Consider the following 72089-nt stretch of genomic DNA (forward strand, 5'->3'; position numbering starts at 1 on the left):
CGCAACACAACCCTTGAACACGACCTTTTGACACCAAAGTTTTTCCTACGAATTCTAATGCAACCAAGTGCCTATCGACACGAAAAAAAGCACCAAAAATCGAACCCACATTTTGCTTAATATAACTATACGCAGCAGCGGTCATCCAATGGCCCCAACGAAGCCTGCAACAATAAACTTCACGAACACTTCAAAAACGTATTTTTCATAAAATCACAGTTTGAGTAGTCCCACAAAAACGATCATAACCCACTAGTTTCTTATCCAAAAATTACGAATTTACTGTAAAATCGAAGGTATAAAAAATTACTATGTTTTATATTTTGAAAACTTTTCCAGAAAATCAATCATTTTTTCACAAAAATCGAACTGACAACAGACACGTTTTCAGATCTAAAAATTTTGATCCAAAAATCATTTCAATGTGTTTGCTCAAACTTTTCACAATCTACATGGTTTTTTACGCATAATAAACATCACAACACATAATATAACGAGATCGATGCAGAAACAATATATTATACATGCCTTGATCTTTAAAAATGCTTGAAACGACGGTACCGAAGCGGAACGAGTGCTAAGGTTGATCCGAGACGAAAGTGGCACGATTTCTGCTGATAAAATCGAAGAGTTCTAGCCGAAATTTTTGAAGGGAGGGGGCGGCTGCTGAAGGTTCTTAGAACCCTAAGTTTTCCTCTAAAAAATCTGAAATTGTGATGGAATGAAATGTGTTAGATTAAATTTAGGAAAAAATATGCTTAATTAAACAATTAACATATTAATTTAAAATTGTTAACCCACTTTAACTTTACTAACAATCCCATATTAAAATTTTAAAATACACAACTGATAAACTTTTAAAGTTTTATAATCTTAAAATTACCTAATAATTAAATTAGACTTTTTTAAATGCTAAAAACTAAATAAATCATTTAAAGACCCCAATCCTAACTTAAATAAAATACCACATTTTAAAATCGCCAAAATCGTCGCCCGTCTCTTTTCCTCGATCCCGCATCGAATAATCGCCTGAAACATGAAATTCAAGAAAATATTTTAACGTGCATCACATAAACATAATTAATTTAAAATAATGTCATTTCATAAATCATGCATCACTAAAAACGTTTTAAAATTAATTAAATAGTTTAGTAAATTATATAAATGCATGGGTTTTACGGGTACTGATTTTGGACTATAAAATTTCTCCCCCACTTAAATAAATTTTGTCCTCGAAATTAAGTCTTACCAAACAATTCTGGGTAGCGATTTCTCATGTCTGCCTTGGCCTCCCAAGTGGCTTCCTCCACTAATTCATTCAGCCAATGGAATTTGACCAACTTGGTTACTTTGTTCCGAAGCCTCCGTTCATGCCTGTCCAGGATTTGGACATTTCTTTCCTCGTACGACAGATCTGGAGCTAATTGCAATGGCTCGAAGCTCAAGACATGCTAAGGGTTTGCTAGATACTTCCTCAGCATCGAGACGTGGAACATGTTGTGTACCCCGGCCAGATTCGACGGTAGGGCTACACGATAAGCTAGAGTCTCAACTCTTTCAAGTATCTTGAACGGTCCAATAAATCTTGGACTGAGCTTGCCTCTCTTCCCAAACCTCAAAACACTCTTCATAGGTGCTATCTTTACAAAAAAATGATCACCTACAGCAAACTCAAGATCCCTTCTCCTCTTATCAGCATAACTTTTTTGGCGACTCTGTGCGGTCTTCATTCGATATCGAATTTTGACCACCACATTTGCAGTTTGCTGAACAATCTATGGGCCAAGTTCTGATCTCTCACCGACTTCATCCCAATGAATCGACGTTCTGCACTTCCTCCCATACAATGCCTCGTAGGGAGCCATATCTATAGATGATTGGAAACTGTTGTTGTAGGTAAACTACACTACAGGTAACTTAGATTCCCAATTTCCATGGAAATCGATCACACAAGCTCGCAACAAATCCTCCAAAATCTGAATCACTCGCTCAGACTGGCCATCTGTCTGAGGGTGCAATACAGTACTGAATAGCAACTTCTTCCCCATGGCTGCATATAAACTCTTCCAAATGGACGATGTAAACCTCGGGTCCCTATCGGACACAATAGAAACTGAGATCCTGTGCAATCGAACTATCTCCCTGATATAGAGCTCTGCATACTAAGTCATGGAGAAAATCGTATTCACCGGTAAGAAATGCGCTGACTTAGTAAGTCGGTCCTCTATAACCCAAATGGCATTGGATCCTCTGACTGACCTCGGCAAACCAACAACAAAGTCCATGGTGATATTCTCCCATTTCCACTCCGGGATAGGGAGCAGCTTAAGCATTCCTGCTGGCCTCTTATACTCTGCTTTCACTTGCTGACAAGTGAGGCATTCAGACACAAATCGACGGATGTCTCGCTTCATACCTGGCCACCAATACAAAATCTGCAAATCCTTGTACATCTTGGTATCTCCTGGATGGATGGAATACATAGATGTATGTAACTCTGTCAAAATATCTTCTCTGATCGAATCAACACTAGGCACCCACATTCTTCCTATGTATCTCACAATACCATCATACACTCTGTAGGGGACACTGCCCTAGGCTTCATCTTTCAGTTTCCATTTCTGTAACTGCTCATCCGAAAGCTGACCTCTACGGAATCTGTCTAACAACGAAGACTTGAATGTCAGATTAGATATCATAAGAGCTCTGCCCTTAGGATAAACCTATAAACCAAAACTCTGAATCTCTGACTGGAGAGATCTCTTCACTGACAGCTGTGCTACGACTGCAACTTTTCTGCTCAAGGCATCTACCACAACATTTGCTTTCCTCGGATGGTAGCTAATCTCGCAATCGTAGTCTTTCACTAACTCCAACAACCGTCTTTGTCTCATATTCTGCTGTTTCTGCGTGAAGAAATACTTGAGACTCTTGTGATCAGTAAATATCTAGCATTTCTCTCCGTACAAATAATTTCTCCATATCTTCAACCCAAATACAACGACAGCTAGCTCAAGATCATGAGTCGGATAATTCTTCTCGTACACTTTCAACTTTCTGGAGGCATATGCTATAACCCGACCATGCTGCATCAATACTGCGCCTAACCCGAGCTTATAAGCATCGGTGTATAGTACAAAATTGCCTTGCCCTGCTGGCATGGCTAACACTGGTGCTGGAATAAGAGCTTTCTTCAAAGTATCGAAGCTCTTCTGACATTCTCCACTCCATAAGAATTTAGTATTCTTCTTAGTCAGTGAAATGAGTGGCACTGATATCGAAGAAAATCTCTGAATGAATTTCCGGTAGTAGCCTGGTAAGCCTAGGAAACTGCGGATTTCTGAAGCATTCTTCGGCTCAACCCATTCCTTAATTGCTGTTGATTTAGCTGGATCCACCTTAATGCCACTGTTAGAAATTATATGACCCAAAAACAGTACTTTCTTCAACCAGAAATCACACTTACTAAATTTTGCAAACAACTTGCGACTCTGCAAGACTTGCAAAACCGTACCCAAATACTGACTGTACTCTTCATGACTTTTCGAGTAGATAAGAATGTCGTTAATGAACACTATGACGAACTGATCTAGGTAGGGTGAAATAATCGATTCACGAGGTCCATAAAAATCGATGGAGCATTCGTCAGTCCAAACAGCATCACCAAGAACTCGTAATGCCTATATCTGGTTCTGAAGGCTGTCTTACGAACATCTTTGTCTTTTACCTTCAGCTGATGATACCCTAATCTAAGATCTATTTTGAGAACACTGTAGCTCCCTGCAACTGATCGAACAAGTCCTCAATCATTGGTAGTGGGTATTTATTCTTGATCGTTACCTTGTTCAGCTCTCGGTTATCGATACACAGCCTCATGCTCCCATCTTTCTTCTTTACAAAGAGCACTGGTGCGCCCCATGGCGAGAAACTAGGGCGAATAAATTCCTTGTCAAGAAGCTCTTGAATCTTCTGTTTGAGTTCTAACATATCAGACCTTAGAGATTGGCACAGTGCCTGGCAAAAGGTCGATGGCGAACTCCACCTCTCTCTCTGGTGGAAGGCCTGTGACGTCGACTGGGAAGACGTCAGGAAAATCTCTGACAATCGGTACATCAAATATCGACGGAGTGGGTGTGTCAGGCGCTGAAACAATGCTGGCCAAGAAAGCCTGACACCCTATATGAATAAGTTTTCGTGCCTGCATGCAAGAGATCATGCGAGGGAAACTCCTCCATTTATCCGGTTCAAAGAAAAACTGCTCCATGCCCAACGGTCTTACCAACACTGACCTTTTCTGAAAGTCAATAAGAACTATGTTGTTTATCAGCCAATCCATACCCAAGATGATATCAAATTCTGCCATCGGCAACACAATCAGATCGGCATACACTAGGAGTCCCTGCAATTCCAGATCAATGTTTCTGACAACGCTAGTAGCTGATAACTCTTCCCCTGATGGGACTGTCACTGAATAGCTCACGTCGGGTCTAATAGACCTGACGTCCAGATGATTAGCGAACGTCTTCGAAATAAAAGAGTGAGTGGCCCAGAATCTATCAAGGCCTATGTGGCTACCCTCTTTATGAAATTTTTTCCTGAGAGACGTTAGCGCAACACACGAAACTCATATCCCCAAAATTCTAATCTTAACCTCATGCATAGTAGAAGATCTCTACACAAAATCACCAAAAATACTATCTAGCACACTAATAATCCCAAATAAAATTCAAAACATGCATAGCAAAGATAATACGGTGCTGAATTAAATAAGTTATCAGACAAAAGGTTCATGTCTGGGTTCGCCTCCTCTGCCTGCATGGCAAACACTCTCCCCTGAGTTGGCTGCCTCCATTGTGGACAGTCCTTCATCACATGATCGCTGGCTCCGCATTTGAAACATTTGCCCGATCCCCATAAACATTGTCCCGGATGTTGGTTGTTGCACTTCGGGCACACCGGGGGCTCTCTAGGCCTCTGAGGAGCCTTCTGCTGAGGGATAGGACCCTTGCCTTTTGGCGGTCCCTCAAATGGCCTCTTCCCCTACTGTCCCTGGAAAGGCCTCTTAAACTAGGGTCGCTACTGTTGCTGCTGCTGAGGTGCTTGGTAGGGTCTCTTGCCCTGTCTATCAATCTCTATGTCTCTCTGGTCCTGCTCTGCCGCCAAGGCTCTAGACACGGCAACGGCATAGGTGGTCGGACCAGCAAATCTCACATCACGGCGCAAGATCGGTTGCAAACCATCCATAAAATGCCTCAGCTTCGCCCGGACATCATTTGCAATTAGGGGCACAAAGTGACACCCCCTCTCAAACTTCCTGAAAAAATCTGCAACACTAATGTCTCCCTGTCGCAGCGTCATGAACTCCCTAGTCAGTCTGGATCGTACTTCCTCAATGAAGTACTTGGAGTAGAAGACCTCCTTAAAGCCATCCCAAGTCAGTGTTTGCAGGTTCACTGACGCATATGCGCTCTCCCACCACAATCTGGCGTCTCCTGTCAGAAGGAATGTGGCACACCTAACCTGGTCTGCATCCTGTAGCTCCATGAATGCAAAAATTATCTCGATGGACTTAATCCATCCTTCAGATATCATCGGGTCAGTAATCCCCGAGAACTCCTTCGGATCCATCCTTCTAAACCTCTCGTATACTGCCTCTGGTCTGGACCTCGCCCCTGTATCTACTGTAGTCTGGTTCCCCGCAAACTGTGCGAAGAACTGAGTCATCCCTGCAAGCATCTGAGCCTGCATATCTGGGGGTGGGCGAGGAGGAGCGGCTCTCTCCCCATCCTTAGGCTCTCTATCTTCATCCCTTGCTCCACAGGCAACCATGCGTCGAGGAGGCATACTGTTCCAAAATTTACCCAATACATAAACCCAACATGCATGAACATAATAACATCAATATCATAAGATGCACGAAATTTGAACTTAAACATGTACATGCTGGAATCATGACTTGATGCTTAATACATGAAAAAATTTAAAAGTTTAAACCTTACAGACTTGAGGTGTGACTTCGTGAGCTTCTCGCAACTGGAAGTAGGCATAACCCTTTTAAAAAAACTGGTTCTGATACCAACTGTATAAACATTTTGAAATTTGTGGGAAAATAAAAATTTTCTTAAATAAATAGTAATAATTCCAAATTGCAATAAAAATTTTCTATTCGTCTAAAATATTTGCAATAAAACAACCACAACCAAAGTTTGCAAAAGCACTTGTTTAAACATCGTAAACAATATCATGAAATCAGAGTATTTGAAACAAGCATAAAGTTCTTAAAAAAATATGGGTCCTCGGGTTTAGCCTTCTGCGCAGATCGAGCCGGCTCATTGGTCCCCACCCCTCGTCTCCTCATACTCGTCCTCACCTGCATCGATCAAGTCTAGTGAGTCTAAAGACTCAACAATTATAAATTAGAGATAACAAGTAATACGTAATAAAACCACATGCAACTTAAAAGTAGAGCGTCGTACATAAACTTGAACGTAATAACATAAACATGGACGTGCCATCATCATAAAATTTTTCATAAACATGCTTGCATCATACACACTTGAACATGCATAAACTTCGTCATTTTGTGTAGAGATATGTTTCAAAGCAAGTGACTCATACATAAATGTGCCTGATCAGACTAAACAACAGTACTGGGCTGGCTGGGAAAATCCACTACCACATACATGAGATCCCCGGTCATGCTTTACCGGGTGGATTGGTCCCTGTCATGCCTTACCGCTTTCCAATCCTGATCTAAATCTGGTCATGCTTTACAGGGATGGAGAGGTCCTCGGCCACGTTCACCGACTTCCAAACCTGTTCATAATTGGTCACAAGACATTTAGCATACCGCAAAAATAAAACATTTTCCTTTTCACGTCGAACATACTAACATAGCATTGAGGGATTCGTTGGACATCGCTTGGGGCCACTGCTTCACATACTAACGTGATTTAGTGAACTTAACTTCCATAACTTAGACGTATTAGTCATGCTCACCACCGGAAATGACAAATTACTTATGACATTCTAAATCACTTGGGACTTGACCTCGCTTATTGATCGTACTAAATCACGACATCAAACCCCAAAACAATCTCTATATGAAGTGTGAACATTTCCCAAACATTGAATATATGAACTTAAAAGTAGTGGTTTTAAGAAATTCATGGACGAGCGCCTAGGAGCTTGGTGGCACTGCGCTGCGGTGTGGCGCCAGCCAGGCCGCAGGCCTAGCTCTGCGGCGCCACAAGAGCAGCGCTGCGAAGCTAGAATTGCATAGAACGGGCGTTGCGGCGCTCCCTAGTGAGTGCTGCGGCGCTAATAATGCGCACAACCAACCGAAATAACACATTTTTTATGCAATTTTAAAAGTCACGCTCAAACGACTCGAACCGATGCAATGAGGCTCAACCTAGGACGCTATGGCAATGTTCCAAACTCACACAACGCCCCGAAACAATGACGCACCACAAACAACGCAACACAACCCGTGAACCCGACCTTTTGACACCAAAGTTTTTCTTACGACTTCTAATGCAAACAAGTGTCTATCGACACGAAACGAAGCACCAAAAATCAAACTCACATCATGCTTAATATACCTATATGCAGCAACGGTCATCCAACGGTCCCCAACGAAGACTGCAACAATAAACTTCACGAACACGTCAAAAACGCATTTTTCATTAAATCGCAGTTTGAGCAGTCCCACGAAAACAATCATAACTCACTCGTTTCATATCCAAAAATTGCAAATTTACTGTCAAATCAAAGACATTCGAAATGACCTACGTTTTATATGTTGAAACCTTTCCCAGAAAATCAATCAATTTTTCACAGAAATCGAAATGACAGCAGACACATTTTCAGATCTAAAATTTTTGATCCAAATATCATTTCAAACGTTTCACAACATACATGGATTTGTATGCATAATAAACATCACAACACATAATATAATGAGATCGATGCAGAAACAATAGAATATACATACCTTGATCTTTAAAATACTTGAAACGACGATACCGAAGCGAAACGAGTGCGAACGTTGATCCGAGACGAACATGGCACGATTTCTGCTGATAAAATCGAAGAGTTCTTGCTGAAATTTTTGAAGGGAAGGGGTAGCTGCCGAAGGTTCTTAGAACCCTAACTTTTCCTCTCAAAAATCTGAAAATGTGATGGAATGAAGTGTGTGTGTGTGTGTAACGAGAGAGTGTGTTTGTGTGTGGAGGTGTGTGCGTATGTTTAGATTAAATTTAGGGAAAACTATGCTTAATTAAACAATTAACAAACTAATTAAAAATTTCTAACCCACTTTAACTTTACTAACAATCCCATATTAAAATTTTAAATTACACAATTGATAAACTTTTAAAGTTTTAAAATCATAAAATTACCTAATAATTAAATTAGGCTTTTTAAAATGCTAAAAAATCAATAAATCATTTAAAATATCCCAGTCCTAACTTAAATAAAATACCACATTTTAAAATCGCCAAAATCGTCGTCGGTCTCTTTTCCTCGATCCCGCATCGAATAATCGCCTGAAACATGAAACTCAAGAAAACATTTTAACATGCATCACATAAACATAATTAATTTAAAATAATATCCTTTCATAAATCATGCATCGCTAAAAACATTTTAAAATTAATTAAATAGTTTAATAAAATATATAAATGCATGGGTTTTAAGGGTACTGATTTTGGGCTCTACATTTTTGTTCCTCCAGAGTACTTTGGTAGACTATAGGTCCAATCCTTTTCAGAATTTCAAAGGGAGCTATGAATCCAGGTTGTAACTTTTCATTTTTTCCTGCCCTTCTGATTAATTTCTTGGTAAATATTTTCAGCAGTACTTTGTCCCCAACTACAAATTCTAAATTGTTTCATCTTTCATATACATAGCTCTTTTGTCGACTTTGAGTTGATTGTAGCCTTTGCTTGATGAGTTATATTTTATTAATTTCTTTTTGTATAATATCTGAATTTAAAGCATGAGTTATCCTATATTTGGTGTAATGCTATTCTTCAGTTAAGATGAGAACAAAATTTTCATCCATATAAAGCTTCATAAGGAGCAATTTGAATTGTTGACTGATAGCTGTTGTTAAAAGAAAATTCTACAAGGGCAACTGTCTTCCCAATTGTCTCTTAAATCCAAACACAAGTACGGAGCATATCTTCCATAGTTTGGATAGTTCTTTCAGATTTTTCGTCTGTCTCATGATGAGAAATTATGTTGAAGTTTAATCTTGTCCCAAGACATTCATGGAGGTTCTTCCACATTCTTGATGTAAATTTTAGATCTTGGTCGGACACAATTGTTGAGGTTATCCCATGCACTCAAATGATTTCATTTTGGTATAATTCTGCCAGCTTTTCTACTCCATATTTACTACTTATCGGAATCAAATGAACCGATTTAGTTAAGCGGTCGAACACAACCTCGATACTATCAAAGCCTCATTTCGGAATAGGTAACCCTATTAAAAAATACATGGTTACTTGATCTCATTACCACTCGGGGATGGTAAGTGGTTGTGAAAGCCTGATGTGATTTGATATTCAGCTTTCACCATTTGAAGTATAAGGAATTTCTTCACGAAGTCTGCAACATCATGTTTCATGCCTTTCGACCAAAATTTTTGCTTTAAGTCTTGTTACATTTTGACTCCTCCACAATGTTTGGTGAATCTAGATCTAAGAGATTATTCCACAACTTCCTTCTTCATTGGACTGGGTATACATATCTATTTATGATATGAGTATTATACCATGAGGGTTGATGGTAAAATCAGATTATTGCCATTCTTTGGTCTCTTTGAGCTTCATCACATCGGGATCAGTGTCTTAGTTTTTATTTATCCTGGTATTGAATTATTGTTCGACTCTTAGTCCTGCTAGATGATCGTTGAATCATATCTATACTATATTTTTTTCCTTGCATTAATAATATAGATTAGTTCCCTTTCCTTCAAGGTGGGTCAGACTGGCTTTCCTACTCCAAGATTCTGCCATGACGTTAGCTTTTCTAGTGTGATATAATCTAGAGAAATCATAATCTTATAGGAATTCCATCCATTGACACTACCTCATATTTAAATCCTTTTGAGTAAATAATTATTCAAGATATTGTGTTTAGTATAAATGTCAAAGGTTTCGATGAATAAATAATGTTGCCATTTTAGTAAGGCAAATACTATTGCACTCAACTCCAAATCACGAGTCAAGTTCTCATGAATCTTTATCTTCTTTGAAGCATAAGCAACAACCTTGCCATTCTGCATAAAATGCAGCCCACTCCTTCTTCGGAAGCTTCAATGTAAATGGTAAACCCTTATGTTCCTTCTAGTAGAGTTAAAATCAGGCGCTGTGAGAATCCTTTTTAGTAACTGGAAGCTTTCTTCACACCCTTGGTTCCAATGGAATGGATTATCATTGCGAGTAAGTTTGGTTAGTTGGGTTGCAATTTTTGCAAAATCTTGGATGAATCTACTATAGTATCCTTCTAATCCAAGAAAACTTCAAAATTTTATGGTTGCTTCCACTTCATTATTGATTCTATCTTAGTAAGATCTACTTCAAGGTCATTCTTGGAAATTATGTGTCCTAAGAATGTCACTTTTTCCAACAAAAACTCGCATTTGCTGAGTTTTTATATAATTGATTTTCTTTTAGTGTTTGGATAAATGCCCTTAGATGATTGAGTGTTCTTCCTTACTTTTGAAATGAAAAAGGATGTTGTCAAAAAAATGGCTACAAACCTTCCTAAATAGGGTGGAAGACTCTATGCATCAGGCCCAACTGAAACATTTGTCAATCCGAATGACATCAGTACAAATTCTTAGTGACTTTACCTATGGTTAAAAACAGTCTTGGGCATATCCTCTTCTCGGATTTTCCGCTGGTAGTATCCTTGCCTCAGGCTCATCTTCGAATAACTTAGGATCCCTGAAGTACATCGTATAGTTCGTCAATACTATTCATCAATACACGGTGGTTGATACTTGTTCTTTATATTGACATTGTTTAGATCTCAAAAGTTGATGCATAGCCTTAAGGTGCGATCTTTCTTTTAAACGAATAACACTAGGGATCCCCATGGAGATGGACTGGGTTATATGTATTTTCATTCAATAAGTACTTGTAATTGGATTTTTAATTATTTTAATTCTGTAAGTGCCGTTTGATGCAGGGTCTTGGACTTGGGCATTGCTCTTGGTGTTAGCTCAATTGTAAATTCGATCTCTATATGTGGAGGAAATGAATTTAGTTATTCTAGAAAGACTTCAACTTGTTTTGAACATTAGAAATTTTAGATACCTTTAGTTGATTGTGTGGATTATTGATCAGGTATTCTATAAATACTTGATCTCCTTTTTTAAGTAGGGATCGATCGATTTTCAAAGATACATATAGAACTTAATCAAATATGAAACAGAGATTATCAGACAATTCAGAGCAATTCAAAAACAATTCAGAGCAAACACAACACTGTTACTCATCTCATTTCTATGGTTAAATTGTACCCAATATGTTAGTCCTCCAAGGGGTGAGGCCAAAACACAGTTTTATACACACTGATGGGGGCCAGACAGAACACAGTTTTATACCCATCGATGGGGACCAGAACATAATTTTATACCCACTGATGGGGGCCAAACGTAATTACAATTATCATTCCATTTCAAATCGATTTGTAACAGTGTATCACATAATTCAGATTTATCGAACAGAACTTATCAAAAGTTTGAAAGGAATTCAGCGGAATCAAAGGATGTCAAATTCAGAAAGAACATAACATTCATCGATCAGAATTTTAAATTACGTAAACACTAAATTTCGAAAATAAGGACGCATATACAAGCATGTCATATTATTTTTATTCAAAATTTAAAATACAAGAAAAATATGTAACAAAACCCACTTACAGTTCTCGAAGTTATGGTTCGAAATGTGTAGAACTTGGTTGAACGAAGCTTGCTAAATTTCGACCAAGTGATGATCGAAATCTTCCCACAATGTTGACGATAATTCCTAGCACGAGCTCTTCGAGACACGAATTCCTTCTTCCTTCTTGCTAGTGGCGGCCGAGAGTTGGTTTGTGGAGAGGGGGGAACCGATTTTTCTTGTAGCTTTTTGGTGTGAATTCTTCATCATATGCATGCCATATTTATAGAAAAATATTTTGCCCTTCACCTAGCCTTGGCCAACCACTTGAGCCCCAAGGAAGCATTGATTGCAGTCAAAGTTCCATCCAAGCATCAAGAGTCACCTTGGTTTCCTAAAGGGACAATTCTTGCGCAATAAATTGGTCCAAGCCTCCTAGATCTTCCCTTAGCTCCCTTTCTTGCTTAACTCAATGGTCATCTCTTGCACAATAAGTTTGTCCAAACCCTTGGCTCTTTTAGCTTCTTCCTTGGTTAACTCAATGGTCCTCTCTTGCACAATAAGTTTGTCCAAACCCTTAGCTTTTCTCCTAGCTCCATTTTTGGTTCTTTTAGGACAAAAGAAAATGAGCTTCCTTGAGCTGAAGTCTTGAGTTCATGAGTTGGGGTTTAACTCCTCGGATGATGACTCTTCCATTGTTGCGTTTTCTTGTTGTATAGATCCCCTTATTAGCTAGCCCTCGAGCTTAAGGTTATTTCCTCGAGCAGAGTTAACTGAAATTTCACGTTTGTATTTAAGTTTTATAACTAAGATTAAAGTTTTGAACTTCATTTTAAGTTTTATTACTTATATGTTTTGCTTCGAAATTCCGGATCCTCACATCCCACCCTCCTTATTATAAGTTTCGTCCTCAAAACTTGGTTAAGCTCTATCTTTTAAAGAGATGAGGATATTGGGTGCGCATCCTTTCTTCTAGTTCCCAAGTTGCTTCTCGTTCAGTATGATTTGACCAATGTACTTTGACGTATGGGATTGATGTCTCAGCACTTGTTCTTTGGTGTCTACTATTTGAATAAGGACCTCTTCATACTTCAGCTCTTCGTTCAAGTGTCCTTCGATCATCAGCGGTGCAACTTTAAGGATGTGACTTGGGTCTGAGATATATTTCCTTAGTTGTGATATATGAAAAACGTTGTGAATTCTGGACATATCTGGTGTCAAAGCCAGTCGATAAACTAGGGTTCCCAGTTTTTCCAGTATCTCGAATGGTCCTACATATCTCGGATTTAGCTTGCTGAACCAAACCACAGACAAACATTTATGAGCAGTTTCGACGGCTCAACCCGAAGGAGTTCGGGGGTACTACTAACCCTTTTGTGGCAGAGGGTTGGATTCGATCATTGGAGCTACATTTCCAGTATTTGCAGATGATGGATGGAGACCGGGTCAGGTGCGCAACTTACATGTTGAGAGATGACGCATCCCTTTGGTGGGAAGGAGCAGCGCATGAGTTTAACTTGGCTACCTTCACGTGCGATCAGTTCAAGGAGGTGTTCTATGGCAAGAATTTTTCAGCAGACGTCATGGGCTGCCTGACAAGGGAGTTTACGAGTCTCCTCCTGGGGACTCGACTGTGGCCGAATTTATCAGGAAGTTTGACAGGGGCTGTCATTTTGTGCCCCTTATTGCGAGAGATGCCGCACAGAAGCTAAGGTATTTCATGGATGGTTTGAAACCCCCGTTGCACCGGAAGTTATGCTGATGAGACCGACGAGCTATGGTGAGGCCACCGCTTGTGATTTTCAGGTGGAGCAGGCTCTGAGGGACATTGATTTTGAGATGCAGAGGAAGAGATCTCAGGTCCAGTCCAGCTCCAAGCCATAGAAAAAACAGTTCACAGGGCCACCGAGACATCAAGGGCAGCAGAAGCCCCAAGGACAGATTAAGAGGTCGGGTCAGCAGAGGCCGCCATAGGTACCAGGGTCTCCGAAGCCGGCAAAGCAGCCATGCAAACAGTGCACCGGTTCCACCTTGGAAAATGTTTATGAGGGGCCTACAAATATTTCATATGCAAGCAGGAGGGTCACAAGGTGATAGATTGCCTTAAGAACAAGGGCCCCACTATTGGCAGAGTATATGTGATGCATGCCGAGGAGGCAGAGGCTGAGCCTGACTCTACTTTGATCATCGGTAACTTTTATGTAAGGTCTAGGAAAATTCGAACTCCGAAATCTAAATGCATGCAATCTAGGGTTTTATTTAAAATATATGTTTAAGTATTTTTATGCTTTTAATTCATGGTTATTGCATGGTTAGAGTTTATTTCATGATTATTTAAAATTTCATGCATTAGGGTTTATAGTCTCATTTCGCGCTTGAACGAGAAACGGAGACCGGGGAAAGTCAAGGAAAATATTTTTATTGAATGATTAATTTTAATTATTTAATATGAAGTGTTTTTAAGCGTGTTTTCGAAAAATGGGCCTTGATGTGTATTTTTACTCGCCGAGTCGTATTTTTAACCGATACACAAATTTTAGCGAATCGGAGAACTTTTTGAGGGCTCGGGCAATATTTTCAAAAACGTACCTAAACGAAATATTTTTCGGGAGTTTTATTGGGCTTGTTGGGGTGGTTTTATTGCTTAATGGGCTCAAGACCCTTTTTAATTCTTTTAACATGTTATTAATGGCCCATTAATGTTAAGTAGGTTATTTAAATACACCCTAAACCTATTTTTCACCAAGTGGCCGCCACTCCCCTTTATTTCAGCAGCACTCCCACGTGAATTTCAGCAGCAACTTGTTGCAAGTTTGACCCCTCCATTTTTCTTTCAAACAAGTTTCCTCCCTGCTCCTCCGGTGCTTGTCCGACACGCGTAGCTTCAAGTTTGTGAGCATATAATCATCAAGGCACGCTTGTAATTTGTTTTCTCCTCATTCACGTCATAAGTATGCTGATATCTATGTAAATGCATGACATTCCTTTGATCTACCTTGTGTTTACATTTTTGAATAAGTTTGATATGAAAGTTTGCCTTTTACATGACTCATGCTGACGTTTTCCTTGATTTTTGTTTAAGGGGTTGCTGACTATTGTAATAAGGGGCTGTTAATGTCGTGAACTAAGTTAGCAAGAGGCTGGAGTTTGGTTGGTGTCAAAATCATTGGGGGCCAATCGATGCTTAGCGTTTGTTGGCTCGGTTTTGGTGAGATCGAAGGTTTTGGGTTGTGTCGTCATGTATGGCTTGAATCCAGCCAAGAAACCGACCCTCTTGGGTACGTGACAAGGCTGGGAGAGCACCATGAATGGCTTGTCGTGGTCTAGGAGTCGGCCTAAGGGGTTAGATCGAGGGATGGTTCATTAGCTTGTGCGGCGCAATTCGAGGGTTGCGCGCAAGGTTGGTTGTTTGGGCAGTAGGGCTAGCTAAGATGGTTCAAGGAGGGTCTCTTGAGTTTGTCTTGGTTCTAGAATATCTGGTTAGGTGCTGGACACGTCGGCTTTTGGCTAGAATCGATAAACACGCGGCTTGGTGCATTAGGGTTTGTATGAATTTCAAATTGCCGAAAATCAAGAAACTTTCATGGTCTGTTAGAGAGGCTTAATTGGACTGGTCTAGATGGTCTAAGGGTGTTTAGGATGTGTATAAGGTGTGGAAAAAAGTTAGGAAAGTTTTGGTTAAGTTTCGGGTTGATTCGGGTTAAAACCGGGACCCCGGTCCAAGTTTTAAAATGAAAATCGTGTAAGTTTTGAATCGTATCTGAGTTTACGTCTAAGAAATGTTTAAAAATATGTTTTGGAGGGTTTTAAGGAGTTTGGTAAGCTTCAGGTCTAAATGTAGAGGTGCAGGGGTAAAATGATCATTTTGGGTTTCCAAGGGAAAAATGGTCATTTTGCACCCGAGTCGATAATTTAGTCCTGACAGTGCCCTGAACACAATCTGACATGTTTTATTTAAATTTTTTGTATCATGAATGTGATTTTTATGAAATTATGTAAAACACATTACATGCTTGGTTTTAAAGAAAATTAGGTATATGCATCATTTTGATAACTGATGAAAATAATAATGTTTTTGAAGGATGAGATTGGTTGTGACTGACGATATATGTATATGATGATGATGAGGCCTAGGCTCATTGGATGGGTAATACTGTCGCTGATGTCCGATATCCGCATGGTACCATGGTTATATGTAGATAGATCCATCAAATAGAGTTGATATGATAGAGCTGATACAAAAGTCACAAGTAATGAACTAAATTCAATTAAAGTAAATGTATAAGTATATGCTGATACGATGAGCTGTTTTGACACGCATGCTTTTACGATACGGTTATATTTACACTTTTAAGCTCATGAAACGTATTTTATTACAACACTTTTCATTGTTGCTTTCTCGGAGGAGAAAGAAGCTTTCTCGGGATGGTGATCGAATGATAAGATCAAGAATCAAGAATTTACAATTCCTTTTGTTTGTATTTCGCTTCCGCAATTCTGATGTAATTTTTATTCTGTTGTCATTGTAAAGACAATAGTTTGTTATATGAAAAAAAATTGGTTTTTGGACATTTTCTACGAGGCTTAATTGTTTTCATTTAATTGTTAAACAATGCCGGATGTCGCCGACGCCTCGGTCTCGGGGCATGATATTTAAATGGTATCAGAGCCGCAGGTTCATAATCCCGCTGGGATTTTGATAGAAAAAATTTGACGAAGTCAAATTTTGGCAAAAGCCTAGTGCATTCTTATCTGCAGTAAACTCAACCATCGAATTCATTCATATGTTATGTCATCATCTCAAAATCTCCTTCGAAATTCAAAGCCAAACTCCTTAAATCATTCTGAAAATTCTTAGTATCGAAAATTTCACGACAACTTTGTTTCCATTTTTGTGAATTTCTATCCTTTATACTATTATGATATTTCACCTCGATTTATTCTAGGAATTGTCTGCTCCACAGACTCGTGCTCAAGCTGCCCTTCGTATGCGTCAACTCACGATAGACAATCAAGCTAGGAAAATTGCGACTTTGAAGGCGCAACTTGTTAGAGAGAAACATATACTTATCGAGGTCAGAAACATACTTGAGACGGACGTGCAGCGATTCACTCATCATCTGGACTTGGCTGAGAGCAAAATTCTTCAGATACCTACTGAGTCAAACCGTATGGAGCGCCTAGCTACACTGAACAGGGACTTGCTAGAGAGAGTGGAAACAGAGAGAGACCGTTCTACTTGAGCTCGTCAGCAGCAAGAAGAGTTCAACAGCAAGCAAGAACAATACATCTCTAAACTTCATAGCACCATGGATAGGCTTCAAGACCAGAATAATTATTTGCACCTGGTGGTAGATAATATGGAAGAGGAAGAGCAAGCACTGACGGAAGTTGTCAACGATGAGAGAGACAGCGACGATGGAGACATGATAGACTAGGCTAAACTGATATGATGATTGTACTAAAAAATATGATTTGAAAAGTATTAAGTGTAATAACTTATTTCTAAATAAAGATTTTATTATCATTCTTAAATTGTCGCATCTACAATATTTATGTAGAAGTTTATGAACCGATCAGCAAAATTTATTTTCTTTTAATCTTTATAGGAAACAAACATGGATCCTCCAAGCGTTATAACCGAACCTCAAAAATAGCTCCAGGAAAAGGAAGCAGAAATTAAAATATTGAAAGATAAAAATGACAAACTCGAGAGGGATAATTATCAACTAGATGGAAATAACGTATGCATGATGGAGGACCTTCATCAGGCTAGAGAAGAAGAGAAAAGACTGTGCAATGACGTTAGATGTTATGCTGCTTATCACCTAGATTCAGAACGTCAACACGATAGCACAAAAGAAAAGTTGGAATCAATTCAAGGAAGATTTTTGGCAGCAAAGGATCGAGTAAACAAGCTTAAGAAGGCTATTTACCAACTCCAAGTAAAGATAGAAGATCATGAACTCAATCAGGCAGTAAACCAATTCGACAATACAAGAACTTCAAGACCAAGTTAATAACCTCGATGACCACAACACACTGTTGCAAAACCACATTGATCAACTACATAATGATATGATCAATATGTAAGAGCTCATGGACGAACTCGAAGAAAACCAAGAAGAGAACCCTATGGAAGAAGAAAATGACGAAGCTGTCGGGGATGGTGAAGTGATAGACGAGTAGAATGATTCCTAGGATAAGCATCGATTGTATTTAGGCGAATTAGGCTAATCATTTTGATATTAAAATACTGAGTGTATGCATTTCAAAAATTAATGAAAATATTTCTTTGATTATGTATTGTTTCAAACAAATTAATAAAATATATGTTTATAGAAAATGACAGGTAGACCACCCAGAAACAACCGTAACCCCCGCGGAGTCAATCAAAACGAAAACAAAAATCCACCATCACCACGAGGGTGAATCTCAGTCGAGAAGACATGATGGCCATAGCTACTATTGGAGCCGCCACACTGCAAGGAATTGTGAACCCAACTGCCAACGCCATCCAGCCATCGCCAGAATCACAACCTCGTGGCATCAAGTATCACTATGAATCCCTCTGAAGGAATTGAGTCCCAACCTTTGATGGGAATCCTGATCCAGAACTCAGCCATAATTGGCTTAAGAATGTTGAAACCCAACTTTATTTGTTCGAAATACCTGAAGAGCTTAAAGTGGAAGTGGTGACACCATTTTTGGAGGATCGGGCACGAAAGTGGTGGGAGACAGTATCACCATCGTTGGCCGAGGTTGAGCAGATATCATGAAAAATCTTCCGACGGGAATTTTTGAAGCAATATTTACCCAGCAGAATTTCGTCTGCAAAAGTTGAGCGAGTTTGAAAACTTTAAGCAAACATCGGACATGACAATGATGGAGTACACCTCAAGGTTCAATGATATGGGAACCTGTGTCCCAACCATCATTGTCATGTCCGAATAGCTGAATAGCCGAATTCAATATGCTTTGGCTATATTCAGGCCAAAAAATTTTGCGTACTTAATGGGCATGGAAATGAGCGCGGAAACTGATATCAAACGCCGAGAAGAAGAAAACAAGAACAAGAGACCTTTTTCCAGTCAGTTTGCTTCGGGAGGCCCCAAATCCAAGCGGCCAAATCAATCAAGTGATACCTCAAGGGGAACTTTTAACAATGCTGTCCATAAGGAAGGGAAGTGGTGTGCCACTTGTCGGCAGAATCACATCGGGGAATGTTATAGGAAAATGGGCGCTTGTTTCAAATGTGGAAAGGTGGGTCATCGGATTAAAGATTGTCCTGAGAACAAAGATAAAGGGACTGGGCCCAGTAAACCAAACAAAAACAAGACTAACGCTCGGGTATATGCCATAACCTAGGAGAAGGTGATAACACCAACGAGGTGGTAGTAGGTAAGGTTTTACTCAATGAAATGCCTGCTTATGCCTTGTTTGATTGTGGTGCTACGCACTCATTTGTATCTTCGAAAATCGGTCGACCCCCACTTGCTGAATGTTTCCCAAAACACTCACCCCTTACAACTTTCAGATAAGAATGAAGAGAAAATGAATGAGGAGGAGCAAAAAGCTTTCTATAAACAACAACCTTAATGAAGGTAGAAAATTAAAATTATTCTTCAAACCTTCAGCTTTAAGCAGCAAGCTGTGAACTCTGCTTCTCGAATGCCTTTAAGGTGATTTTGGATCTTTCCAAACTGGGATATGTGAACCACTGTTTATAAACATGATTGACTTCTGGATCTTTTAATTGATTTTCAAGAATCTCAATTTGAGATTTTATTAATTTGATCTTCTTTTTAAGTTTCAGCAAATAATTTGCAGATGGCATGATATAATCGAAAGGTGGATCATAAATATAATCGTATGACATAAACTTACATAATTGTTGAAGCTGTAAGGATGTACAGACGTAGAGAAAATTGAGAGAACTCCGAAACTTTTATTGCTAGAAAGATGTAGTAGTGTTTTTTCGTGTGTGGATCACAAAGGGAATCCACTCCTTAAATAACCAAAAAACTAAAACAGTAGTTCCACCTTCTACCTATAAAAATATGACACGTAAACATAAAAGATAAGCTTACAAACTTAATAATTCACACCAATAATACATGACTGTTAGTCGAGACCCACAAGACATGTGACTTCCAGCTCACATCTTCACTATCTCGCTGTCTCATGCATTCAATAATGCAAATATGTCATCACCCTCATATGGGTCCTGAGCATCTTGTAGATCATCTTGATCAGTCATTGGTGTATCATCTTCCATTTTTTCCTTTCCTTTTGAGGAGGTAGATTCTTGAGTGGTTATATTTGATTTTTCACCAAAAACTTCTGTGAACATAGAAGTAATGGTATCTTTGTCAAGATGTTGGAAAAGTTCTTTTAGCAATGTGGTTTGGGTTGGAGTGTCATGATTTAAATTCTTCATAGTTTCTCTTGCAACTCCAAGAGCTATTACCCCTTGTCGGTCATAAACTTTGCCTTCTGCAAAGAAGTCTTCTTTTCCCCACCATTTTATAAGAATTTTCCTTATTAATACAGTAGGAGCAAATTTTATTTCAAACTTTTCTTTAGGCAAGTCCTGCAGTCCGTATTCCCATCTAATAATCCAGGGAACATTATAATTAATGGCAAATTGAATCATGGCTGTTAAACCATCGAACTGTGTATTTGCATTTTGGAATTTAATCCAAATGTTCTTAACATTTTTTGGAAGGATTGAGGGCATTACCCCCCATGAAAAGAAAAAAGTTTTGAACCATGTAGGTATAAATTGATGTATATCATCTAATTTAAATTTCATCCACCAAGAGTGTTTTCTTTGAGAATTTTCATACAACATAATAGTATCCCAAACCATGATATAATCATGATAATTAAACATATTAGGCATTGCCTGAAAAGTGTTTAATTGTCTGGCTTGACCAAGGGGTAAACCCCAATTAGCCGCTGGGATTATCTTTTTTATTATCATTTTAGAAAATGCATAATCGCGATTGCGATCCATGTGTTGAATTTCAACTGATCCAGTTTCTACTAAAATTGTTTCAAAGTAGTCTCTGGTTTTTCTACCCAATATGGGTTGTAAATCTTTTATTAAATAGCTTTGAGCTATATGAATAGGTGATAGACCTTTAAGGTCTTTATCAACATGACAACAATTAAGGCATCCTGAAATTAAATAGGGATATTTTAATTCCTCTTTTGATCCTTTTAAGGCAAATATGGCATTATTATAATAATGTATGTCATATGCAGTAGGATCTTCTGCGAATTCTTTAATTGGATCAAATTTTTCTTCTTCTATGGTAGCCATATTAGGCTGAGAAATAGTGGCACCTCTTTTATAAGGTGGTTTATTCATCGGCTTCTTTCCGGTGGCTGGTCTTTTTAAGACTGTCTTCCAAGGTTGATCCCTGCAAGAATTCTCTAGTTAGAAAGTCTGGTAGAGAATTATATTTTCCAGATATATGTTCAATATCAAAATCAAAACAAGCTAATATGGCTTGCCATCTAGCAAGTATTTGTTTCGATGCTATAACTTTAACATCTTTTAAAAGAATATCTTTGGCAGATTTGCAATCAACTCGTAATAAGAATTGCTTATTTAAAAGATCACTTTCAAATTTCGTAATACATTTAACAATTGAAAGAATTTCTTTCTTTATTGTAGAATAATTTTTCTGTGTACTATTCCAAGTTCCAGAAGTATATCTAACAAGAATTTCTTTAGATGTATTATCTAGTTTTTGTTTAAGTATTCCTCCGTATCCAATATCAGAGGCGTCTGTTTCAACTATTTTGAATGCTTCAGGATTAGCAATAGATAAACAAGGGAGTTCTTTAACTCTTTCTTTTATTTTTTGTATTGCCAAAGTATGACTATTAGTCCATGGTTGAGGATTTTTCTTCAACCTTTGAAATAATAATTTACAATCTTGTGCAAGATCTTTATAAAAATCTCCTATATAATTAAGACTTCCAAGAAATCTCTGTAATTGATTTACATCAGTGATTTTATCAGGAAATTTATCAGCAAAAACAATTGCTCTTTCAATAGGAATTATTATTCCATTTTCAATATAATGTCCTAAGAATTTTATCTTAGTTTGAAAAAGTTTTACTTTTTTCTGGTTTAATACTAAACCAGCTTTTTTAGTAACTTGAATAAAAATATTAAGATGTTTAAAATGCTGATCAATATTATCAGAATAAATAAGGACATCATCTATATATACTATAATATAATCAATATATGAATTATAAATTTCATTCATTATATTTTGAAATTCCATGGGAGCATTTTTTAGTCCAAATGGCATTACATTCCATTCGTAATGTCCAAATGGTACAGTAAAAGCTGTTTTATATTTATCTTCTTCTTTTAGAAGAATTTGATAAAATCCTGATTTTAAATCGAAAGAAGAAAATATTTTTCCTTTGAATAATCTATTTAATAGATCTCTTTTATTTGGTAATGGATGTTTTATCCATTTTAATGCTTTATTAAGCGGTTTATAATTAATAACAAGTCTTGGAGCCCCTCTTTCTATTTCAGCTGCATTTTCTACATAGAAAGCTGGACAACTCCAAGGACTATTACTTTGTCTAATTAAATCCTTTTTAAGAAGACTATCTATTTCTTCTTTGCAATAGTTTAAAAGTCTATGGCCCATTGCAATAGGCCTTGCTTTTGTAGGAATTTTATCCTCATTAAAATCATCTGTATAAGGAAGACTAACTTGATGTTTTTTCCTATTCCAAAAGGCATTAGGAACATCTGCACATATCCCTTTAGATATGGTTTCAGAAATAATTTTTATTTTTTCTTGAATTTTATCAGAATTTATTTTTTCTTTAATATTTTTAAAAAGAACTTCATCTTTTAATGAAGTAACAAAATTTTCTTTATTAGTTACTATTTTTTGTAAAATATTGATAGATTTTGAAACTGGTATTGTTGTAAAAAGAAAGAATAAATCATTTCCTTTGATATTGGTATATAACCCTTTTTCATTAATTTTATTAATGGGAAACAACATTTGGAAAAATGGAGTTCCTAAAATAACAGGAGTAGATATATTTTTATTAAGAATAAAAGTAGTATTTAAACAAACTCCAGAATTACATATTGCCACATCGGACAATTTGCAATTAACTATAAGAGGTTGCTTATTAGCAGCTGTTATAAACTGAGTAGTCTTTTTATAATATTTAGAAGGAACAATTCCTTCACTGATACAATTTACATCAGCTTCTGTATCTAATAGTGCTTCAATCGTAATTTTAAATTTTTTATTAATAATTAATGTTACTTTTGAGTACCATTTTTGAGAAATAATCTAATCAATTTTATTGATCCAAATCATTTGATTTATTTCATTATCATTATCATCTTTGGGTAAAATTTCTTCTTCTTCTTCATCAGAAGTAGAATCTTTTTCCCAAATATGATTATTATTAATACTAAGAGTATTTACTCTTTCTTTGAAATATTTGATCTCAGATTTTATCTTATCGATTTCTCCTTTTAATTCGGATATCGTAGGTTCTCTTTCTTTTTGTTTAGCTTTTTCTAATATTTTATTATAAGAATATAATTCATGTTCTTGTACCGTATTTTGTACAAGTTTAGTAGGCTTATGATTTGCCATATTTAAATAATGTTTTATAGCTTTTCTTTTTTCTATAGGATCTTTTATTTGATCTATGAGATCTAAAATGAAATTTTCTTCATTTGATATAACATTTATTTCTAGGCCCATAAAATTTATGAGACAAGTATCACAATCACAATCTGGTTCACAGATTTTATGTTCTGATATTTCAGAATCATTATCTGAACTACTATTAGAATATTCAGAGAATTCATTATCAATAACATTGATATAAAAATCTTTTTGTTTTAAATTTTCTTCTTTATTAAGAAGAATATTTATCAATGATTCTTTTAAATCATTGTTTATATTAAGATTATTAATCTTTTTCTTGACATAACACTTATTAGCTTTATGCCCAATTTTTCCACATTTCCAGTATACTAGAACTTTAGTAGAATCATTTTTTGTGGGTTTTTTAAATCTTTTCTTAGAATATTTTTTAGATTTTTCTTTATCTTTTAGATAAGCTTTCTTCCTTTTAAAAGGAAATCTTTTTCTTTTCTTATCCTTTTTAGGATATTGTATTGGTTGAAAGCCTATTTGCTCACAAAAGTCACCAATAATATTTCTATTTTCTTCTTTTTTCATATCAAGTTGTCTTTTTAACTTGATATCATTACAAAAGTTTATTCCTTCGGCAGTTATTTCTGCAGATAAATCTCCATAAGTCAGGATACTCCAATCTATAGAGTTTGTTGGAGATTTAGATTTTAATCTGTTTTTAACTCTTTCTGCAAAAAGAACAGGAAGTCCAGAAATAAATTTTTCTTTCCAGAAATTTGCATTACAATCATTTCTAGTTAAAACTTTTGTCATAAACACATCTTTATACTATCTAAATTCAGATAGTGTTTGACATCTCAAATTCATTAATTGTTCTTGAGATCTATCTAATTGAAGTTCATTAGCTCCAATAAAATTAGATAGAATGGTATAAATCAGTGTATTAACTGCATCAGACTCTTCTCTTCCATTAAGATCAACTATAGAAGAATTAATAATTTTATTTTTTGCATCTTTTGAGAGATAAAAATCCCACCAACCTTGAAGTTGGCCAGTAAAACCAGTAATAATGGCTTGAGCAATTTGCCTATCATTATTACCTTTTATTTTTGCGGCAGAAGAGTATATTAACATTTGTTTAATAACAGTTTTAATCTGATATTCAGATTTACCATCTATATTCCATTCAGTAATGGCTTCACCATTAAACTGAACATAATCTTTCTTTTCTTCAATTTGAAGATCAATAGGTGTTGCCTTTTTATAAAAATGTTTTACAATTGATACTCTATGCATTTTATTAATCTGCATTTCTTCTTCAGAAGAACTTGGAAGAATTTTCAAGTTGTTCATCTTTGGTACTAACCGAAATAGAACCCTTTTCTTTTATATTTATTTTTTGTAATCTGTCTATTAGACCTTTCATAAAATTTTCGTCTTTTTTAGAACTTAAAAGAAATTTTTCTTGCTTAAGATTAGGAGGAGGTTTTATCATCAAAGTTTTTGAACTTTCTCCACAAGAAATTTCTTGTTTAGATTTAGATAAAATCTCTTCTATTCTTATAGTTTGATTTCTTAAAGAATGTAAAGTTAAATTGGTAAAATTATTTTGCTGAATTATATGGTCAAAATTACCATTTCCTAATTCGGATTTTATAGGAGCAGCAAATATCTCCTTGTTGCCCTTTTTAATTTGTAGAGTAGTAAATGGAGGATGAATCTCAAAAGATTCTTCTCTTGTTTCATGAACATATAATTTATATGTTGATTCAAGAGTATTTATAAAAGACTCATCTTTAAAATTTGGAAATATTTTATTTCTAGCTGGAAAATATAATTTTTCCATCCATTTGAAGAAATCCAAATTTAATTTAGTTTCTTCAACCCATTCGGTATATCTAGAAGAATATAGATTTTGTTGTTTTGAATTTAAATAACTTAAAAACCATTTTTTCTTATTTAGATTTTTAATCTTTATAAGCTTTGTTGAATAGAATTGTTATTATTAATAACCATAACATTATAACCCATATCAGAAAAAGTAGGAGAATCTGATTTTCTATTATTAACAGATAACTTCTCTGAAATCTAGAAGTACTAGATTCAGGAAGATCAACCTTATATTCTGGTTGAGATATATTATCATTAGTCTTTTGAAGATCAGATATACTAATTTTTTCAAAATCAGATATAGAAGAAGTAGAATTTCTACTTTCTTCTGGAAGTTTAATTCATAAATGTCTTTGGGATGAAAATTTAATTTCAACATCACCATCTACATATTGAACTATACTTTCTAATTTTCTAGATTCTTCTTTAATGGTAGGAGCAATATTCTCCATTTTCCAGATTTCTGGTAAAGTAACTTGATTCCAATTTATTGTTTTAGGAATCATAATATTGACATAACCCATTATGCAATTTAATCTAATTTTTCCAAAAATTTAATCCTTAAATCATGAAAGCATCTAAACATGGACTGTAAACCGCAGAAAAACGTATAACATGCAATCAAGCAGGTGATATGTAACGTACCGTTCTTTCAAACATACTTGAAATTTGCGGAAAATAAAAATTTTCTTAAATAATTAACATCCTCTCAAAATATACTTGTAAATAAAATGTTTTGTCAAATATTTGAAATATAAAAGAGTACAACTATTTTTGTGACATCAAGTCACAACCAAAACTAGCTTGCAAAACTACTTGTTTAAACAACGACATAAAGTAGTATCTGTAAAGTCCGGAAAACCAACCTACGTAAACCACATGCATGCAAAATTATTTTAATTGCTTAATTGTTTTAATTAATTGATATTAAATGCTAGCATGATGTTTATTATATGATTAAATATATGATTGCAAGATTAAATGATTATATGACATGATTTCATGAAATTAAGAATTTTACTCGAATATTCGATAATAGGCAGGGGAAAAGAGACCGGGGACGACCAAGACAAGAAAATGTTTTTTATTTAATTAATGGCAAGGCTTCTTAATATGATTTAAAAATGATTAATTTTCTAAAAAATATTGGAGTTCGAATTATTTTTAAGAGTCGAGCTCGATTTTTTTCCGAGAAGCCGGTTTTGGGCAAACAAGGAGTTCTAAAAGATCAAAAATATTATTTTATAGAAACTTATTTTATAAACTTTTATTATTTAATTAATTAAGTTTTATTCGGCCCAATTTATTTATTTAAGTAGGCCCAATTACCTTAAGATGTGCAAGCCCAAAACCAAAGCCCATTAACATGTTAATTTATTTATAAATAAGCTACCTAGGTTTTAAAAACACCACAACTCACCCTTGAATCAGCTGAAATACACCTCACACAAAACATCATATTTTCGAAAAATAGAAGGAAGAAAAGCTTGTGTTCTTCGTCGTCCGTTCGTCCTTCCTCGCCGACGATTGAAAATTCGAGCGTTATAAACGCAAAGACACGTTTTATAAACCCTTTCAACCATCATAAAAATCATAATTTGTGTGTTTTAATTGATTATGCATGAAAAATACGTGGGTTCGATAATTTTTCGGTAAAACGTTTATTTGTAAAAACGCGACGATTTTACATTTATTTGAAAAGAGTTTTGAATCCAACGGACATGCTGCAAATACATGATAAAAATATGGTTAAATTGTGATTGAAACATGATAAATTAAAAGGAAATACTAAGCTGGAACAGTAGGAAATATTTCAAAAAAAAAAACCGTGGGCTTTGTGTGCATGTTGTGGTTAAGGGGCTTGGTGGTTTTGCATGGAGTCACGGGGCTGGCCAGAGCTGATTGGGGGCTTGGCCAGGGTCAGGTTCGAAGGCTAGTTAGGGTCCTATGGTGGCTAGGGTCGAGGTAGGCAGCTAAGGAAGAGTCCTTGCGTGAAACGACTCTTCACGCGCAGGTCCAGGGTGGCCGAGAGTTCCAGGGGCCATGGCTCGATCTAGGGGCAAACTAGGTGGTCCATCAAGGTCCTAGGGTGATGGGCAGGGGTTGGGCCAGGTGTTGGTGCAGGTGGGTGCGCTGTGGCTCGAGAAAAACATGGGTAACGTGAGGGAAACAGCTGGGAGGCGCGCACATGCTGCTGCTGGTTGCTGATGGCTCGCGCGTGGGGTCCACGGCTTGGGCTGGTATGGGTAGGGTCTTGGCGTGGTCCAGGGGTGGTTAGGGTTAGGTGGGCTTGGTGGTGGCTCGGCGGGAGGAGTCCTAGTGCACCTAGGAGTCTTGGAGCGTGAGGTTGTAGTAGCAAGGGGTCTTGGTTGTGCACAGGTTTTGGGTCTTTTGTCCTGGAGTGATTGAGAGAGTTAGGGTCGGGTTCTATGGGCTGGGCTTGATCAGGAGGGTGCCTAGGTTGGTTGTCTTGGGTTTTTCTCGAGGTGGCTCGATCATGGCTCGAACAAATTAGGAGTTGGCTCGGGTGGTTCGTATATGTGTCAAAAACGAAAATTAAAGAACTAAAATTAGAACCATGGGTCCATGGGTGTTGCTCATCATTTGGAAGGGTAGAATAAATAATAGAAATGTTATGTTTAAAATTTGGGATCAAAATATTGAGTTTTGGATTTATCCGGGATTTTATCGCCGCAAGAAACGCTAATTAAATAATTAATTGTAACGCCTAGTTTTAAGCTTTATAAAATTATTAAAAATTATATTTAAGCTTAAATAATTATTTGAAATAATTCCATGTCATTAAAAGTGAGAAAAAGATAAATTCGAGAATTTTTACGCCCAGGGGCAAAACAGTCTTCTTAGACTTTTAGGAAAATACGAAAAGATTTGGCAGCGTCCCAAGGATCACAACGCATATCAAATGATATTTTATGATTTAAAATGATGATTTGATGATAATATGTATTTTTATGATTTTTGGAAAAGCTGTGCAATTTATACTGTTTAAAATGTTATTTTTGGAAAGTTATGATATTTTATGATTTTTAAAGAAAAGGAAAAACATTTTGAGGAATGTGAATTGACTATGACAAAGATATGATTTATGATATATGATTTTATGGGGATGTCGTGAGGGGAAAAGGCCCCAGAGGAAACTCATTTATGGGAAAAGGCCCCAGAGGGAACCGATTTACGGGAAAAGGCCCTAGAGGGAACCGTCTACGGGTAAAGGCCACTGAGGGAACCCCGACGATCGTATTTCCATGGTGGAGCCTAGTGCACACCCCCATGGGCCATGTGGAGCTGAAAACTGATTTGTCGACCAAAGGATAAAAGCTAGTCACTTTCAAGGATCAAACTTCACCCAAAATGATATATGATTGAAAACTTTACGATTTTAATGATTTTATGATATAGGATTCATGATGATGATTAAATCTATTTTTAAAAAGATTTATTTATGCTCAAAGCTTATTTAAATAATTTTTAAAGGATTTATTTATGCTTAAAGTTATTTTCAAATGATTTTTATAATTTAATTATGCTAAAATGATTTTAAATGATTTATTTATGTTCAAAAGCTATTTTAAATAAAAATAAGATTTTTAATTCATGTGATTGTATATGTATTATTTTCTATCCATGTTTAGAACGTGCTGAGTCATTAGACTCACTAGGTTTGTATGATGCAGGATTTGATGGTTTATGGGAGGTGCTGACGCTTGAGTGAATCGAGTGCAGCAGTACACACCCGAGGGTATTTATGTTTCCGCACTAGCTAGATAGATAAATAATTTAAAGATTATATTAATGATTTTTATTAGAGATATCTTATGCTTAATTTTATTGTTAATTGATATTCTAAAGGTCGATTTAGAATGTTTTGTTAGTTGATGGTTTAGGATTTATTTTATGCACTTGAAATTTAACTTGTTAAATTATTATGATTCAAGATTATGTTAAATTATTTTATTTAGTAATTCAGAATATATGATTTAGTATAAAACAATCGAGGTCGTTTCAGTTGGTATCAGAGCCAGGATTTCCTCAAAGGGTTGTGTTCTATCACTTCGAGAAGCTCAACAAGTCATGCCTCAAATATGTGAGTTTTTACTGGTTTATATTTTATATGCTTACAATTCTTTTAGATGTTTATATGATGCATGATATAAATTCTAGTTGCATGCTGCATGTAAAATGTTAAATGCATGTTGGGTAGTGGGATTTAATTGGGATATTGAAGAATTTAGAAGAATATGATGCATGAACTACTTAAGCTGGATTTAGGAGTCGAGTTAGGGAAATTTTGGACTAGGATTGCAATTTTCAAGATTTTGAGGACCGAATCGAAAAGTAAGATTTAAGTTAGAGGTTAAGGTTGAGGTGATTAAGGGAATCTAAGCTTTGAAATCAACAAGTCAAGGAAAATTTCGTTGACGAAATTTTATTTAAGGGCGGGAGAATTGTAACGTCCGAAAAACTAACCTACGTAAAGCACATGCATGCAAAATTATTTTAATTGCTTAATTGTTTTATTTAATTAATTGATAGTAAATGCTAGCATGATGTTTATTACATGATTAAATATATGATTGCATGATTAAATGATTATATGACATGATTTCATGAAATTAAGGATTTTACACGAAATATTCGATAATAGGCAGGGGAAAGAAGACCAGGACTACCAAGAAAAATAATAACTTCCATTTCTGACATCCGATCAACGCAATTCTTGCACACTATGAGGATTGATTCTATTAAGGATAATACCATGGGAAAACTACAGCAAATCCAGAAGGATGTTTCTTCTTTATTATTTCAGATGGAAGAGCTCCACAAAAGGGGGAAATAGGAGAAATAAAAGATCAGAAAGGAGAAGAAAAAGGAAAGAAGAAGAAATAAAGATCAACAAATTGAGTTGTTGGTTGAAGACTATAGCAGGAATTCTTTATTCTTTCATTTTTTGTACGAATATGTACATTAGAATAATTATTTTATCTACAATGAGTTTGAAGAATTTTTTTAGTTCAGTTGATCAGTTCATACTTTACAAGTTTTGTAAAACACCAAAAATGGGGAAATTGTTGGAAACATAATTTCGTTTGTTTGACAAACTAAAGTGATTAAATATTGGACTAACTGATCAAGTTTTTGTAGTAACTGAACTAAAGAAATCAGCTGACAGTTGCCTAACTGAAGATTATTGCACAGTTTATCGAAGGCAACTGAAACCACCTGAACTCAACTTACGAAGACAACTGACTGATCAGTTTGAAATTGATTAGTTGACATATTCAGTTCTGAGCTTATCGGCTGATCATTCAGCTGTACATGTCATCAGTTGAAAAGGACATTCAACCGACAAAAGTACAAACCAGACTGCAACTCGTAGTGGAAAGCCGAATTTCAGAGCTTACAGTGTACGAATGTCAGAGGAATATTGACGTGGAAATCAACGGATGTAATGATTCAAATTATATTTAATGTTACCGTTAAAGAGAAGCCTATAAATAGGTGAGAAGAGCAGTTGAGCAAGCAACCAATCGATCTATCTATTCTCTCAAACTTGCTGTTACCCTGCTGAATTTATAGCTCTCTCTCAAGAATCAAAAAGCTCACACTTATCTGATTTATTTGTAGCATTTGAGGCTACTTTTCGAGCTTACAAGCACAAATCATTTTATTGTTTATTTGATCTTAAATAGATCAGTTGTGCTAAGTTCAGTCGAAGAACTGTGAGATATTCAGTAAACTAAGAGTTTCAGTTTTGGCAGTGTTAAGTCCAAACTGAAGTGGGTCTGTACAATCTTTGTATCGATCAAAGTCTTTTAGTGCATATCATATCCTTGTGATAGAAGGGGTGACGTAGGAGTTATTTCATTCTCCGAATATCCTTAAATCTTTGTGTGTTACTACTTCAATTATTTATTCTATCTTTCAGTCAGTTTATTTCAGCAACTGTTATCAGTTAAACTAATTGTCATTGACTGACAAGATTCCTAGTTTCAGTTTTTCACATAACTGACACTTCATTCGAAAAGATTCTAAAATCGTGAGTGTTTATTCAAACCCCTCTCTTCTAAACACTTGTCAATCAATCAACCGATTCTAACACAAATACATATACCATAGTTTAAAGAAGGAATCTATATCATTTCTTAACCGTAATATGCCATCCGTCAATAAAATGCGTATATTACAATTATAAGCTGACATTCCATAAAACATTACTTTCTTTTCCTTTGCATGGCATTGATAAGTCATCCCTCGATGGTATACATGTACGTCTCAGTCAAAATCAGTCACAGTACATGTCATTATGTTGATCAACTTCCATCGTGTGGGATTAGAATTACCTAAGGTAACACCACTACACCATATAGCCATCAAGCCATAAAAACATTCATTGAAACATTTTATCAAACATGTGGTGTGCGTGCTAAAACTTTAGCTCCTTTACTTTTCCCTTGGCATCAATTCCATCTCTTTTCAATATATCAATACACACAATACATAATCAATGAGTTAAAGGAGCTAAAATCATTTAAAAAATTATTTATTATATACATAGTTCATGAGATTCATTCAAAGGAAGAATCTACTTACAACCCAATATACAAGTGGTTGCTAAGCTCCTGAGGGATTCCTATAACACAATAATAATAATAATACCATCAATCATTATATTAACAACATTACCTCAACATTCAAACCAAACAACCCAATATTTTCCTTTTAATCACTATCCCATGGAATAAGCTTTCTTATCTTGCTCCTAAAATCTTGAGGAGAAGAACTTCTAATCTCCAAGCAAAGATTAATGTTTCAGTCGGAGATTAATGTCTTGGAAGAAGTTGGATTGAAGGAGAAGTGAAGAACCTTAGCTTCCAAACCGTGAGAAGAGAAAAGAAGAGAAGGAAAAATGAGTAAAAATTGCGTCTCATTCGATTTTATGCCTTAAAATATCCAAAACATGCTTTTTCACTCTGTAGGCACGCTCGAGCGGTCATTTATTATCGCCCTAGCGCCGACCACTCGGCCAAAAACTAAAAATCCAGAGCGGGGTGTGCTCGGGCGATCAAATATTACCGCTCAGGCGCGCTCTGCGCACAGATACACGAAAGATCGCTTCCGAAACCCCTCTTCCCTTCATATTCGGAAAAGGTGGTAAACATGAAAGTTGTAGCCCTATGTCTTGGATTTAATCTCCAATTGGCCCCATGTCATTTTCACATTTGAGTAAAATGTTATGCTCATTCTCCCAACATCTGTCATTGTAGGAACGACGATACGCACGACACACTTCGGGGCAGTTTTGGCTCATCTTCCCTAATAATTTTAACAAAACTTAGAAAAAAAAGTTATAGCCTTATATCTTATCTTTCTAATGGAAGTGGCCTCACATAAATTGGATCAATATACAAAATATTATGCTAAAAACCACAACTACTACCACAGTTTCATACTGTTTCAGTACTTCCATTACCTATTTAACTCAAATTCAACATTCTATTCTACCCATCCATTATCTATTCAATTCTACAACATTCATTACCATTCATATCATAACGTCAAGCCATAAACCATCACCATAAAATAACGTAATTCATAATAAAAGAAATGAACGATCGGCAATTACATTTATATTTACAATTTTTTTAAGTTCATGAAAGATATGTTGATTACAGTATATTTTCACTGTTGTGTGTTATGTATATGTACTTGTTATCCCCGGTAAAGGTGTGTTGAGTCTTTAGACTCACTAGGCATGTGTGATGCAGGTGAGCATGATTATGAGGGGACTGGAGGTGCCGAATTCTGAGTAGGCATGACTAATGTGCGCGCACGACCCAAGGACCAAATTTCTTCCACACATTATGATTCTTTAGATTTAAGAGGACATGAGCATTTTTATACATTGGTGATGATTACTATGATTTTTGCTCGTTATGTTTACGCATTTTTCTGTTGGTCGAGTTTGGCCATTTTAAACTGCAATATTTTAAGTTGTTAAATATTTACGATTATCTTTAAGTGGAATATTTTTTTAGTAGGGTTTTATGCATGTAAAAATTTTAGATGGATTTTTTTTCGAAAATATGAGCTTTAAAAAAAATCGCATTTTTAAATTAGTAGATGTTACAGTTTGTATCAGAGCAAAGGTCATGTATACAGCTGTGCCACCCATAGTTTCTGCAGCTCAGTCTTCAAGCCTCAAGTTTTGAAGTTTAAAGGTTTTAAATGTTTTGAAAGTTTTATGATATCACCTGCATGTTTACATGATACACGTTTTATAGTGCATGTTTATATGTCGTTATGTTTTGAGATTAGATACTTTAAAATTTTTATACATGTTAAGACATGAAATGAGAAATTATATGATTTTCATACATGTTGGCTTTGTGGTGGAATTGGACAAGAATAAGAATTTTGATATTGGGTATTAGGAAAGGTTGGAAATGATTTGTCTATATTGATTTTTGTTTAGTAAGTACTGATGTTCTACTTCTTGAGCCACAAGTTAGTCATTAAGATTATGAATGCTTTTGGGACTTGTAGATTTTCTAAGAAATTATTGATGGTTTGTGGTTGCTAGTTGAGTTAATTTTTGAGGATTAAATTCGAACTTTTGAGGAACACTTGGGTTAAATCAGTAATTTTTTGAAGTTATGGGAATTGATTTTGGGTCTAATAAGCTTAAAATTATTGAACTTTATTTTACGAGAAACCTATAAAATGAAATTAGGAACGCCGAGAACTTATGGATAATTGTGGAATTTTCGAAATTAAGGACAAATTAGATAATTTTTGAGGAAATTAAGAATTAATGTTGCAATTTTATGAAATTTGGAGGACTACTTTAGCAGTAAGTGAGAATCTAATGGTTTAAATGATAGAAATTTTCGATGATTTGGGCCCGAAAGAATATTTAGAACCTTGAAACATCTGGGTTATAATGTTATAAGAAATGGTAATCAATGGCATTGTAAGATGAATCAACATTGGGCTTGAAAATTTAAGCGTTAGTGAAATAATGATGTGGCAAATTAAGAAATTAGAGTGATAAAAATTTAAGATAAAGTTGATCAATTAGTCAAGTTATAAGATTAGACATTAAGTTAATTTTTTGGGAGCTTAAGGTTTGATGTAGCATAAGTTTTAATCATGATCTTAAGAGTTAAAACTATACATTTGTTAAGATTAGATTTTTCTAGAAAGGTGGGTAAGATTGATGGTTATGTTACTTGATAGACGCATGTAAGAAGAGGGGTGGACACCTTGTCTTGAGGAATTTTTTAAAGTCAATAAGAAACATGAGAATAAGTGATTAGGTGTTTGGGAATTATGTTATCTAATACCGTTTGGGTTGCGTAAGCTTGAATTTCAAGTTTAGGAGATAGGGGTCATACGAAAATTTTGGGTGAAAAAAACCAAAAGAAACTAGTTGGATTCAACATAATTTACCAATGAATGAACATTAAGATTTTTAGTCGGGTAAGTAATCAAAAATCTCGATGTGGGGATTCTTGAATGCTATGGATCATAAGTGAAGTTGAATTACTAGAGTTAGTCTAATGCTAACACGAGATAATTTATTAAGTTTTGTACGCTAGTATGTATTAAGAATCGAGGATACGTAAGAATGCAATATTCGTTCCAATGCGAAAAGTCCAAGGGTCTTAGGCCTCAACTATATTGTAATTGGCAAGGAAATAGTTTAAGCATGTAATTGGTGCTAGAATGATTTCATTATTTATATAGAAGATCGGTATCGTACATTTTGTGTTTTATGGATTAACGCTACTCGAATTTAAGATTTGCAACAATTTGGTATTTGGGATGTACTTATAAATAGTTAAGTTACATTAGTTTGGTGCCGTAATATAAAGATTCGATTCAAGGACATTAGGCTAATATTATTATAGAGTTGGGATAAGGTTTAACTTTTAAGTGTATTACCGAGGATAGAAGTCGATCAGTAAATTTTGGTGCTAAGGTTTCTTAAGTTGAACTTTATAAATGCTAATATAATAGGTCGATGAGCATTATAAGTATATTATAAGAAAAGTAAAGTCCGATAAGTTTGGACATCCATTTCTAGTATGAGAAATTACGAGAATGTAAGAAATTCGAGGCTATAGCAAAATAGAATCGAGGATAGAAGTCGATCAGTAAATTTTGGTGCTAAGGTTTCTTAAGTTGAACTTTATAAATGCTAATATAATAGGTCGATGAGCATTATAAGTATATTATAAGAAAGTAAAGTCCGATAAGTTTGGACATCCATTTCTAGTATGAGGAATTAAGAGAATGTAAGAAATTCGAAGCTATAGCAAAATAGAACTAAGCCACGATAGATCGTTTTTAGTTGAGATTCGCAAACAATGATTTTGAAAGCAAATTTAATTAGGATTGAGGAGACTTAAGGACAGCTTAAAACGTATTTTATTAGAGTAGCACAGCGGAAGCGTGAATTATTGGGATACTAGGATTAAAATTATAAATTTTTGATTATCGATGATAAGCGAATTTCGGGGACGAAATTCAATTTAAGGAGGATAGATTGTAACATCCCGAAAATTTGAAGTTTGCGTGAACAACATGCATGCAACTTATTAATTTTTTTTGTATTCTATTAAATTATTTTAATGCATTAAATGCATGTTTATTTCACGAATATGTGTTTTAAAATTCATGGTTTATTAAAGTTTCATGCATTAAGATTTTAAGTTGCATTTCGCGCTCGATCGAAGAACGGAGAACGGAGAATTATCAGGAAAATTATTTTTATTACATGATTAATTTTTATTAATTAATATGAGGTGTTTTTAAAGGTGTTTTACGAAAATGGGCCATGGTGGGTATTTTTGCTCGTCGGGTCATAATTTTTATCGATACGCAAATTTTAACGATTCGGAGGACTTTTTGAGGGCTCGGGCGATATTTTCAAAAACGTACCAAAATGAAATATTTTGCGGAAGTGTATCTAGGCTTGACGGGTTTGTTTTTTTGCGAAATGGGCTCAAAACCCTTTTAATAATTAAATTAGGGCCCATTAGTGCTAGTATTTTTATTTAAAAACCATTTAGAACAAACCCTAAGCCTATTCCCTCACCTTGGCCGCCCACCCCTCTCCATCAGCAGCATTTCACGTGGTTAAACCAGCAGAAAAAAATGTTCCTCCATTGTTTCTTTCATGCAAGGTCTTTCCTCGCTCCCCGGTGCCTCCCCGACGTGAAATTCTTCAAGTTTTCGTTCTTACCTTCGAGGATACCACTGTTCCGTTCTTGGCAGAGGGATGAACTAGATCGCTGGAGCTGCATTTTGAGTACATGCATATAAGTGATGGCGACCGGGTCAGGTGCACCACCTATATGCTGAGGGATGATGCATCCCTATGGTGGGAGGAAGCCGTGCATGACGTGGACTTGGCTACTCTCTCCCGGGACAGGTTCAAGGAGATATTCTACGGCAAGTATTTCCCAGCTGATGTCAGGGGCCGCCTGACGAGAGAGTTCATGAGTCTCCGACAGGGGGACTTATCTGTGGCGGATTTTATCCGCAAGTTTGACAGGGGCTACCATTTTGTGCCCATGATAGCTAGAGATGCCGCCCAGAAGCTGAGGCTTTTCTTGGACGGACTGAGCCCCACCCTTTGCCGGGACGTCATGCTGATGAGGCTAACAGGTTATGATGTGGCCAACGCCTGTGCTTTTCAAGCGGAGCAGGCGCTGCAAGACATCGATTTTGAGATGCAGCGGAAGAGACAGCAGAAGAAGCATTTTACTTGGCCACCGAGGCAGCAGGGGCAGCAGAAGCCCCAGGGCCAGTTTAGGAGGCCCTAGCAGCAAAGACCTCCGCAAGAGCGAGGGGCGCCTAAACCAGGGGAAGGGCAGCCTTGTAGTCAGTGCAACATGTTCCATTTCGGCGAGTGGAAGTTGGTACCTTTGAATGCTTCATTTTCGGACAAGAGGGCCATAAAGCAGCAAACTGCCCTAGGAACAAGGGCCCCACTACTGGCCGGGCATATGTGATGCGTGCTGAGGAGGCCGAGGCAGAGCCAGACTCGACGCTGATTATTGGGAGGATATATATTTCAAGTGTAACCAAGCATGCATTGATAGATTCAGGGGCTACACATTCGTTCTTATCCAAATCTTTCGTCAAGCGACTAGGAATCATACCAATAGCGTTGCATTCAGTGTTCAGGGTATCGATCCCATCTGGGGATCAGATGTTCACTTCTCAGCTCGTGAAGAGATTGGACCTTCGGTTACAGAAATATATAGTACAGACATATTTGATAGTATTGCCATTACCTGAGCATTCGTCAGTCCAAACGGCATCACTAAGAACTCGTAGTGCCCATATGTGGTTCTGAAGGCTGTCTTATGAACATCTGCATTTTTACCTTCAATTGATGATATTCAGATCATAGATCTATCTTAGAGAACCCTATAGCTCCCTGCAACTGATCGAATAAGTCCTCGATCCTTGGCAGTGGGTATTTATTCTTTATCGTTACCTCGTTCAGTTCACGGTAATCAATACACAACCTCATGCTCTCATCTTTCTTGTTTAGGAAGAGCACTGGTGCACCCCATGGTGAGAAACTAGGGCGGATGAATTCTTTATCTAGGAGCTCCTGAATTTGCTATTTGAGCTCTAACATCTCAGTTGGAGCTAAACGGTACGATGCTTGGCACAAGGTCAATGGCCAACTCCACCTCTCTCTCTGGTGGAAGGCCTGTGACGTCATCAGGAAAAACGTTAGGAAAATCTCTGACTACTGGTACATCAGATATCGACGGAGTGGGTAAGTCATGTGTGGAAATAATACTGGCCAAGAAAGCCTGACACCCCTTATGAATAAGTCTCTATGCCTGCATGCAAGAGATATGTGCGAGGGAAACTCCTTCATCTATCCGGCTCAAAGAGAAATTGCTTCATGCCCAATGGTCTTACCAACACTTATCTTTTTGAAAGTCAATAAGAAATCTATTCTTCGTTAGCCACTCCATTCCCAAGATAATGTCAAACTTTGGCATCGAAAACACAATCAGATCGGCATACACTAGGTGGTCCTGCAGTTCAAGATCAATATCTCTGACCACGCTAGTAGCTGATAACTCTTCCCCTGTGAGACTGTCACTGAGTAGTTTACATCGAGTCCAATGGACTTGACATCCAAATGATTAGCGAACATCTAGGAGATAAAAGAGTGTATGGCCCCGTAATCTATCAAGGCCTTCGTGGCCACTCTTTTTATGAAGATATTTCCAGTCAACAGGGTTGTGTCTGGGTTCGCCTTCTCTGCCTGCATGGAAAACACTCTCTCTTGGGTCGGCTGCCTCCACTGCGAAGAGTCCTTCAGCATATGATCGCTGGTTCCACACTTGAAGCATTTTCCCAATCCCCATAAACATTGTCCCGCATGATAGCGGTGCCATTTCGGGCACACCGGGTACTCACCAGGCATTTGAGGAGCCTTATGCTGAGGAATAGGACCCTTGCCTTTCGGCAGTCACTGATTAGCCTCTTCCACTGCTATCCCTGGAAAGGCCTCTTAGACTGAGGCTACTGCTGAGGTGCGTAATAGGGCCTCTTGCCCTACCTGTCGTTCTCAATGTCCCTCTAGTCCTGCTCTGCCTCTAGGGCTTTCGACACGACAACAACATAAGTAGTAGGACCAGAAACTCACACATCACGGTGCAAGATCGGCCGTAACCCATCAATAAAATGCCTCCACTTCTCCCGGATATCATTCACAATTAGGGGTACAAAGTGACACTCCCTTTCAAATTTTTTGACAAACTCTGTCACGTTGGTGTCCCCCTGTCGTAACGTCATGAACTCCCTGGTCAGGCGGGAGCGTTCAGTGAAGTACTTGGAGTAGAATACTTCCTTAAAACCATCCGAAGTCAGTGTTCCCAAATTCACTAACACAGTTGCGCTCTCCCACCACAGTCTGGTGTCTCCTGTTAGGAGGAAAGGGGTACACCTGACGCTATCTGCATCCTGATGCTCCATCAAAGTAAAAATTACCTCGATGGACATAATTCATCCCTCCGCTATAATCGGGTCCGTAGTCCCCGAGAACTCCTTCGGGTCCATCCTCCTGAACCTCTCATACACAGCCTCTGGCCTGGGTCTCGCCCTTGTATCTACTGCACCATTGTTCCCCGCAAATTGTGCGAATAACCGAGTCATTTCTGCAAGCATCTTGGCTTGCATATCTGGTGGTAGACGAGGAGGAGTGCCTCTCAACCCATCCCGAGCCTCTGTATTCTCATCCTTTGCTCCACGGGCAACCATACGTCTAAGAGGCATACTGTTCCAACATTTACCCAACACGTGAACCCAACATGCATATACATAATATTAATTTCATAATATGCACAAAATTTGAACTTAAACATGCACATGATAAAATCATTACTTGATGCTTACTACATGAAAGAATTTAAAACTTTAAAACTTACAGATTTGAGGTGTGACTTCGTGAGCTTCTCGCAACTGACAATAGAAATAACCATTTACAAGAACACTGCTCTGATACCAACTGCAATGTACCGTAAAATTTGCGAAAAAATAAAAATATTCTTAAATAAATAATAATCTTTTAAAAATGCAATATAAAAAAATACTTGATTAAATATTTGAAATGTAAAGAGCTCACAACAAGTATTTATTTAAAACAACATACAGTAGTTTCCTTAAAATCAGAGTACATGATATAACATGCTTAAAACTTCTTGAAAACATAGGTGGTCCCCGGGTTTAGCCTCCACGTAGTTCGAGCCAACTCACTGGTCCACACATCTCGCCTCCTCAAACTCGTCCTCACCTGCATTGATCAAGTCTAGTGAGTCTAAAGCTTCAACATGTATAAACTGAGAATATCAAGTAATACATAATAAAACCACGTGCATTTTAAAGTAGGACATATATACTTAAACTTGGAACATACTTATATAAACATAGGCGTGCCAACATTACATAAAAATTTTCATAAACATACTTGCATCATACATACTTGGACATGCATAAACATTGTCATTTTACGTACCGATATGTTTCAAAGCAAGTGACCCATAACATAGTGCGCCTGATCAGACTAAACCACAGTACTGGGCTGGCAAGGATGTCCACTACCACATACATGAGATCCCCGATCATACTTTACCGGGTGGATTGGTCCCTGGTCATGCTTTACCACTTTCCAATCCTGATCTAAATCTGGTCATGCTTTACCGGGGTGGAGAGGTCCCCGGCCACATTCACCGGCTTCCAAACCCGTTCATATTTGCTCACAAGACATTTAGCATACCTCAAAAACATAAAATATTTTCTCTGCACGTCGAACATACTAATATATTATGCATGCCTGTCCTAGACAAAAATTATCAATATTTTTTTTCCAGAATGCTTGGCGCTTGGGCTGTAAAATCTTACCGCTCAACCGCCATGTCCAGAAGGTCTGGCACCTGAGCGGTAAGATCTCACACCCGAGTGCCGCCCTGCACGAAAAATTTTGAAAACCAACACAGTTGAACAGTCAAACGAGAATGATCATAACTCACTTATATCTTGTCGCAAAATTACGAATTTACTGTGAAATCGAAGATATCAAAAAGTACTATGTTTTATATGTTGAAACGTTTTCCAGAAAATCGACCAAAAATTATCAGGATTCTAAATGACAGCAGATTCGGTTTTTGAGATCTAAAAATCGTTTAAATATCACATTTTGAGCAGTCACACAAAAATGATCATAACTCACTCATTTCTTGTCAAAAAATCACGAATTTACTGTCAAATCGAAGATATAAAAAGTACTACATTTTATATGTTGATAGTTATTCCAGAAAGTCGATCGAAAAGTCACAGTACTCGAAGTGACAGCAGACTCGTTTTTGTGATCTAAAATTTTGATCCAAAATCATTTCAAAACATTTTTGCTCAAACTTTTGCACTGTATACATGGATTTTGCATACAAAACACATCAAAATACTTACTACGACAAGATCGATGTAAAAATAAAAGAATATACATGCCTTTGTGTCTAAACGCTCGAAGATGACGAATACCGACGTGGTGGATTGCGAGAGATGATCGAGGAATGCTTGCTACACAATTTTTTTTCAAAAAAGGACGTAAATCACCAGAAATTTGCAAGGGGAAAGGTGGCTGTTGAAAGGACTTTCAAGAACCCTTGCTTTCCTTCAAAGAAAATGAACGTGTATGTGTGTGTGTGTGTTGAGTGCGTGAGTATATTGTAACGTGTGTGTGTGTGTTAATTAGGGGAAAATTGCTTCATTAATTAATTAATCATGATAATTAAAATGTTAAACCAATTAACAAATTAATAAAATTCTAATCCAGTATTAACTTTACTAAAATCCCCTAATTTAAATAAAATACTCAAGTAACAAATCTTTAAAAGTTTTAAATATTTAACTAGTCAATTTAGTATTTTGAAAGGCTAAAATCTTAAAATCACCTAATAATAAATTAGGCTTTAAAAATGCTAATAACTTCATAAATCATATAAAATACTAAATTCTTGGCTGAACAATAAAATAACACATAAATCCCCTAAATCGTCACGGGTCTCTTTTCCCGATCCCGCATCGAATATTCGCCTGAAACATAAAACTCAAGAAAACATTTTAACGTGCATCAAATAAACATGTAATAATTCAAAATAAAACAAATAAAAATCCATCATGCGTCGCAAAAAAAAAATTAAAACCAAATAAATAACTGAGCAATTTAAATAAATGTTATTTGTGTCAATAGATTAGTTCGATCTAAAACTTGAGATAAGGGGTGTAAACCAAAAAAAGAATCATAAGTAGTTGTTAATGGAGTTGAACTTAACAAATTATGAGGAGTCGGTATTAAATGTACAGATTTTGGGCTCTACATTTCGTACCCTACTGAAAAAAATTTTGTCCTCGAAATTAAATCTTACCAAACAGTTTCAGGCAGCGATTCCTCATGTCCGCTTCGGCCTCCCAAGTGGCCTCCTCCACTGATTGATTCAGCCACCGGACTTTGACCAACTTAGTCACTTTGTTCTGAAGTCTCCGCTCCTGTCTATCTAGGATTTGGACAGGTCTTTCTTCATATGACAGATCTGAAGCCAACTGCAACGGCTCAAAACTCAACACATGCGAAGGATTATCTATATACTTCCTCAACATCGAGACGTGGAATACATTTTGTACTCCGGTCAAATTTGGCAGTAGGGCTACACGATAAGCTAGTGTCCCAACTCTGTCAAGAATTTCAAACGGTCCAATGAATCTCGGACTCAGCTTAACTCTCTTCCCAAACCTCATAACACCCTTCATAGGTGCTATCTTCACGAATACGTGATCTCCTATGGCAAATTCGAGATCCCTCCTTCTCTTGTCAGCATAACTCTTTTTACGACTCTGGGCGGTATTCATCCTGTCACGGATCTTGACCAACACATCTTCAGTCTGCTGAATAATTTCTGGACCAAGTTCTGATCTCTCACCGACTTCATCCCAATGAATCGACGATCTACACTTCCTTCCATACAGTGCTTCGTAGGGAGTCATACCTATGGATGATTGGAAACTGTTGTTGTAGGTAAACTCCACTAGGGGTAGTTTTGATTCCCAATTCCCATGGAAATCGATCACACAATCTCGCAGCAAATCTTCCAAAATCTGATTCACTCGCTCAAACTGGCCATCTGTCTGAGGGTGTAATGTCGTACTGAATAGTTGCTTCGTCCCCATGGCTCCATGTAAATTCTTCCAAAAGGACGATGAAAATCTTGGGTCCCTGTCGGACACAATAGAAATGGGGATTCTGTGCAATCAAACTATCTCTCTGATATAGAGCTCTGCATTCTTCACTGGCAAGAAGTGTGGTGACTTAGTAAGTCGGTCCACTATAACCCAAATTGCATTGGATCCTCTTACTGACCTCGGCAAACCAACAAAAAAATCCAAGGTGATATTCTCCCGTTTCATTCGGGGATAGGGAGCGGCTTAAGCATTCGTGCTAGCCTCTGATGCTCTGCTTTCACTTGCTGGCAAGTGAGACATTCAGATACAAATCGGCAGATGCCCCGCTTCATATCTGGGCACCAATACAGCATCTGCAAATCCTTGTACATCTTGGTACCCCCTAGGTGAAAGGAATACGTAGATCCATGTGCCTCTGTCAGAATATCCTCTCTGATCGAATCTAAACTAGGCACACACATCCTTCCTATGTACTTCACAATACCATCGAAAACTGTGTAGAGTACACTGCCCTTGGCCTCATCTTTCAGTCTCCATTTCTGCAACTGCTCATCCGAAGGCTGACCTCTACGGATTTAGTCTAGCAAAGAAGACTGGACTGTCAGATTAGATAGCTTAGGAGCTCTGCCCTTACGATAAACTTCTAGGCCAAACCTCTGAATCTCTGACTGAAGAGATCTCTGCGCTGACAACTGTGCTACGACTGCAACCTTTCTGCTCAAAGCATCTGCCACAACATTAGCTTTCCCTGGATGGCAGCTAATTTCACAATCGTAGTCTTTTACTAACTCCAACCACAGTCTTTGTCTCATGTTAAGTTCTTTCTGCGTAAAGAAATACTTGAGACTTTTGTGATCAGTGAGTATCTGGCATTTCTCGCCGTACAAATAATGGCTCCAAATCTTCAACGCAAAGACAACGACAGCTAACTCGAGATCTTGATTCGGGAAGTTCTTCTCATGCACTTTCAAGTGTTTGGTATCATAAGCTATAACCCGACCGTGCTACATCAATATTGCGCCTAACCCGAGCTTAAAGCATCGGTGTGTAGCACAAAATTGCTTTGCCCTGCTGGCATGTCTAACACTAGCGCTGTGATAAGAGCTTGCATCAAAGCTGTTCTGACATCCTTCACTCCATAAAAATTTAGCATTCTTCTTAGTTAATGACGTGAGTGGCACTAAAATAGAGAAAAACCCCTGAATAAATTTCCTGTAGTATCCTGCCAAGCCTAGGAAACTATGGATCTCTGATGCGTTCTTCGGATAAACCCAATCTTTAACTGCTGCCAATTTAGCTGGATACACCTCAAAGCCACTGCTAGATATTATATGACCCAAAAATGCAACTTTTTCCAACCAGAATTCACATTTACTGAATTTTTAAAACTGCTTGCGACTCTGCAAGACCTGCGAAACTGTACCCAAATGCTGACTATTCACATCATGGCTCTTCGAGTAGATAAGAATATCGTCAATGAACACTATGACGAACTGATCTATGTAGGGATAAAATACTCGATTCATGAGGTCCACAAAAATCAAAGAAGCATTCGTCAGTCCAAACGGCATCTCTAAGAACTCGTAGTGCCCATATATGGTTCTGAAGGATGTCTTATGAACATCTGCATCTTTTACCATCATTTGATGATATCCAGATCGTAGATCTATCTTAGAGAACACTCTAGTTCCCTGCAACTGATCGAACAAGTCCTCGATCCTTGGTAGTGGGTATTTAATCTTTATTGTTACCTTGTTTAGTTCTCGATAATCGATACACAACCTCATACTCCCATGTTTCTTCTTTACAAAGAACACTAGTGCGCCCCATGGTGAGAAACTAGGGCAGATGAATTCTTTATCTAGGAGCTCCTCAATTTTTTGTTTGAGCTCTAACATCTCAGTTGGAGCTAAAAGGTATGGTGCCTGGCACAAGGTCAATGACAAACTTCACCTCTCTCTCTGGTGGAAGGCCTGTGACGACATCAGGAAAAAGGTCAGGAAAATCTCTGACTACTGGTACATCAGATATCGACGGAGTGAGTACGTCAGGTGTGGAAATAATACTGGCCAAGAAAGCCTGACACCCCTTATGAATAAATCTCTGTGCCTGCATGCAAGAGATCATTAGAGGGAAACTCTTCCATCTATCTGGCTCAAAGAGAAATTTCTCCATGCCCAACGTTCTTACCAACACTGATCTTTTCTGAAAGTCAATAAGAGCTCTGTTCTTCGTTAGCCACTCCATTTTCAAGATAATGTCAAACTCTGGCATCGAAAACACAACAGATCGGCATACACTAGGTGGCCCTGCAATTCAAGATCAATATCTCTGACCATGCTAGTAGCTGATAACTCTTCTCCTGATGGGACTGTCATTGAGTAGTTCACGCCGAGTCCAATGGACTTAACCTCCAAATGATCAGCGAACATCTCTGAGATAAAGAGTGTGTGGCCCCGGAATCTATCAAGGCCTTCGTAGCCACTCTTTTTATGAAGATATTTCTAGTCAACAGGGTCATCTCTGGGTTCGCCTCCTCTGCCTGCATGGCAAACACTCTCCCCTGGGTCGGCTGCCTCCACTGCGGGCAGTCCTTCAGCATGTGATCGCTGGTCCACACTTGAAGCATTTGCCCGATCCCCATAAGCATTGTCCCGTATGCTAGCGGTGGCACTTCGGGCACACCGGGTACTAACCAGGCTTCCGAGGAGCCTTCTCTTGAGGAATAGGACCCTTTCCTTTCGGCGGTCCCTGAAATGGCCTCTTCCACTGTTGTCCCTGGAAAAGCCTCTTAAACTGAGGCTGCTACTGCTGCTGAGGTGCGTGATAGGGCCTCTTGCCCTGCCTGTCGTTCTCAATGTCCTCTGGTCCTGCTATGTAGCCAGGGCTCTCGACACGGCAACAACATAAGTAGTAGGACCAGCAACTCTCACATCACTGCGCAAGATCGACCGTAACCCATCAATAAAATGCCTCAACTTCTCTCGGGCATCATTCGCAATTAGGGGTACAAAGTGACACCCCCTCTAAAATTTCCTGAAAAACTCTGCCACGCTGGTGTCCCCCTGTCGCAACGTAATGAACTCCCTGGTCAGGCGGGAGCGTACTTCCTCAGTGAAGTACTTAGAGTATAAGACTTCCTTAAAACCATCCCAAGTCAGTGTTCTCAAATTCACTGACAAAGTTGCGCTCTCCCACCAAATTCTGGCATCTCCTGTCAGCAGGAAAGGGGCACACCTGACCCTGTCTGCATATTGCAGCTCCATGAAAGCAAAAATTACATCGATGTACTTAATACATCCCTCAACTATCATCGGGTCCGTAGTCCCCAAAAAATCCTTCCGGTCCATCCTCCTGAACCTCTCATACACAACCTCTGGCCTGTGTCTTGCCCTGTATCTACTGCAGCATTGTTCCCCGCAAAGTATGCGAAGAACTGGGTCATTTTTGCAAGAATCTGAGCCTGCATATCTGGCGGTGGACGAGGAGGATTGGCCCTCTCCCCCATCATGAGCCTCTCTATTCTCATCCCTTGCTCCACGGGCGACCATACGTCTACGAGGCATAATGTTCCAACATTTATCCAACACGTAAACCCCACATGCATGAACATAATTTTAATATCATAAGATGCACGGAATTTGAACTTAAACATTTATATGCTGAAATCATTATTTGATGCTTACTACATGAAAGAATTTAAAACTTTAAAACTTACAGACTTGAGGTGTGACTTCGTGAGCTTCTCGCAACTGGCAGTAGGCATAACCCTTTACAAGAACACTGCTCTGATACCTACAATAACGTACCGCATTTTGAACTACTTAAAATTTTCGAAAAAATAAAAATTTTCTTAAATAAATAATAATATTTTAAAAATGAAATATAAAAAAAATGCTTGATTAAACATTTGAAATGCAAAGAACTCACAACAAGTACTTGTTTAAAACAACATCAAGTAGTTTCCTTAAAATCAGAGAACATGAAATAACATGCTTGAAACTTCTTGAAAACATAGGCTGTCATGACGTTTAGCCTCCACGCAGTCCGAGCCAACTCACTGGTCCCCTCCTCTCGCCTCCTCAAACTCGTCCCCACCTACATCGATCAAGTTTAGTAAGTCTAAAGACTCAACATGTATAAACTGAGAATATCAAGTAATACATAATATAACCACGTGCATTTTAAAATAGGACATACATACTTAAACTTGGAACTTAATTATATAAACATAGACGTGCCATCATTTCAAAACTTTTCATAAACATACTTTCATCATACATACTTGGACATACAAAAACATCATCATTTTGTGTAGAGATATGTTTCGAAGCAAATGACCCATAACATAGTGCGTCTGATCAGACTAAACCACATGACTGAGCTGGCAGGGATGTCCACTACCACATACATGAGATCCCCGGTCATGCTTTATCGGGTGGATTGGTCCCTGGTCATGCTTTACCGCTTTCCAATCCTGATCTAAACTCGGTCATGCTTTACCGGGGTGGAGAGGTCCCCGGCCACGTTCACCGACTTCCAAACCCGTTCATATTTCGTCACAAGACATTTAGCGTACCTAAAAAACATAAAATATTTTATGTGCATATCGAACATACTAATACATTATGCATGCCTGCCCAAGACAAAAAAATTTAAAATATTGTTTTTTCCAGAATGCTTGGCGCTCGGATGGATTGCAAGAGATGACCGAGGAATGCTTGCTACACAATTCTTGCTCGAAAAAGGGACGTAAATCACCAGATATTTGCAAGGGCAAAGGTGGCTGCTGAAAGAACTTTCAAGAACCCTTGCTTTCCTTCAAAGAAAACGAACGTGTATGTGTGTGTGTGTGTTGTGTGTGCTGAGTGTGTGTGTGTGTGTTAATTAGGGAAAAATTGCATTATTAATTAATTAATCATGCTAATTAAAATGTTAAACCAATTAACAAGTTAATAAAATTCTAATCCAGTATTAACTTTAATAAAATCTCCTAATTTAAATAAAATACTCAAGAAACAAATCTTTAAAAATTGAAAATCTTCAACTAGAAAATTTAGTATTTTGAAAAGCTTAAAATCTAAAAATCACCTAATAATAAATTAGGCTTTAAAAATGCTAAAAATTTCATAAATCATTTAAAATACTAAATTCTTGACTGAACAATAAAATAGCACTTTTTTATAAATCGCCTAAATCATCACTGGTCTCTTTTCCCCATCCTTCATCGAATATTCACCTGAAACATAAAATTCAAGAAAACATTTTAACGTGCATCAAATATACATGTAATAATTTAAAATAAAGCAAAAAAATCCATCATGCATCGCAAAAAAAAAAACGTTTTGAAACTAAATAAATAATTTAGCAATTTAAATATATGGACGGGTTTTTCGTGTACTGATATTGGGCTCTACAGTCTAAGAGCGTGACAGAGATCTGTACCTTATTGGGATTAGCTGGTTAATACAGGAAGTTAATTCAGCGCTTATCTTCTATTGCGGTGCCTATCACCGCCTTGACGAAGAAGAATGCCAAGTTTATCTGGGGATCTGAGTGTCAGGAGAACTTTGACATATTGAAGCTAGCATTGATTACTGCACCAGTTCTAGCTATGCCATCAGGGAAGGGTGAGTTCGTGGTTTATACAGATGCATCGAAGCTCGGTTTGGGCGCGGTTCTGATGCAGCATGACAGAGCTATAGACTATGCGTCCAGACAGCTGAAGATTCATGAGAAGAATTATCTGACTCATGACCTCGAGCTAGCAGCAGTGGTGTTTGCTCTGAAGATTTGGAGACACTACTTGTTTGGGGAGAAGTGCAAGAATATTACTGATCACAAGAGCCTGAAGTATTTCTTCACACAGAAAGAGCTGAATATGAGACAGACGAGATGGCTAGAGCTAGTGAAGGATTATGACTGTGACATTAGCTACCATCCAGGTAAGGCTAATGTGGTTGCAGATGCTTTGAGCAGGAAGCAGGCATTGATTGCCCATTTTTCGGTACGCAGACTACTACAGGCGGAGATTCAGAGATTTGAGCTTGCATTTTATGCGAGGGACGATGCCCCAAATCTTGTTATTCTGACAGTACAGCCGACATTGAGAGATAGAACTAGAGTAGGGTAGACCTCTGACGAGCAGTTGCAGAAGTGGATACAGAGAGACGAGGCTAAGGGCCAGAGACTGTATGCTGTTGTGGATGGCATAGTCAGATATGGGGACCGTCTATGGGTTCCTGACAGTGATTCGTTGAGAGCATATATCTTAAGCGAGGGCCACAGCACCCCGTACTCCATCCATACAGGGAGTACGAAGATGTATAAAGAACTTCAGACTCTTTATTGGTGGCCGGGCATGAAGCGAGATATTCTGCGATTTGTTTCCGAGTGTTTGACTTGTCAGCAGGTCAAGCAGAGCATCAGATACTTGCAAGGAAGATGAGACCACTCCCTATTCCCGAGTGGAAACGTGAGAACATCACCATAGACTTTATGACAGGGCTTCCAAGGACTACTGGAGGATATAATGCCATTTGGGTGATTGTTGATCGGCTCACTAAATCATCTCATTTTCTACCAATCAGAAAGACTTTCACCATGACTCAGTATGCAGAGCTGTACATCAAAAAGATAGTTAGACAGCATGGGATTCCATTGTCCATCATGTCAGACAAGGATCCGAGGTTCACGTCTGCGTTCTTTAAGAGTCTCAATCAGGCGTTGGGTACTATGCTGCGATTCAGTACTGCCTTCCATCCTCAGACAGACAGACAGTCAGAGAGGGTGATTCAGATTCTAGAAGACCTACTCCGAACTTGCATTATCAATTTCTAGGGCAGCTAGGAGCCGAAGTTACCTCTTGTGGAGTTCTCATACAACAACAGTTTTCAGGCAACGATCGGTATTGCTCAATACGAGGAACTATACGGGAGGAAGTGTAGGTAGCTAGTGTATTGGGATGGGGTATGAGAGATAGCAAATTTGAGTCCGGATATTTTCAAGCAGACATCATAGTTAGTAGGCAGGATTTGAGACAGGATGAGGACCATTCGGAGCCGTCAGAAGAGTTATGCAGATCAGAGGCGGCGAGATCTTGAGTTCGCAATAAAGATCATGTTTTGTGAAAATTGCATCGATTAAGGGTGTGATGAGATTCGGGAAGAAGAGCAAGCTCAGCCTTAGATTCATAGGACCATTCGAGATCCTAGAGAGAGTTGGGACACTTGCTTATCGAATCACACTGCCGCCGAGTCTGGCAAGAGCTCATATTGTGTTCCACGTCTCTATGCTGTGGAAGTACATGTTGAATCCTTCGCATAGGCTGAACTATGAGCCACTTCAACTCACACCGCACATGTCATTCGAGGAGAGACCCACTCAGATTTTAGACAGGCAAGAGAGGAGGCTCCGGAGCAATGTGATCCACATGGTCAAATTCAAGTGGCTGAATCACTCCGAGGAAGAATCCACATGGGAGACGGAGACCGGGATGAGGAATCGCTACCCGAAGTTATTCGGTATGTTTTAATTTCGAGGACGAAATTTGTTTAAGGGGGGGAGAGTTGTAAAGTCCAGGAAATTAAATTTATGTAACATGAATGCATTCAATATAAGGGTTTTATTTAAATTATGTGTTTAATTATTTTTATGAATTCTATGCATAATTATTGCATGATAGGATTTATTTCATGAGATTTTAAAACTTCATGCATTAGGATTTTTAAGTTGCATTTCGCGCTCGAACGAGGAACAGAGACCGGGGATGTTAGGATCGGTTGATAGGTTGAGATGTTTTTAGAAGAGGGGTTGAATAAACACTCACGATTTTTGAATCTTTTCGAATGAATTGTCAGTTTTGTGACAAACTGAAACTAGGAATCTTGTCAGTCAATGACAATCAGTTTAACTGATAATAGTTGCGGAAATAAACTAACTGAAAGATAGAATAAACAACTGAAATAATAACACGAAGATTTATGGATGTTCGGAGATTGAAATAACTCCTACGTCACCCCTTCTATCACAAGGATAGGATATGCACTAAAAACTTTGATCAATACAAAACTTGTACAGACTCACTTCAGTTTGGACTTAACACTGCCAAAACTGAAACTCTTAGTTTACTAAATATCTCACAGTTCTTCGACAGAACTTAGCACAACTGATCTAGTTAAGATCAAATAAACAATAAAACTAATTGTGCTTGTAAGCTCGAAAGGTAGCCTCAAATGCTACAGATAAATCAGATAAGTGTGAGATTTTTGATTCTTGAATAAGAGCTATAAATTCAGCAGGGTAAGAGCAAGCTGGAAAATAGATAGATCGATTAGTTACTTGCTCAACTGCTCTTCTCACCTATTTATAGGCTTCTCTTCAGCAGTAACATTAAGTATAATTTGAATCATTATATCCGTTGATTTCCACGTCAATATTCTTCTGACATTCGTACACTGTAAGCTCTGAAATGCGGCGTTCCACTACGAGTTGCAGTCTGCTTTGTACTATTGTCGGTTGAATGTCCTTTTCAACTGATGACGTGTACAGCTGAATGATCAGCTGATAAGCTCAAAACTAAATATGATAACTGATCAGTTGGATCAGTCAGTTGTCTTGGTAAGTTCAGTTCAGCTGGTTTCAGTTGCCTTTGATAAACTGCGCGTTAGTCTTCAGTTAGGCAACTGTCAGTTGATTTATGTAGTTCAATTACTTCAAAATACTTGATCATATAGTCCAATAAATTAATCACTTAGTTTTTCAAACAACCGAAATTAAGTTTCCAACAATTTTGCCCTTTTTGGTGTTTGACAAAACTTGTAAAGTATGAACTGATCAACTAAACTCAAAAAATATTCTTCGAACTCATTGTAGATAAAATAATTCTATTAATTTACATATTCGTACAAAGAATGAAAGAATAAAGAATTCATGCTATAGTCTTCAACTGATCTTTATTTCTTCTTATTTCCTTTGTCTTCCCTTTTCTGATCTTTTATTTCTCCTATTTCCCCTTTTTTGTCAAACTCATCCACCTTTTTTGATAAATTCCGCGCATCTGAAAAGAGATTAGAAACTGCATTCATTAGGATATCTTGCGGTAAATCCATTCGTTTTGAAACAGTAATTTCCAGATAGTCTAGACGTCTTGTCACTAAAGCTTGCGTCTAGAAATGAGCTTCAGTTGAAAATCTGTCTTTTCGGAGCTCTTCCATCCGAAAGAATAAAGAAGAAACATCCTTCTGGATTTGCTGCAGTTTACCCATGGTATTTTCCTTAATAGAATCAATCCTCATAGTGTGCAAGAATTGTGTTGATCGGATGTCAGAAATGGAAGTCATTATACCGACGAGGTTGGTCTGAATATTTTTAATTTCTTCGAACAGAGACTCAGTTTCTATTGTAATGCCTGGAGACATGGCTCCGAAAGCTTCTGGTTGCTCTCTGTTTTCTTCATTGAAAATGACCAGTGCCCCTTCAGTTAGTTCAGATGTAGTATTGACCATTTCTGAAGTTTCTTCTGTTAAGACTTCCTGTTGAGGTTGTGGAGGAGAAATTGGATCGGTAGCAGTGTCTGATAATGCTTCAAGCGGATGATCAGTTGAAACAGCAGTTATTTCTGGGATAGAATGCTCAACTGATGTTTCAGTTGGCTGAATGATAGAAGGCTGATCAGCTGGCACTTCTTCAGTTGCAATTGAGTGCAGCTGAGCCTCTTCAGTTGGTTCAAAAACTGCCTGTTCAATCATGATAACTGACTGAACTGACTCTTCAGTTCTCAATATTTCTTGTTCAGTTGTGGAGGGCAACTGAACTGGTTCTCCAGTTGTGAAAATTTCTTGTTCAGTTGTGGATGGCAACTGAACTGGTTCTTCAAGAGGTTGATTTGGGGCTTGAAAAACTGGTTCTTCAATTGTGAACAACTCTTCAACTGCTTCAGTAGTGGATAGTGGAATATCAGAGGCAATTTGATTACTTCATCAATGTTGGCCAATGACAATTCAGCGTGTGTGTAGAGTGTAGCTTCAGCTTTTGAAGACTGAGGAACATCAGTTGGCTGTGAAGCATCTTTAGAAAAAAAATCAGTCATCTGCTCAGCAGAGCCTGAACTTGGATCCTTGGATGGCTGATCTATTTGAGCTGATTGATCAGCTAGCTCATCTGAAGAAAGATCTTGGGAATTATCTGGAATAATAAGTTCTTGATCCATTTTCCAATGCTTGATATCAATTTGTAGAGATAACAAGTCCAAGTTCAGTTGGTTATGAACTGCTTTATCATTAATAGCAGTTGGGATTGTGGCATCGTAGTTCTGACGCAGTTGACCGATCAACTGACTCAGTTTATTTTCCCGTATATGATCAAAGAAATATTGCTTCCTCTCAAGTGCTTGAACCACCGTGGCATCTTTGACCAATTTCAGAACAAGTGTTTCCAAGGCAATGAATTTCTTTAAAACTGATTTCTTCCGTAATTGCCTGGCAAACACAACAGTTCTAAACTTTACCCATTCTTCATAAGTTCTGAGTTTACCTTCAAAAAATTCATTGACTTCCTTCCAAATGAGGTCAATGTGCGTCTGAATGGTATTGGTTGGTCTGGGCTCTTCAACCATTTTCTCTTTGCCCTTAGATTCAGTTAGAACATGAGAAATGCTCAGTCCTGATCTTGTCGCGTCCACCTGTTCTCGAATTACTACTCCTTTAGGTCTTGCCATCGGCAGAGGAGTTGGTCTGGTGATAGTGATAAGTGGAGCTTTAACTCCAGCAAGCTTCTTCTCTTCACCAGATTCGGTGTTAGACTTTTTGAGAACTGCACACACTGGTAACCGATCATCAGTTGACGTCTCAACTGGTACAGTTGTGAGTGCAGTAGCCTTGATCGGCTGATCAGGTGTAGATTGGATGGTCCTATCAGATGGGATAGTGCTCACATCCATCACTGATTTAGTCTTTTTATTCCCGGGTTTCTTGGAAATTTTGGGAGATGGAGTATTCTCATAGTCACTTTCACTGATAATCAGTTTACGTTTAAGCATCTTTTTTTGAGTCTCCTTCCTAGCTTTCTTAACTGATTTGGGAGCTCCTTCTATCTGAATCTCATTCTTCACTTGAATAAACTTCTCAGGAGTCATGTCCAGTTTCTTCTTGGGTGGCTGTACATTTTTGGTATTAAAGATTTTCAGTTTTGATGATTTCTCAGAATCATTAGTCACCATCCCCTTGACTTTCAACAAATAGCTGAGCTGCACCGTAAAACCCTTAGATTGCTTGGAAGATTGAAACATGTTTCTCAAGATGTTGAAAATAATATTCTTCCGGTTCATCTTTCTTTCAGACATGATTGCAGTCATAGCTTGAAATTTCTCCAGAGTAAGTGCAGCAAAGGATCCTGCCTTTTCCAAGAGCCCCTTCGCTACAATATCTGCCAGCAATTGTACTTCTGGCTTCAGTTCCTTCTTGGGATCGGAAACTTTGAAGTTCTTGAATGATGCATAGGCAAGGAACATTCTGGTTGCTTCCAGTCTTACAACTGGTGCATACGTCTCATCATAGTCAATTCTTTCTTCCTGCCTATATCCTTGTGCGACAAGTCTTGCTTTGTTGCGTGCAACTGAACCATCTTCGTTCAGTTTATTTCTTAATACACATTTTGTACCTATAATAGTTTTGCAAACTGGTCTTAGAACTAAGTTCCAGACATTGTTATGGCTAAACTGATTTAGCTCCACTTGCATTGCATTCATCCAGTTAGGATCAGCAAAAGCTTCATCAGTTTTCTTTGGTTCCAGTTGTGAGACAAAAGCATAATGAATGAACAAATTAAGCATTTGATTTCTTGTTCTTACCGGATCAGATGGATTACCTATCACCAATTCTGGAGGATGTGATTTCTTTCATATGAGCTCATTATTTTTTGTTTCTATATCAGCAACTGCTTCTGTTGGAAACTGAATGTTTTCATTTTTAGTTGGAGCTGTATCAATTGGTAACTGAATATCATCTGTTTGCTCCACCAACTGATTATAAGGAGCAGGTTCATGTTCAACTGATTAATCTAGTATTTCTGGTTCAGGTGTTTGAAGGATATTTTCATTGATATGATTTTCTTCTTCACTTTCATCCTCCAAACTGATCTCTGTAAACCAATCAATTAGCTCAACTAGATCAGTTGGCTAATCAGTTAGTACAGTTTCATCAAAAACAACATGAATGTATTCTTCAACATTTAAAGAACTTTTATTAAAAACTCTATATGCTTTGCTAACTGAAGAATATCCAAGAAATATTCTCTCTGCAGATTTAGCATCAAAGGCTTTTAAATGATTTTTACCATTATCAAGAATAAAACATCTACAGCCAAATATCTTGAAATAAGAAACCACAATTTTTCTTCCATGCCAGATCTCATATGATGTTTTCACATGATTCTTATTAATCATTGACATGTTCTGAGTATAGCATGCAGTGTTTACTGCTTCAGACCAAAACCTTTGAGAAATACCAGAATCAGCAAGCATTGTTCTAGTAGCTTCTTTAAGGGTTCGATTTCTTCTCTCAGCTATACCATTTTGCTGAGGTGTTCTAGCTGCTGAGAGCTCATGCTTTATTCCAGTGTTTTCTAGAAAAGTTGAAAGATTTTGATTGATGAATTCAGTCCCTCTGTCATACCTTATTCGAACAATTCCAACTGATTTTTCATTTAAAAGTCTTTGAAGAGCTTAATCAGGTCTGCAGCAGTTTGGTATTTGGATTTGAGAAAAATAACCCAAGTAAATCTTGAAAAGTCATCCACAACTACTAAGGTGTATTTCATTCCCCCTAAACTCATGACCGGTATTTGATCAAAAAGATTCATATGTAACAGTTCTAAGCATCGGGAAAATGATATACAACCTCTGTTTTTGAATGAAAATCTTACTTGTTTACCAAACTGACATGCTGAACAAACTTTATCTGTTGAAAAATCTATTTTAGGCAAACCAGTTTCAAGATCATGGTTACTCAGATAGGCAATAGATTTAAATTTTAAGTGGTTCAACCTCTTATGCCTTAACCAGTTTTTAGAAGACTTGGAAGCAATGAAACAAATTGGTGCATAAGGTTGTCTAGTCCAACTGACTTTGTAAGTATTTCCACAACGATTTCCAGTTAGGATGACCTCATCAGTTGAGTCTCTAACTGAACAAGTGTGTCTGTCAAACTGAACTGAGAAATTATTGTCGCATAACTGACTGATGCTTATAAAGTTATACTTCAAATTCTCAACTAGCAAAACATCTTTAATTGTAAAGTTACCATAGATAAGCTTATCTTACCCACAGTTTTACCTTTGGATTTGACTCCAAAACTGATGTTTGGTCCAGTATATTTGATCAGTTGAGATAGAAAATTTGCATATCCTTTCATATGTCGTGAACAACCACTGTCTAGATACCAAGTTGATTCTCTGTTACCTGCAATCACACAGTATATATAATTTTGGAAGCTATATTCATTTGGGTCCTAAACTGATTAGTCCTTTAGGAACCTAGACTTGGACCAGTCTAACTGACTTCCTAGTTGCTGTATTCCAAATGATTTTTCTCGAATTCTTGGCAATATGTGTGTGGTGAGGATGAAACAGTATGATTTGTACCGTTTTTCAATTGACTATTCTTTTGATATCGTTTCTGAACTGGCTTACAGTTGTAGTAATTGTAATAGCCATTCCTTGAGTAATGATTTTTGTGACTGAATCGTTTAGGTGACCAGTTTCTTGTATCAGTTGAACTCTCAGAGCTATATCCAATTCCATACCATTTGCCTTTGTTCTTACTTTCAGTCAATTGAACAGCTGGTTTACTAGGTTCTGAGAATTCATTTACCATAGTTGATTTTACAAAGATAATCTACTTTCCTTTGTTTTCATTCAACCTTCGTTGTGTATCAGTTGCAGAATTTTCAACATGATTGTTAAAGCCTAAACCAGTTTTATCATCAACTGATTTTTGTGAATTTTGCATTTCACTCAGTGCAAGATGATTGTCCAAGATTAAATCAATTCAGTATGTTTTGAAATTTATGTTTCTAAGTGACATATCAAGGCTTGATTTTAGATCATTTAAGATTTTTGCTGTGCAATCTCCCTTTTTAGACTCAACAGTTCAACTAACTTATCAGTTTCTGTTTTGTTGTCATTAGGATCAGTTTGCTCAGTTCTAACCTTCAGAAATGATTGAGCAAGTTTGTGATACTCATCTACCATGTCATGCAATGTGCTAATGAGTTCCTCACGAGCGAAATAAGAAGAGCTGAAGTCAAATACCTGTTCACTTGCTGACTCTAGTTCAGCATCATTTGCCATTAAGCACTTGCTTCCTCTTCATCTTCACTTGAACTGATTTTGCTTTTTGGTTCTGACTCGTCATTGTCAGTTTCAGCCCACTTAGATTTGCTCTCTTCAGCCAAAAGCACTTCAAGTTTCTTTTTAAAAGATTTCTTGTCATCCTTGGTCCTTCTCCTGTGCTCATAGGGCTTCTTTTCCTTTTCAGTTGATACTCGACTGTCCTTCTTTGGCTTAGGACAGTCTGTTATGAAATCACCAGATTTTCCACAATTGTAGCAAGCATAGGATTCTTCTTTGGACTGATTTTTCTGATACTGCTTCTGGAAGTTTCCTTGATTCCTCCTCATAAACCTTCCAAATTTCTTCACAAACAATGACATAGCATCATTGCTCAGTTGATCAGCATATTTTTCAACTGAACCAGTTGGTTCCAGTCTGACAGCAGTTCAAGCAGTTGTGGCAGCAGGTGTAGAAGGTTCTCCTTCTCTAATTTTTAGTTCAAACTCGTAAGCCTTTAGATCAGCAAACAAGTCATGAAGTTTGACCTTGTTCAGGTCCTTAGATTCTCTCATTGCCATGGTCTTGATATCTCATTCTTTGGAAAGACCTCTGACCACATTCAGTGCCACTTCTTTGTTCGAATACACTTTTTCAAGTGCATTCAGCTCATTGATAATACCACTGATCCTCTCATCATATTCGTGCAAGAATTCTCCAGCTTTCATCTTGATGTTATCAAATTTATGAACAGGAACTGATAGCTTGTTCTCTTTTGTTTGCTCATTTCCTTCACACAGCTGGATCACTTTCTCCCATATTTCTTTGCCAGTTTTGCACATCTTGATTTTGCTAAGAGTGATTTATCAAGTGTTTTATATAAGATATCCTTAGCCACATTTTCTAGGTTGGCTTTCTTTTTATCCTCAGTTGTCCATTCCTCTCTGGACTTTTCTATCTGATGAGGTGCCCCACCAGTAATGGCAACTGTTGTATTTACTTTTAGGATCTTCATGGAACCATCAGTAATGACATACCACATGTCATCATCTTGTGCAGCAAAATGAGCATGCATTCTGATTTTCCAGTCGTCAAAAACTTCTCTGGAAAACATCGGTATTTTATTGAATGAAGACATGTTGATCAGTTTTGTGAATAAGAGTATTCTGAGACAAGATTCAACTGCTCTGATACCACTTCGTATTTCAATCACGTTTTGGGTTAAGGCACGCTTTGTATAATTATTTTCTCATAATTCATGTTGTATATATTCTGATATGTGTGCCATGTGTGTAGATTTTATGGATATTGCATGATACAAACGCCTTTGCATTCGGTGATTCAAGGATTTTCATGTTCTTCTCATAACTCACGATTCTTCCGGTTTGTTTGTGTAAGGGCTAATGTATTACGTCTGTATGGAGCTTTAAATGTCTAGAGTGATGAGGATTAGATGTTGGAGTCGAAGTTTGTTCGGTTTAGGGGAGAATGCTTGAGGGCCGATCGGGGTTAGTGCTTGTTTGGGTTCAGTATGGCTAGACCTTGGGTTTTCGGTGCATCGGCAATACAAAGACTGTCCCGAGGCCTTGATCCAGACCTTGGTGGATCTGAGCCATGGCCTGGGATGGCTCAGATGTGGCTGAAACTAGTTAGGCGGCCGATCGTGCACGGGGTTGGATGTTGGCACGGTTGGGCACGTTTAGGTGCCTAGCGAGGGGTTGCGGCTTGCAGCATGCACGAGGCTGTGAGCTCGGTTTGGGTAGGTCCAGTACGGTCTGGTCTTGGTCCTAAGTGGCTTGGTTCGTGGTTGGTGCGAGCCGGTAGAGCCTAGGGGCGCTAGTTTTCGAATAAGGTGCAGCTAGGGTTTGAAGGGAAGTAGCAGGAAATTTCCAGCATCATTTCATGGGTGAGAGAAGGTTTAAGGGGTCTGGTTTGGATGGATTAGGGACTTTTAGAGTGTGTTATAGGTATGGTAAAATTTTGTTATGTTTCGGTTTTATTCGGGTTAAAACCGAGAATCCGTTCCAAGTTTTAAAACGAATCGATTAAGTTGTAAACGGACTCGAGTTACGTCTAAGAATGTTTATAAATATGTTTTGGGATGTTTTAAGGAGTTCGGTAAGCTTCAGATCGAATTTTGAGGTCCATGGGTAAAATGGTCATTTTGGGTGTACAGGGGCAAAATGGTCATTTTGCACCCGGGGTGAGTTTTTGGTCCTGGCAGCGCCCTGAGCACAAATTTATCATGTTTTTAAATGTTTATGCATCATATTTATGATTTTTATGTAATTATGAAAAATACGGGCCTGCTTGGTTTAAGGAAAATTTACGTATATGCATGTTTTTATTAAGTGATGAATTTGATGAGAGGTTTTGAAGGATGAGATTTGGTTGTGACTAACACGATTATATGAGATATTATGAACTGAGACCAAGGCTCAGTGGACGGGTAATTCTGTCGTTGATGTCCCCGCCGTCGGGTACCACGGTTTGTAAATGGATCCATTGAATAGAGCTGATACGATAGATCTGATACGAAAATCACAACTAATGAACTGAATTCAATTAAAAAGAAAATGTATATTTATATGATGATATGATGGAACATGTTTTGATGCGTAATGATGTTATACTAAACGTTTATGTTCATGTTTTTAAGTTCATGAAATGTATGTTATTTACGATATTTTTCACTGCTGGGTGCTACGTATATGTATTTGCTATTAACGATACAGGTGTGTTGAGTATTTAGACTCACTAAGCATGTTTGATGCAGGTGAGCATTTAGATGAGGAGACTGGAGGGGCAGAACTATGAGTAGGCAAGACCGGATGTGCGAGCACGACCCGGAGACCCTTCAAGGACACAACTCTGACCTTGAAGGTAAAAACCGATCTCTGATGTAGGGTATGGAGCAACAAGTGCACCGGGCTGAGAGAGGTGAAAGGGCCTTGGCCACGGCTGAACAGCAGAGGGAGCAACTACAAACTTCCTTCCTTCTTGCTCCGAAATTTAAAGCGGTTGTGGTAGACAAGGCCTACCCCTTCTTCAAGACCAGCTTTAACAAATGTCGGGCACAATTTGAAGAGGCCGGGCTCCTTCCTCTAGATAGGGAGAATTTTCCTGATTTTGGACGTGCTATTGCATCGCTTCTGAAAGATGGAGAAGAGGAGAAGGCAAACTCCCCGATCGAAGAAGAGAAGCCAGAGCCCGATAATGTAGATATAGACTAGGCTTGTGTTTTTCTTTGTTTCTTTCTTGTAATGCCTGCCTTCGGGCTTTTTAATGAAATTATATTTCTTTCAACTGTTGTACCTTTTATATTATTTCAACTCGGATAACAGCACTGCTCGTATGCAAACGATCATAAAAATTTCTAAGTGTTGAAATCTAACCGATAACTTCAAATAAATACTCGGGATCTTGATCCCTGAACCCCATATTTAGCAAATGACCGAGATGTAAAAACCATAGAACCAGGTATAAAACCCTTGTATATATAACCCAAGTGTGAAAAATGGGTAAAAGAGAATATCTCGGGATCTGGATTGGTCGAGGTGTGGCGCCTCGAGTCAGGGTGTAGTGCCCTGGGCTTTTTAAGAACCAAGGTACGGAGCCTTGGGCCGGGGAGCATGTCCCGGGACTTAGGAATGGTCGAGGTGTGGTGCCCTGAGCCAGGGTTTAGTGCCCTGGGCTTTTTAAGAACCAAGGTACAGAGCATTGGGCCGGGGAGCATGTCCCGGGACTTGGGAATGGTCGAGGTGTGTTGCCCCGAGCGAGGGTGTAGTACCCTGGGCTTTTTAAGAACCAAGGTACCGAGCATTGGGCCGAGGAACATGTCCCGAGACTTGGGAATGATCGAGGTGTGATGCCTCGAGCCAGGGTGTAGTGCTCTGGGCTTTTTAAGAACCAAGGTATGGAGCCTTGGGCCGGAGAGCATGTTCCGGGACTTGGGAATGGTCGAGGTGTGGTGCTCCGAGCTAGGGTGTAGTGCCCTGGGCTTTTCTTAAAATAATCGGGGCTTAGTACCTCCCGGGCTAAGATAAAAGAAACATACATAACACTTTTCTCTGAGAAAATAGATATTTCATTATATCTTTCATCAAATAATTACATCTGTCAAACAAAATACTTTTTTAAATTAAATACATTCCAAGGCATTTTGAGAGAACGGCCCTGGGCATCTTCTAGATAAAAAGATCCCGTACTGACCCTCCGGGTGATCTTATAGGGTCCTTCCCACCGAGCTTCCAGCTTTCCAACATCCCCAGCCGGATTGACTTTCTTCATGACCAGACCCCCTACTTGAATGTCTCGGATTCGGACCTTCCTGTTATAGGATTTCATAACCCGGCCTCGGTATGCTTCCATTCAGATCAACGCTCGATCTCTCTTTTCTTCTACCAAGTCCAATTCCATGACCCGGCTTTGATCATTGTTTTTCGGGTAAGATTCTACCCGGGAAGAGGTTTGCCATATTTCAACTTGGACGACTGCTTCAGAACCGTATACCCAATTGAAGGGAGTTTCTTGAGTAGGTGCCCAGGGAGTTGTTCTGTACGCCCAGAGAACACTGGGTAATTCTTCCACCCAGTTCTTTCCTTTGCCTTGTAGCCTGGTTTTCAGGGCTTGTACAATAATTCTATTCACAACTTCTGTTTGGTCATTAGCTTGAGGATAGGCAACGGATGTGAAAGACTGAGTGAATTTCATTTTCTGGCACCAGAATGTAATCTCTTTGCCCTGAAACTGTCTTCCATTATCCGAGATCAGTCTTCTGGGTACTCCAAACCGGCATACTATGTTCTTCCACAGGAATTTCAAAACTTCCTGCTCAGTGATCTTGGCCAAGGGCTCAGATTCTACCCATTTAGAAAAATAATCTACAGCTACCCGTAAGAATTTCTTCTGAGCCCGAGCAATTGGGAAGGGACCCACAATATCCATGCTCCACTGATCAAAGGGGCAAGATGCCCAAATAGGCTTCATAAGAGTGGTCAGGCTATGTTGAAAATTTGAGTGATGTTGACACCCCTCACAAACCTGGACCACTCGAGCAGAATCTTGGCTAAGAGTTGGCCACCAGAGCCCGGCAAACATTGTCTTCCGGGCCAAAGATATTCCTCCAAGATGCTCAGCACAGGACCTTTCATGAATCTCTCGGAGGACATAATCCACTTCTCCCTCAGATAAGCATTTTAATAGTGGTCCCTGGAATGATCTCCTGTTTAAGACATTATTTAAGAGAACAAACCTGGGAGGGGAGCTTGTCTCTTAATCTTTTGAGCTCGGGCTTTGTCCTCGGGTAATTCATTGTTCACAATGAACTTTATCAGAGGCATCATCCAGGAATTCTCAAGTGTTGATAATGCTTCTTCTTTAGTAGAAAGGAACAACTGGGAAACAAGACTTCCCGGGTGCTGATTTCTTACAAAGAAGCAGCCATTTTTGATAGAGCATCCGCCTTTCCATTCTCCTCTCGAGGTATTTGTTCAATACTCCAATCCACAAAGATTTCTGCTTGGGCTTGGATGAGCTGTAAATATTTGAGCATCTTGTCATTCTTAGCTTCATAAACGCCCTTTATCTGCTGAGTAATTAGCTGTGAATCAGAGTATAATAATCCGGGATGCTCTAACCTCCCGGGTAGCTCGGATACCAGCAAGGACAGCTTCATACTGGCCTAATTATTAGTTACCCGGGAATCAACCCTTAGGACCAATTTAATCTTTTCTCCCGGGAGAGATATTCACACCACCCCCACTCCACATCCAGCAAGGCTAGACGCCCCATCTACGAAAACTCTCCACACCTCTTCTTCCTCGGGTTGAACATCTTGGATAAGAAATCTTATAAGGCTTGCACTTTGATGGCAACCCGGGGCTTGTATTCAATGTCATACTCGCCTAATTCCACTGTCCACTTGATCATCCACCCGGATACTTCTGAGTGAGTCATAATCTCACCAAGAGGACTATTGGTAAGAACAATGATTTGATTTGACAGAAAGTAAGCTCGCAGCTTCCAGGAAGTCATGATCAAGGCCAAAGCAATCTTCTCTATCTCACTGTACCGAAGCTCGGGGCCTCTTAAAGCATGGCTGACATAGTAGACATGCTTTTGATCAGAGCCTTCTTCTTTTATCAGAACTGAGCTGACAGCATACTCTGTAGTAGATAAATAAACAAACAATTTTTCTCCGAGCTCTGGCTTTACCAATATAGGGAGCTCCGCAAGATGGATCTTCAAATCCTGGAAGGCCTGTTCACACTTCTCATTCCACCCGAATTATTGGGCCTTCCTTAGGACCTGAAAGAAAGGATAACTCCTGTGTGCTGACCGGGATATAAATCGAGAAAGAGAAGCAATTCTCCTGGTCAACTTCTGCACTTCTTTGACAGATCGTGGAGATGGCATGCATAATACAGATTTGAATTTCTCCTGATTCACCTCGATCCCCCGGTCTGTCACTTGAACCCCAAGAACTTGCCACTTTTTACGCCAAAGATACATTTGGCAGGGTTGAGCTTGATCCCATAATGCCATAGAGTGGCAAAAGTTTCTTCTAAATCAGCAATAAAGTCCGCAACCTCTTTAGAATTGCCCAAAATATCATCCACATATACTTCCACATTTCGTTCTAATTGCTTCTCAAAGACTTTTTTCATGAGACGCTAGTAAGCGGCCCCTACATTCTTCAATCCGAAAGGCATTATAACATAACAAAATGTATTTCCCGAGGTGATGAAGCTGGCTTTATCTTGATCACTCTTGGCCAGGGGGATTTGATGATATCCTTGGTAAGCATCCATGAAACTCAGCAGTTCAAAGCCCGAGGTGGAATCCACCAGTTGATCAATCCTGGACAGCGGATAATGGTCTTTGGGGCAAGCTTTGTTGAGATCACGGAAATCCACGCACATCCTCCACTTCCCGATGGACTTAGGAACCAACACCACATTCGAGAGCCATGTATGAAATTGAATTTCTCGAATGTGGCCGGCCTTCAGCAGATCTCTAACCTATTCATTAATAACTTTGTCCTTTTCCGGACCAAAGTGTCTTTTCTTCTACTTTACCGGGTGAGATCCCGGGAGAATGTTCACATGATGCTCAGATATCAGGGGTGAGATCCCTACCAACTCTTGCTGGGACCAGGCAAAAGCATGAATATTAATTTTTAAACAATTAATCAAACTAACCCGGGTGGATGCACTGAGATCCCGAGCTACCCGGATTTGCTGGCCTGGTCTGACTTCTACAACCTCTTGCTCTTCTTCAGCCACAAAATGTACTTCTCCCTTCTCCACTAATCCTCTTCCTACTTATCAACCCTTGCTTTCTTTCCATCTCTCCTGGTTTTACTTTGATCAGCCCGGACTGCTTCCACATAGTATTTCCGAGAAAAAGGCTGATCTCCCCGAACTTCTCCTACCCGGGTTCCCACAGGAAATTTGATCTTTTGGTGATAGGTGGATGCCACAGCCTTCAGCTCATTCATAGCCGGCTTCCCCAAATGATGTTATATGATGATGGGGAGTCTACCACAGTGAAAGAGGTCATCACTGTCTTTTTGAGATCTTGAGAGCCCAAAATTAGTGGCAAAACAACCTCCCCTTCCGGGTAAACCACATGGCCAGCAAAGCCAATGAGTGCAGTCTCCACAACTTCCAAATGAAAACCCTGCAAGTCCATCTGTACTAGGGCCTCTTTAAAAATTACATTCACAGAACTGCCCGAGTCAATATAGACCCTCATGACATCATAGTTGGCCACCCGGGCTTGGATGACTAGGGCATCATTGTGGGATAGATTTACTACCTTAAATCCTCCAGGCCAAAACCGATCACCGCCTCATTCTTCCTCATCCCCTCCACTTCCATTCAATCCCTCCTACTCCTGGATTTCCTCGCCCGGTTAGAGTCACCATCAGTGGATCCTCCAGAAATCATTTTGATTACTCCCATAGCCGGGCGTGAATTCTTCTTTCTCTTGGGCTCGGGTTCTCTCCTTCTCTCGGGCTCATTCCTTGGATTACTCCTAAAACCTCCTCCCCTAGAACTGCACTCTGGCTGCCGAGATGTCCAGGGGTCAATCTCGGTCTCTTGTTGGCTTGACCAGGTCCCGGGGTGGAAGGTAAGGCATAGTCTCCTTTCAACGTTTTGTAGTCTTCGGTGTTGTGATAATATACTTTGTGAAGAGTGCGAAACTCTCTCTTCTCAGGCCGAAATAGTTGATAATCAGGGGCTAGATATCTACTGCACTCCTGGACCTCCCTCTCTCGGGCAATCTTTAGAGGCACATGGTGAGAAAAGTGCCATGGATTACTCCTCCTTTGGCCTTTTTCCTCGGGCTTAGACAGCCGGTCCCCTCTCTCCTTCCTTACGGTCTACCTCTTCTGTTTCTGGGCTTCTTCCATATTGATATATTTTTCTGCCCGGGATAATAAATCCTCAAAGTCCCCGGGCACTTTCTTGGTCAATGACTTGAAAAATTCACCCTCCCTCAAGCCTTGGGTGAATGCAGTCATTTTTGTCTCAGTGACACAAGTAGGAACGTCCAGAGCCACTATATTAAATGTAATGCCCGAAAATTTAACTTGGTGATCAAAACTTATTAATGCATGAATTGATGAAGTGGAGTAAAAGCCATGGAAGAGTATGAATTATAATGTGGAGGACAGAACAAATGGCGCACATGCGCAGAGAAGGGCGCGCATATGCGCGAGACAGCGCACATGCACGGAAGATGAACGCGCACATGCGCGCGGAGTCCAGAAGACCCCGCGCATATGCGTGAGATGAGGCGCGCATATGCGCGAGGGGCTGACATGCCAATGTGCCGATACAGTAGGTCTCGCGCATATGCGCCGGTGGTGGTCGCGCATATGCGCGAGACGTGGATGATGAAGAATAAGCCACATGTCTTTCCCATGCATTTAACATGTAATCACCTTCCTTCTCCCTCATTTTTTAGCCAAAAGCACCGAGAGAAACATTCAGAAATCCTCAAGTCTCATCATAGCTTAGATTTTGAATTGTGAAAGATCTAGCCGTCCAATTATCGATCCAAGTTGAGATTCTTAATCCTCTTGACAAGAGCTTCGAAAGGGTATATATATATTTATTACTTTCCAGCATGTTTGATATTTATGTGTGGGAGAAATCAATATATGCTTGATAATATATGTTGTTGAGATGATGGAGTATATATATTTGACACCGGATCGAAGAACGGATATGATATGTGATTTTGTTCATTTTCCAGCATGTCTTGAGTTTGGAATATGCAGATTTCAGCATTAGTTGAATAGGATTATGCATAGTTGCAAGATTATAATGTGTTATGATGAGGATTATGAGTTATTATTATTGAGTATTGATATTTGAATTGATCGGTGTCGCGAGATTACGCCGTTATGCCGTCGAAATGTACCGAGATTGAATATTGATCCGTATATGTATTCCTTTGAGTTAGAGGTTGATCTAGTACATTATGTATATGTTAATTCAGATTGGTATGGACAGAGTTGATATCGAGATTTCAAGACTTCGACTTGTTCAAACCGAGACTACGACACGAAAGGTATAATTCAATGTTGATTCGGGAAGACACAACTCGAATTAGATCCAATTTGAGTTTCCCAAAATCACATACTAGATTGTTTATAATTTGATATGGTTATGCCTTGTCTATAGAGTTGTAGCAATGCACATGAGATAGGGGAGTCGTTGGCAGATATGCCAAGATACCGGATGTGAGGTGATGTCGATGTACGTAGGAGAAGATCGACTCCTATTGTAGATATTCGATATAGAGAGTACCGAAGTCCGGGAATAAGACGTACCGCCACCCCAATTGGGAGCGTAGGTGGGATATTGTTACGTCTTATTCACACCGAGATCCCTAGACTTAGATATGAGTTGAATCAAAGAATAAGAGTTGAAGAGTTTTATCTGTATTCACTAATGTGTCATAATAACTGATTCATGCGTTATGATGTTGTTTATAATTGCATGACATGCATGTATACATGTTTTATACTGGGATTTGTTCTCACCGGAGTATCCGGCTGTTGTTGTGTCTGTATGTGTGCATGACAACAGATGGAACAGGAACAGGATCAGGGTCAAGGAGAGTGTGGCTGAGATTGGATAGCGTGGTGATTTCGGGCGTAGAAGACAACTAAATGTTCTACATGTGATATGTAGTTTGTTACAAACACTAGTTTGTATAAATGAAATGGAACAAGACATGTACTTACTTTTAATGAAGTAAATAGAGTTATCACTTGTGTATGATTATATACCATAGTTTATAATGTCTGAAAGAAAATTTTTTTTTGATGACCCATTTTCTAGCAAAGATCCACTTAATCCCAAAGATAATTGAGTTAGAGCCCAGGTCCCCACAACAGGTGGTATCAAAGCAGTAGGTTCTGTAGACTGGAATAGAAGTGAATGAGCGGGGTAGATCGAGTCATCTTCCTTGCTTTGATGATGCTAGCATGCTATTAATTGTATGTTGATTTACATATGTTATATATGAAAGCATGTTTCTTGCAATAATACATGTTTACTTGCTTATCTGATTGATTGCGACATGTATTAACAATAAAATGAATCAGAACCGATTCTGTATCAAAGGTATATGATCAGAGGAGGACTGAGATAGATTGTATAGATTGTGTACTAATCCGTTTAATAATCAGATATGCCTCCTCGAAGAGCAGCAGTGCATGTGCGTCCGGTACCAGAATAGGGCAGTACTTCCAACGATCCGATGGATGTTACTGCAACACCGATGGAGACTGTAGTGGCCCGTGTTTCGTACTTGAAAATTTGCGGAATAATTTAAAATTTTCTCTTTAAATAAATAAAATGCCTCATTAATAAAATATACTGATAAAAGGTTAAATGTTTAAAGTAGCAGCGGAATAAAAGCTTTAAATGTCGAGATAGCAGCGGAAGAAAATATTTGTTTCAAAGCAACAACTTAAAACAATTCATCGCGATAAAATGAGTTTGCATAAAATAATAAATAAACTGATAAATGAGGTCCTCAAGTTCCTACTACTGCTGACCCAAGATGGCTCACTGGTCCTCGCCCTCGGTCCCGACCTCATCAGCACCTACAACAATCAAGTCTAGTGAGTCTAAAGACTCAGCATGCATATATCGTGAATAAAAAGTTAAATATATCATAATGTTTCATGTCGGGTAAAAATAACATGTCGTAAAGCATAACATGAAAATATCTTGTCATGAGTAATTATAAATATGTGCATAACTGAACTGAAAATCGTAAGTGAAATGCTTGCTCGATAGAGCCCTGTCATGATATAGCATATAATAATTTTCTGTTGAGAATATGTTCTACGCAAGTGGCCCATAACGTGAAATGAATCGTCTGATCATACTAAACCACAGTATACTGGGCGGTAGAGATCATCACAGCCCTTGGACTGGATATCCGTACCCATACATGAACATGAACCGGTCAGTAGCCACCGGATGAAGTAATAATCCCATGATAAGCTGCAATCTCATGAACGTGAGGTGGCCACAAGCAATATCGCATATATCTCAAAAATGAATATTTTATATTTTTATGCACGTAATATAATTAAATTCCTGAGTTATTTTACAAATTTGGGTTGGATCGTTCCCAGGCTCGCTGCGACCAAATTCTAACATGAAAAACATGCACATAACTTGATTTGACCATGCAAATAACTTATCTTGACCAACGCTTCAAAATCGAACTAAAAACGAGACTATTACGCCCAACAAACTTAATATTTAACCATGACTCTGTACCAGCCCGAAACAACATCAAATCATCATTTAGTCATGATTAAAATACACCCAAAATACTGGAAAATAATTACCAAGGGCTGTAATACACGAAAATTGTGCATGGAGGCAAAAATCATGAAACGCTCTTTCGAGAGTCACTTTGGCACATTGCACCGTAAATTCTCGTACGACCTCTAAACTTGACCAAATCACGTACCACCAAAAACATGACCTTCTAACTCAATAAGACACTGTCCAGTCCAAGGCCATAGGCTAAAAGCCAACCAAGAACTCGAAACACACCTCTGAACCGAAGGCAAAGTTGCTGTCCAGAAAATTACAGCAACAGCTGTTGCGCTTCCTTGCGTCGTTTTCAAGGCTAATGGCCATTGGGGCTTGAACCACCGACCAGAGCCTCTTACGAACATCCTAAGGTATGGTTTGAACCATGGCTAAGGGCCCTAGGCCAAACACAATTCCTGCCAACACCTACGACAATACAAGCTTCACCCGAGAACACACACATTGCACGCGTGGGGGCGTTGCTTGTTTTGCTGTCAAATGAAGGATCCAATGGCTATGAGGTTAACCATGGTCCATGCTAGACATGCTAAGTTGTTGTATGAGTCATGGTTAAGGGATATAAGCCAACCACAACCCACTTGACACCTAAAAACCGAAACTCAACACACTCAACAAAAAACCAGAATTTTAAAACCGAAGGGGGCTGTTCTTGTTTATTTTGAAAACTGATGGGACCATGAACCAAGCCATGAAATGGCCATCTTGGTCACGTCCTAGACATGTCTAGGAAAGGTTATAACCATGGCTATAGCCTCTAGGGCAGCCAAGATCAGAATCTTCACCTTAGACAATAAACATGCAAATCGAGACACAAAATGACATGTTGGGGAGTTGCTGTCCAAAACGTGATGCAAGGGGGGAAAGGGCTGAAACCAAAGGAAAAACCCCTTCCTAACACACCCTTTATCATGTCTAAAAGCAGCCTTGAGTCCCTGGAAGTCGAGCCAACCCTGTAACCACAAAAACAACAAAGAACGTGAAGTGCATGTGGGAAGAGCCGAAAATTCTGTACCATGTTTTTCGAAAGTTCTTGACATGATTTCGGTTTTGTCATAGATCAAGCACAAGTAATGGTTTAAAAATAGATATATAACTTGATTGAAGAGCAACGAAATAATATAGACATGCCTTGGATTTGTTTGAAACGAAAACAAATTGATTACGACGAACGCGGCGCGGCCGAGACGGAATTCTCTTTTCGTGCTTGTTTTCTCTCTTTTCTCTCTTGATGGCTCACGATTATTGGACGAGTTTTCTTCTGAATTTTCGTGCTAGGTGGAGTGAAGAAGGTGGTGAAGGCTTGTGGTCAAATAAGGTGGTGCATGGAGGAGTAAATGATGTCAAGTTGGGGGGAAACATGCATGATGAATGGGTGGTCTTTGTTTTGTTGTTGGGGGAGTTAAATAGTGTCAAGTTGGGGATTGTATGAAGTTGAGAGGACCGAGACATGTCTTCCCAAATTGATGTAGGATTTGTTTAAGTTTTGCTAAGTAGAATCCTGTGTTAGATAAGCTTGATTAAAAGGTTAATTAAGCATAATCTTGATTATTAAGAAGCCTACAATTAAATTGATGATTAATTAATTAAAGTAGACTTAAATCCACTTGATTTCATTAAAATAAATTATTTCTTAGCTCGGAATAAATTTAAGAATATTTTTGGATCATAAAATTCATCTCCGATTTCCTATCTCCGGTCCGGTCTCGCTATATATCTAAAAAGTTAAAATTTGAAATTCGCGATTTAAAATCCTTATAAAAATAACGTAAATGATTTAAATGCAATTAAATCAACAAATTCCTAAAATAATAATCATTTAAAATTAAATAATAGATATTATGCACATATTTACGCATATTGGTTTTTCGGGTACTACAACACTCCCCCCCTTAAATAAAATTTCGCCCTCGAAATTAGAACTCACTGAATAAATCTGGAAAGCGACTCCGCATCTCTGACTCTGGCTCCCAAGTAGCTTCCTCATCGGAATGATTAAGCCACTTGATCTTCACTGATTTGATCACCTTGTTCCGAAGCTTTTTCTCCTTACGGTCTAAGATCTGCACTGATCTCTCTTCATAAGACAAGTTCGAAGAAATCTGCAACGGTTCAAAGTTCAACACATGAGAAGGATTCGCTAAATACTTCCTCAACATCGACACATGGAACACATTGTGTACTCCGGCCAGATTCGGCGGAATAGCAACACGATATGCTAACGTCCCAACTCTGTCGAGGATCTCAAATGGTCCGATGAACCTCAGACTAAGCTTTCCTTTCTTCCCGAATCTCATGACACCCTTCATCGGTGCTATCTTCACGAAAACATGGTCGCCAACGGCAAACTCTAGATCTCTCCTCCTCCGGTCGGCATAACTCTTCTGTCGACTCTGAGCAGTCCTCATCCTGTCACGAATTATGACTACTAGATCAGCAGTCCGCTGAACGATCTCTGGTCCTAACTCTGATCTCTCGCCTACTTCATCCCAATGAATAGGCGATCTACACTTCCTTCCGTACAGTGCTTCATAAGGAGCCATACCTATAGACGACTGAAAGCTGTTGTTATAGGTAAACTCCACTAATGGCAACTTCGATTCCCAGCTCCCTGAGAAATCGATGAC

Source organism: Primulina tabacum, chromosome 3 (assembly GCF_025594145.1).
Source record: "Primulina tabacum isolate GXHZ01 chromosome 3, ASM2559414v2, whole genome shotgun sequence".
Lineage (NCBI taxonomy): Eukaryota > Viridiplantae > Streptophyta > Magnoliopsida > Lamiales > Gesneriaceae > Primulina > Primulina tabacum.